The sequence below is a fragment of the Callorhinus ursinus genome, unplaced genomic scaffold (genome assembly GCF_003265705.2).
Source record: "Callorhinus ursinus isolate GAN/ISIS: 27379988/994484 unplaced genomic scaffold, GSC_fseal_2.0 scaffold8, whole genome shotgun sequence".
Lineage (NCBI taxonomy): Eukaryota > Metazoa > Chordata > Mammalia > Carnivora > Otariidae > Callorhinus > Callorhinus ursinus.
The window spans coordinates 38,169,134-38,235,579 of NW_027397070.1; the positions used below are offsets into that span (position 1 = coordinate 38,169,134).

Consider the following 66,446-nt stretch of genomic DNA (forward strand, 5'->3'; position numbering starts at 1 on the left):
AAGAGCAAAAGAAGCCACCCACAAATGAGTAAACTGGAAAGGTTCATTATCTTTGGAATTGAGGGGGAAAATCTGTTCAGAGCTGAAGGTCCTTAAATCAAGACTACTGGGTCAGCTTATGGATATAGAAGTCCCGAATTGCACAAATGCCCACTAGGCAGGGGAAACGGGCAGGGCAGAAGACGTGGGCTGTGGGGACAGTTCGTCTGCACCAGGGACGGCTGGGCTGGGTCCCGGAGGTAGGAGACTGAAGTCTAGAGGCAGGTTAACACATTCACCCAAAACCCTTGTTTCCCAGTCCGTCTCGAGGATGCAGCAGTTTTCCTCATACAAGGGGTACTTGGTTTCTAAATCCCGAGTCATTCTTGATTGTTTCCTCTCCTTGCCAGTTACTGCGCTCTATCAATCCTGCCTTTGCAAATTCTCTCAAGTCTGTCTCTTCATATGCCTTATTACTGCACTACTGTAGACTCTTATCACCTCTCTCTTGGGCATTTTCAACACTTTTAGAACTAGTTCTTCCCCTTTCTTTCCTTTCAATACACTGAACACTTCAGTTGGGAATATTAATTTTCCAAAGCCATTTTGTTGTAAGTATCATTCTCTGCTCAAAACTCTTCAGTTACATTCCATTCCACTACGGGATAAAATTTAAATCTTATTCTGGCATTTAATAGCCCCCAATATCTGTTCTATGCTTGCTTCTATTCTCACACAAATCCTCTACACAAATTCTCTTCTCCAGCTAACGTGATCTTCCAATTGCTCCCCAGATATGACATACTTAGAGCCAACAGTTACACAATCCAAGGGGCACCATTCATAGAGAACATAACGGGAACGGTGTCTCCTGGAGCTGTGCCATGGCTGTCTTTATTCCCACATCCATTTTGGTCTTTCTGTTCTTGATATACTCCTGTAGAATGCTCTCCTCTTCCTCTGCCCTAATTCTTCCTTTGAGGCTCATCTCAAGTTCTATCACCTCCATGAACTCCCCACCAACTACCCTAGCCATTAATAAAAAACCTCTCTCCCCTTAATTCCTAGACCTAATTCCTACGTCTGTATATATTGAACATATAATTTATAATCCAAACTGTGATGTTTGAGAATTACAGGGGGCATAATTATTCTGGAATGAGAGGCATAAACTGGGACTCTCCAGGACAAACTGGAGCATTTAATCAGCTACCTATATATTACTCATTTGACATTCAGTATGTGTTATATGGCCGTTTTTGTTTGTTTGTTAAATGTATGTATTTAAATGTACATGCCTTATCTTCTTGAGACAGTAAATCCTGAGTACAAATCATGCATTCTCCCTCTTTGTTCACCTGGTGCCTGGCCAGTGTCCTACACATAATATACACTAAAAATTATTTGTTCATCATGATGATGTTTTTACTGTTTAGGAATGAAACCTAGGCTAGGAATAAACTTTCAAACTTCTTTTTACACCCAATTGTCATTCTGATAGGAAGAAAAATTCTCTATGTCCCTAGAAAGAGATCTTGTCATCCAAAAATCTCCTCACGTTTTTGGTGGGGGCTGGGTCTTAGCCTCTGGCACATGGTTGTGCCTTGCTGCCTTGTTACTTATAATGTCCTTGCTCTCTGTCTTGACAGCATACACTTTCCATGGCTTTGCTATGACACCACACAGAAGGAAGCTGACAGCCCCAACCAGAGGTTTTATGTAATTCACATCAAAATAAAATCACATCTAAAAAAATGCTACTGTGACTAACCTGAAACCAAATATTTGGAAATTTTTATTTGCTTGACTTATTTTGCTTAATTAACATCTGGCCCCAGCTTAGCATTATCCCTGCTAAACTTTCAGTAATCAAAGGAGAAGGAAGAAAGCCTAAAAACAGAAAAAGACAGCAGGCAGTCTTGATGGCTTAGGCTCCGAAAATAAACTAGAACACAAACTGAAAAATGAAAGACACGTGGGAAAGAATTAGGACAGAATTAGGACATCTCTTGGGAGTAAATACTTAACAGAGAGCCATGCTACCAAAGAGCGTCAAGTCAAAATCAAATGGGGGTTTGAACGGCTATTGGAAAGCTCCGGGAAGGAAAACCACTGTGTTCAAACTACTGATGGGTCTCTCAGCAGTTTCTGAGCCCCTCATGATATCAGCAGTCTTTTTTTTTTTTTTTAAGATTGATTGATTGATTGATTGATTGATGTATTTATTTATTTACTTGAGTGAGGGCGCATGCAGGAGCAGGGGAAGGGCAGAGAGAGAGGGAGAAGAGACTCTCCAGCACGCTCCCCGCTGAGCATGGAGCCCAACTCAGGGCTCCATCCCACGACCTTGAGACTTTTTTTTTTTTTTAAGATTTTATTTACTTATTTGACAGAGAGAGACACAGCGAGAGAGGGAACACAAGCAGGGGGAGTGGGAGAGGGAGAAGCAGGCTTCCCGCGGAGCAGGGAGCCCCATGCGGGGCTCGATCCCAGGACCCTGGGATCATGACCTGAGCCGAAGGCAGACGCTTAACGACTGAGCCACCCAGGCGCCCCACGACCCTAAGATCTTGACTTGAGCCAAAATCAAGAGTCAGATGCTTAACTGACTGAGCCACCCAGGTGCCCCATCAGCAGTCTTAATAAACACAATAACCTATCTAGAGATTTTCTAAATATTCTCCAGAGTTTGATAAGGAACTCCTTAGCAAAAAATGACTCCCAAACGTCCCCAGAGACGCCCTTCTTCCTTCTACTTGAGATCTTTTTATACATAGCCCTCTCTGGGACAATTGAATATATGACCTCTGAGAGTTCCCAAACCTTTCATTTGGTTCTTTGTATCTTAAATAAAGTCACCACCTGCTTTGAAAGATTTAAGCCACAAATAGGCGACTAAAGGTAGATGTGCCACTGAAGTGTGTTTCTTATCCCCTTTGTCCGAACATTCTGCTTCCTTTTCTCTTTATCTCTTGTTCCCTCTTTCTGCTTGTGATTTTGTTTTGTTCTCTCTCCCAGCTCTATCTTTCTTTCTTCGGATATATCTAGGGCCCTTGGGGGGCAGCCAGGGCCAAGTGCTATTGATTTAAGCACTGATCTTCTTAGACGCATAGGTGTATATTAGATAACTTCTCAAGAGTTCTTCTACTTCTGAGATTCTCTGGGGCTGCAGTTATTTACCACACTTTGATTACCGCCCACTTATATCTTTATTAGATTCTCTGACTCAATTTCATCAACACAGCTAACATTTATGGAATATTTATTTATTTACTTATTTTTTAAAAAGACTTTATTTATTTATCTGACAGAGAGAGAGACAGCGAGAGAGGGAACACAAGCAGGGGGAGTGGCAGAGGGAGAAGCAGGCTTCCCGCTGAGCAGGGAGCCCGATGCGGGGCTTGATCCCAGGACCCTGGGATCATGACCTGAGCCGAAGGCAGATGCCCAACGACTGAGTCACCCAGGTGCCCCCATTTATGGAATATTTAATATGTATATCAGATCTTGTGCTAAGTGGATTATCTCCTTTAATTCTCACAGCAACTCAGTCCATTTTGCAAATGAGGGAAAAGGCACAGAGAAGTTAAATACCTTGCCCAATATATCACAACTAATAAGTGATGGAGCTGGGATGTGATTCATATCTGTGTGTCTCCATACAACCACTGCGGTGGAAAATGTGATGCTGATACATAGTAGGAAGAAGACTGTGCAATTTGTAAGTTCATCACATGATAACTGCCACCACACCTGGGTGTAATTATGAAATTAGCCTCCCTGACACAAAGGTCAAAATTTTATCCTTCTCATGAAAATACTGGACATTTCTTAGATCTACACTACTCTATGCACCAGCCTTCCAAATTTGTTTCCCTGTACCTCTGTTTCCCTTCCCAGAAGTGTTTCACTTCTGCACATGCTGTACCCCTGTCTAGGGAATACCCTTCCCAATATCCTCTAATGTCCACCAGTTCTTAAAGTCTGAAGTATCAAATTTTTGGAAAATTTTTGCTGATATTGTATCCCTCCTTTCTCCAACCTTTCCTAGGCTGACATGCCTGCCCTTTCTCTGGGCCCCAGTAACATCCCTAAGTGTAATTATTACATTCTATTGTGATCACTGGTTTTTCTTTCCCCCTAGATTATAAGCTACTTGAAGGCAAGCATGGGGCAGGTACTCCAAACATTGTATGAACTGAATCAAATTGAATTCCTGAGCTTTAATATTCTCACATTACCTCTTCATTTACATTTTGGGCACTATTTTAAATTTTGTAATGAAAGACTGTCTGATATAGGCATCTCAAGTATTAACTGAGTTGGAGATGACTAAGAAACCATCCTGGTAGAAGAGTCATCTACTCCACTTCAATCCAAATCAACAAACCATTATGGATTCAATTAGTCTATGAAAGAAAAAGACAAAGTAGTATATAGAACCAATTGGAGTCAGGAAGTTGTTGCTAAACTTCCAGGAATAAGGTGACAAACTGAACTCTAAGTTTACAGATCATTTCCTGGAGAGCAATGAGGTGTTAAATTGAATGATATTAGGGTACTTGTTCTTGCTGAGTCATCCATGCCTTAGGCAGAATCTTTCTTTCGGTGAGCACAGCATGAAGACATGACTAAGTAATAGATTATTGGTGCATAAAGAAGAAGATATTGGGCTTAAGACAATTTTTTAAACCAAAACTCCTTCTCCTAAAAGTTTTTTTGTTTTGTTTCGCTTCTCAAATATTAAAATCCTCGAAAGCAATGGCCTAGAGTGAATAGGTCATGAAAGTGGGGAGTTAGGGGTAGGCTGGAGGGGTGAGTGAAACTATGTGGTCAGCTTATATAATCAATCAAAAAGCATTCCTGAGCATCCACTATGTGTCAGGCATAATGCTAAAAGCTGGGAAGCAAATATCACGCTAAAGGAGTTTGTAGTCAATGGTGACTGCATTCCATAATAGGGGAAAGAGTAGTGTTATTACAGGAGTTTCAAATAGGAAACTAGTGTTTGGTCTTCATGGAAGCAGTGATCTTGGAACCATATCTGAGAGACTGAATATGATCTCAACAGGCAGAGAAAGGGCATTCTGGGCAGAGGGAACAGCACACAAAAAGCTAGAAAGAAGACTTGGAAGAACTTGGTGAGGTTAGGGCCATAAGTCGTTTGGTGAGGCTACAAATAGGTAATGTGTGATGACAAGGAAAAGTAGCAGAAGGAGAGAGGGGGAGCAGCAGGACTCACGGTGAGAGGAGTAGACTGGGGCCATATTTTCAAAGGCTTTGAATACTGTAATAAAGAACTTGGTCTTTTTCCTGAAGGCAATACGGAATCGTGGAGCTTTTAGGTAGTGACAACATGATTTATTATAACTGTTGCATTCTTGGCACTGTCTTCTACAGTCGCTTTATAATATGCCTCAGTTCCCTCAAACCTTGGTGTGTACTTTCTCATTAGTTCTCAAAAGTTTCTCTTTTGTCAAGAGAAAAAAGTACAAGGAACTGGAAGGACTGGGAACCGGGGCACCTGGGTGGCTCAGTTGGTTAAGCATCTGCCTTTGGCTCAGGGTCCTGTGATTGAGCCCGACATCAGGCTCCCTGCTCAAGCAGGGAGCCTGCTTCTCCCTCTCCCTGTGCCCTTCCCTCCCACTTGTTCTCTCTCTCAAATAAATAAATAAAATCTTTTTTTTTAAATGAAATTTTAAAAAAAAAGGACTGGGAAACTGCAATTCAGTAGGAGCCCAAAGTAGGGGTCCCTGCCTCTTGGTGCCTTTGGGAAATTTTCCAAGTCAGCTTCCTAGAAGAGCCTGGTTTTTTGCTCTCTCTCTACCTCATGCTTTCCCTCCCTAACACAACTCTTTCCCCATGGTGTTCTCTCTACGACAGCATGCTCACTCAGTCTTTTCAAATGCACAAAACCACCTTATACAAATTAAGGAACACAGTCTCAAAATATCCAGTTCAGTAGACACAGATTCCCACCCTGGGCAGGCTATTAGCCATTATTACCAATCCCCTTTTCCTAATTTATTTTCTACCCTTCGGTGGTAACCTCATGCTTATGGCCAGAATTATTTTTCTTAGCATCCTTGAGTCATATGTATATACTCATATATCTAAAACATTGGGTATTATTTCATAAAGCAACCCTGAGAGATAGGTATATTTATTATTGTCATTACTATACAGGTGAGAAAATTGAAGCCCAGCCAATAAGTGACTTGTTTATGGTCCTCCTCCTGTTACTAAGATACAATTAGGATGGAATTTTTAAAAAAAATTTTTAAAGATTTATTTATTTATTTGAGAGGGGGAGGAGGGGGAGAGGGAGAGGGAGAGTGAACCTCAAGCAGACGCCCCACTGAGTGCGGAGCCTGACGCCCGGGGCTCGATCCCACGACCCATGAGATCATGACTTGAGCTGAAAACAAGGGTTGGAGGCTTAACCAACTGAGTCACCCAGGTGCCCCGGAATTTAAAATTTTAACTTTAAATCACCATACTATTTCCCAAATATTCCTTGCAGCTTCTAGGTAACCTTTCTCCATTCCAAGTCATACTACTCTTCAAAACTACCCAACCTTCTTGATTCCTATGGATTTTGTGCCTGAATTTCCTTGAAGTAAACCTCCCTCTGCTGGCCATTCTCTAGGACAAAACAGGAGCTTCTTAACTTCCATTTCCTCACTCTGTTGTTGGCTTCTCTGAAAATTCCAAACTCCTTCACCTTTCAGAGTTGATATAGACAGTAGAAAACAAAGGCTACTCTGAGTTTTACTATATCCTTTAGAGCACACATTAGACATGGAATAAAATAAAGTAAAAGTATATCTAAAACCCAGTTATATTTGGATTAAATCTATCCCGATCCATATAAGATTTGAAGGATAACATTTCCCCCAAAGAAAATCAGAGATTTTCATATATGTTATGAAAATCGTATATGGAAATAATCATCTGTATATTTCAGCTGGATTTTAGCTGGAGGAATCAGAGGCAAAGGGGAACAGCAGCAATTCTCTTTTTTTAAAATGTCATGTATTTGGAAGTTGGAGCTTAATATCTGAATAGCCATGAGAACCCTGAATAAAAGAAAGTCCAACTTGGCCACTGAACTAAAAGAAAAAAAGAGAAAAAAAGAAAAAAAGCTGGCTCTGACCTCTTAGGTGCTTTGGTGTACCTACCCCAAATCAGGCTCACCTGTGTTCACAGTGAAACGCCAGAATTGCTGCTAATTCATTTCTCCCCAGGCAGGTGAAACCAGGTAAAGACAACCACTCCTGTTTCACACTTCCCTTGAGATAATGGAAAGAATAACACATACCTTCACAAGGCAGATGAACTTCTCTTTGGAGATAAGTTTCCCACTATCTGTGAAAACTGGTCTGACGGTGGTACCATAAAGGCTCCAGGGTGCTTCCTTACCCCTTTAAACAAAGGATGAAAATGATAGGTATGCTCTAGGCACTGCATCCTTCCAGCCTCTTGGCTTCAGGCATCATAAAAGACAAAAGGTACTAGAAAGAGGGTGTTAAAAGAAGATTCAAACTGCACTCTTAAGGGAAAACTGTAATCCTGCCCCAGGTATGTAGTTTAGCATATGTAATCGAACCGTTTTAACATCTAGTTTCTTAAACGGATTCTTTTTACCAAGAAACAAACTCATGCATAAACTGCAACACACGGCATACTTCATATACATTATTGACATCATATGTTTACTAAAGATTCCTATGGGTACTGTCCCAGAGAAAATTCTGTTAGAAGGTAATCCTTAAATGATTCTTACAAACTTTATTTTTAAATAATTACCTATAAGAGAAAAGAAAATAGATTTTTTGGTAACTTTTTTTTTACTTATTTTACACCACTACTTGGTCATTCCTTTCCAGTGCTAATCTCCTGCTTTGTAGCCTCTATTTTCCTTTCTTCCACCTGTCAAACTCAGAAACCTTCATATTCCCTTAAGGAATAATCACACTTTGTGGCGCCTGGGTGGCTTAGTCGTTAAGCACCTGCCTTCAGCTCAGGTCACGATCCCAGGGTCCTGGAATCGAGCCCCACATCAGGCTCTCGGTTTGGCGGGAAGCCTGCTTCTCCCTCTCCCCCTCCCCCTGCTTGTGTTCCTTCTCTCACTGTGTTTCTCTCTCTCTCTGTCAAATAAATAAAATCTTAAAAAAAAAAAAAGAATAATCACACTTCAATTTCTGATGCTGCCCACCTCCTCTCATCTCATTTGCTGCCTCTCTGCCCTGGATATTTTTAGATTTGAATGGAGAATTTCACTGGGTGAATAGCCATTAGCTCTTGAAAGTTCATACCTAAGCATAGATGACCTTTTAATTCAGGTGCTCCTTTTAATAAAAAGATACCATATCACTCTGCGAAGTTAAAAAAAAAGTAAACATGTAGATTGTCTTTCATGCCAAAGAACCTACTCTTTGAGATCTTTGATTGCAGTGTATTTTTAATTTATTTAATTTTTAAAATCATTATTGTTCCCTATCAGTGATGAGGCAGAAAGCTATACATCTCCCCCTTGTGGTTTCTGTTAGTGTTTGCCTTTCAGTGTCCAATTTCTTCCAGTTCCAGTCATTCCCAATAAAACACTGTTAAAATGATCTTCCTAAACCACAACTCTGATATCACCCTCCTGCTCAAACTTCTAGTGGCTCACTATCACCTGCAGGATAAAATCCAAATTCCTTGCCATGGTCCACCTGAAATCCCTCTATTAAAATTATCTGTTTTTTGAAATCCTGTACATTCTTCAAGGCCCAAATTCCTCTTCCCCAACCCCCACCTAGAAGCACTCTCTCCATTTTGTGCTCTTAAACCACAACTGCCAGTAATTATAGGTATTTATGCCCATCTTATCTCTCACACTCTATTGTGAGTTTCTGGAGAACAGGAAGGGACAATGTCTTTTTCATCTTCCTGTTGTCCACACAGTTCCTTGAGCAAAGGCCTCAACAAATGTCTATAGAATTGAATAAAGTAGATACAGCTGTTAGTAAAATTAAAAGTCAGCATTAAGTTTTAAAAACAGAGGACACATTTAAAATGGATCGAGAGAGAATTGTATAGACCAGCCTTGTCCAGCAGAAATACAATACAAACTACTTGAGTAATTTAAAATTTTCTAGTAGCCAGATTTTAAAAATCAATGAAATTAACTTTAATAATATATTTTAGCCCAATTATTTTAACATGTAATCAATATAAAAATTACTGATGAAATATTTTACATTTTACAATTTTTTACATTTTTTTTTTACCCCGTCTTCTAAATCTAGCGGGTACTGACGATACATCTCGGTTCAAATTTGCCACATGTAAAAGTGCTTTATAGCCACATGTGGCTACTGGCTACTGTATTAAAAAGAAGTTGAGTCCGGGATAGGAACCAAGTCCTAGTCCTGGGTAACTGTTAGCAGTTTTGTTACCACAGATAAGACCTTTTCCACTGTTTATTTCTTGGTTTCCTCACCTGAAAAGGGGAGACATTTTTCTTACCATTCTTCTAGGGTTGTAAAGGCATAAAATTAGAAGCTGAAATGAGGACACTTTGGGAGGTTGAAAATGTCATACAAGTGGAAGGCACTGTAATTATTCCAAGAATAGAGTGAACTTCGAAATAGTTATTAATCTCTTCTTTAAAGAATCTGGATCCCACAGTCTCGTATGCTCCCTGATTTCTTCACTGACTTGACTCCAATAGGCAGGGTTAAGGGAGGATGCTGTCGCTCCTATTGAATATCTTCATTGGAGTAGCTGGGTATGATGAAGACAGGTTGTTCAGAAACACAAAGACAGATTTTGGATATTCGTATTCAGGTTAATTATGTGATGGTGAAAAGTAAGTTGCTTTCAATACGGAGGAAAAGGAAAAGGCAGGGCTCCAGTCAAAAGCATTTCAGCTCTGCAGGATCGACCCGCCATTTTCCATTTGCATAGTGTGTGCATGCCCCGGAGGGGCTTCTGTGAAACAGAAACACGTTTCCCACCGCTAAAGGGATAAATAATGGTCATTTATTATTAACATTTTAAGTGTTCTTTTGAGGAGTTTTAGGAGATTCTCTGCAGAGCTGTAAGTGCCTCTTCCCCAACGCTTCGGTTATTGCTTATTCACCTGCCGAGAGCTGATTTATCACTCTCACTGATATGGAAAGGTATATAAATTATTATAACTTCAGTTTTATGTACGGGGTGAGCCGAGGCAGCGCGAAACAGTTCCCTTTCGTGTGTGTTGTGACTCGCCTTTCTGTCAGCCTAGACTTATAGGAGGGCGCCTATAAGAACTCTGCTCAGTGGGAGCCCCCTTTCGCGTTCCCGCCGCAGGGTCCACGGCCCCGCCCTTCTTCCTCCATAGGTTTCCGGCGTCCCCACTCCGCGCCCCGGCGTTGTTGCCTAGGAGACCAGGCCCTGCCCTAACAACAGTGGCTAAGGGGCGGAGACTTCGCGTCTGCTCCCAAGAGCGAATACTCCAGGGCCGAGTGCTTCGGGCGCATGCGGCAACCTCCCCTTCGCTGTCGCGAGGTTTCGTCTTCCCGGAAGCCCTGGAGGACCGTCCTCGTGAACGGCGTCGGCATGTGTGGGGGATGTGTGGAGAAGGAGTATCCCAACCGGGTGAGCGAGTGGGCGCCGAGAACTTCTCGCTCCCTTGGCCCGGGGCCAGCCCCTGGGGCTTCTTGTAGCCCTCGGCTGGCCTTCCCTGAGAGGCTGGCCGCGGGCCGACCCAGCCGCTCTGCCCATTCCAGTGACCCCGTACCTGTAGTTAGGCACTTGATGGCGGGGGCGGCCTGTGGCCGTAGGTCCCGCCGGTCCCCGCCCTGGCGGCTGACGTCAGCCGTCACCCCGCTTCCCTTGAGCTCCGGGGGGACAACAAGGGAGACCCCCCCCCCCCAATCCAGTCCGACGACAAAGGGACACCACCCTCCCCCCCCCACCCCGGTCTCATTCTCAAGCTTGATTTGGTGAAATTCACTTTTCTTACTGAATTTTAGCGCTGGCAGGGACATCTGAGGCCATATGTTATAACCCAGTTTTGCAGATGAAACTAATGCCCAGAGGGGAAATCACTTGCCCAAGGTCACATTCTCTTAACAGGAGAGCCAAGGCCAGAATTCAGGTTTCGTGGCAGTTACTTTTTAAAAAATCTCGGCTCCTCTCAAGCTCGGGAGGTTGCCGAGCTTGTTTACTCTCATGCATTGAAGGTATACTTACTGAACATTTATGTGTGTAGCTAGATTACTTTGCTAGGCCAGAAAGGGATACCAAAGAGGAAATAGGCAGCTTTCGTTGCCTCCTGCGGAGTATGTGATTAACAAAAGATGAGTAGTACAGTTCATAAATTCTGTTCGAATTCTGAGAAAGGGGAGAGAAAGCGCTGTTCTCCCAAAAGGAAGGTGAACTTCCTTTGGGACTTGAAGGCTCGCTGTGACTAGGGTAGAAAAGAAGGAAAGGGGGAGCCAGAGGCTTGGGGAATATAACAAGAACAAGAATTCTTGTAATTGGAAGGTAGAAAATCTATAGTTGTTTCTGTCTCAATATCTTGAGTAGTAAGTAGTCTTTGGGGAAGGATATATAACAAGAACACTCATGGTACAGCCTCCTTGGAAAAAGGATTAGCAGTATCAAATGAAGATACACATACTGAATGACCCAGCATTTCCCATTCTAGAGAAATAAATGCGTTACATATGTTCCTGGAGACTTGTATAAGAATGCTCATAACAGCAATTTTTGTAGTTGTACACTGGAAAAGTGTGATACCGTCACAGAATGGAACACCATGAATAAATAATGAAAGTGAATTAATTAGAGCAGTGGTTCTCAACTAGGTGAGATTTTGCCTCCCAAGGGACACTTGGCACTATCTGTAGACGTTTTTAGTTGTCACCCTGGGGGTACTACTGACATCTAGTAGGTCGAGGCATTACACTGTGTATTTATGTTTCATATACTTTATTATGTTCTATTTCATACTTTTTTAAAAGTGTAAAAAATTTTTATGAATCCAGTAATGAACACTGCACTTTCCAGAGACCACACGTGGGAGGTGTTTGTAGTGAAGAGTATTAAAGGGATTAGGTTGGATTCTTAAGAATTGAGCTAATCAAAAGACTTAAAAATTGTATCAAGTTTAGATTCTACACTTCAGGCATTGGGCATCCATCAAGAAAATCAAATAGGGAAATAATTCTGAAATCTGTTATTTAGGAGAATGAATCTTATGACTGTATATTTAGGTTATGGTAGGGGGGAAATGTAAAAGGGAGAGCCCTACAGAATATTTGGGGAGCCATGGCAACAGTAGTGTAGGCATGAGATAATGAATACCTCATCTCAAGGAAAGAATTACTAGAACTCAGCCAATTTAATGGAGGGAGGAGCTATAGGTGACCTTAGGGTTTTCAATCTATGTAATTGGGAAATTGGAAGTATCATTACAGAAATTGGAGGCATATGGGAGAGAGAACGAAAATTGGGGTGCACATGGTCAGATTGTTTTTATCATGTTTCATCCAAGATTGAGAATGTAACATCCAGGGAATCAAGTGAAAATACAAGATTGCAGTTTAGGTGTGAAATTCAGACAGATGAGTTAGAAAAGGATTGAGGTGATTGGGAAACCAGAAAAGTGCCTTCCATTGGCAGTTCTTTCTGACTTTATTCTGTTCTAAAATAATTAAAGGGCTGTCATTCTGGAATTTCAGAAGGCAGATTTAGAAATCATTGGTGGGTGGATGTTATTGGGTTGTAGGCTTTGAATCAGAACAAAGAACTTTCTAACAGATTTTCAAAAGTGGAATGGGCAACCCTTGGAGAAATTGAACTCTCTTCCCGTTGTTCAGTAGAGACTGACCATTTGAAATCTGAAAGGTCCTTCCAACTCTGGGAGTTTTCGAAATCGTGATATTTCTGAGGGCAGTAAGAACAGAAGCCACTTGGAGCTTAGCAAAGGAAAGGACAGTAAGATGATGGTAGCAGGTATAGTGTATTCATCCAAAAAACTGTCAGAGAAAAATAATGAATTAGCATATCAACAAGTTCTAAGTGTGGAATGAGTAGGTAATAAATAATTACCTTTGGTTTCATAAAATTTTCTGGAGATTTGTGGTAGATATTTTTCACAGATGAGGAATACTAGTCTTAGAAGACAAACACAAATAGTGAAAGAAAAAGTTTGATAAATTGGACTTAACAAGAATCAAAACTATCTGCTCTTCAAAAGACATTATTTAAGAAATGGCACACCGATAATAGGGAGAAATATTTGTAATACAAATCTGACAGGATTTATATCTAAGATAGATCAAGAACTCTTCCAACTCAATGACTCTTACAACTCTTACAATTGCTGTTTGGCAATGAAAAGCAATGAGCTACCAATACAACAACACAGATGATTAATATGGACAGAACAAAAGAAACTGGATGCGGAAGAGTATACTGCATGGTTCCATTTATATAAAATTTTATAGGAATCGGATCAAGGGGTGCCTAAGGTGAGATAGGGGTTGGAGATAGACTGCAAAGCCTGAAGGATGTCCTAGGAAGACAGAAATTTTTATATCTTGGTTGGGATAGTGGTTACATTGATACATATATCTTAAAAAAGTCATTCACCTATACCCTTACATTGTATTTTACTATATAGAAGCTGCACTTCAGTGATGTTTATTTTTAAGAAAATCAAAGCCAAGCACCTGTTCTCAATAGCTGGAAATTTATACTTTAACCCCAAGGCCTTTTTTCCCCTTTAGTAGTTAAGTTGATGTGCTTGTGATTTAGTATCTCCCAACTATATAGTTAGATTGATTTCTTCGCTTCCACCCACCCCCGCCCCTACAGAGTTAATCTCTTCCTTAATATATAGCATCAAGGAGCCACTCAAAAGGGAGAGGTTAACTGTGGTGCTGGGAATCCAGGAAGACTTCACTGTGGCATCACTTAAAGCTGGTCTTCCTGATAGTTCATAAGCTCCTCGGAGGAGGAAAGAGGTGACTCATCCTCTGATCCTTCACAGTGCTTTTGCACGGTATCAGGCACATAGCTACGTTGGAGAAATGTTGATTTGATTGGTTTTTAGTCACATCAACTGTTAAAAATACTCTATGTATTGGTCAGAAATGAAGTTGAATTAGATTATTTATAAAATGATTTTCTGAACAATTATTAGTAAGCCTTTGCAAAGACCTCCCTTGAGCTAGGAGCATAAGTTGTTTACAGTTTCTTAGTGATGAAGCAAATCCCTTTCTCTTTCGAATGCCATGGTGTCAGTCTGATGAATTGCAGAGCTTATCTTCTCTGCCTGAATCACACATACCCTTGAGGATTGGCATCTGTAGAGATGAGAGTTTATTCTTGTTTGCTTATTTTGTGTTATTTTTTAAGGCATCAGAAAATGCTATTTCAACAGTCAACTGAGCATCACATTGTAAAAGATCATTTTTATCATTAGTTCAGTATTTCCATTTTGATTGAATTTTAATTCTAGTTTTATGCTATGCCTCATTTAATATTGGCTATTAGATTTTTCTAATTTTTCCTTTTCACATTTTACATTATTAAAGCTTCATTAAGTTTCTCAATATCCATTTGCATTTAGTCCTCAAACACAGTTGCAATCCTCAGAGACTTACAGCTTAACACTGCTTCAGTTTTATTTGCCATAAATAGCCTTCTAGAGGAAAGCTAGTAATTTCAAAAATTACTTGGTACAGACTTCAAGCAAGTAAATTCTGGCCATGTTTTTTTGCCTTTAGAAATTTTTAGTCTATTAATTATTTTCACTAAGGGTTTTGAAATAGAAGAAAATTAAATTCCTATTTTTAATATTTTAGGGTAACATCTGCCTGGAGAATGGATCTTTCTTGCTGAACTTTACAGGCTGTGCAGTGTGCAGTAAGCGGGATTTTATGCTGATCACAAACAAATCTTTGAAAGAGGAAGATGGAGAAGAAATAGTTACCTATGATCGTAAGTAGACTTTTTATTTTCGTGCAAGTCTGGGAGCAGATACCAGCTTTTGAAAGCTAATAGGTTGTACCTACTGATACGTTGTGTTTTATACGGCCATTTCAATATTGTATTGCAACAGAGTTGCTAGTTTGGTTTTTAAGAGGAGAATAAAGATGATGCTGACATCATCAGACTGCATAAGTGACTTCTGTAGATAACTGAAGCTAATGATTCAGGGACCATTTTTTGTTTATTTTAAAAGTCTTTATGCCTTCTGAAACAAGAGAGACTTTTTTTTTTAACCTTAGGATCGTTCATGTTAGTTTTCTTTTTTGACCGTAGTCTAGTACAGTGTTGTTCTCCAACAGCTCCTGAAGTGTTTAGGGCTGTTCGCTGCCATACTACATGACCCTGGGCTGTTATGGTGTTTTAGTTTTGTTTCTGCTCTCATAACCTTCTTTGTCTCCTGTCTCATCATCCGCCTGTTGTGTCTTTTGCTGTGCTACCTTCATCTGCTGCTCCTTATCCTCAGTACTGGGGAACCAAATAAACTAGGTATAATAAAAATGAATTTGTTCTGAGGTTGGCACTCTAAGAATTTCTCTGAGTAAATTAAGTATGTGTACATTTTAGTCCCCAGGTACGGTGACCAGAAATTAAACTGTTCATATCCCCTTTTTGCTTGTCTCCTGGTTTGAGTATGTTGGTATGTTCTGAAATATGAGGAATAAATGTGCAAATAATGATATTTTAAAAAGGAATATGAAAGATACTAAGCCTTTAGAATTGAGTCAGACTATTGAAAATGTTCTAAAGTAGAATAATCCTTTTTCTTTATTTTAGGCATAACCCTTTAAACTCTAGTTTAAAGAGGTAGTAGGACATAGCGGTTAAGAGCAAGAGCTCTGGAGCCAGAATGCATGGGTTTGAATTCTGTTTCCAACACTTCCTACCTCAGTAGTCGTGCTAATTACTTAACGGTGTGTGGCTTTGTTTCTGCTAATTACTTATCGGTGTGTGGCTTTGTTTCTTTACCTTAAAAAGGTGGTAACAATAGTATCTACCTCTTTGGGTTTTCAGAAGATTAAGTAAACAGATAAAAAGTATTTAAAAGCGTATCTGGCACACAGTAAGCACTCAATAAATCATAGTTATTATATGTTTTTACTATAGTCTTTTGTTACTATTAAATTCACTTTAATGTCTAGCATTGCTTTTTTATTTATAATTGTTTTTAGTAGCACAGTTTCTATAAGTCCTGAGAATGGGAATTAATATATGTCTGTTAAATCTCTGAGTTGAGGCCCTTCATTATGTAGTGTTGCTATGTGATGGATTTTGGATTTCTTATCCAGGTAGATATTATAATGGGTTTCCCACTGCTGTGTTAAATAAATCAGTTAAGATTCTTTTAAAGCAATACCATGCTAAAATAGAAATTTTACTGTCTTAAGACACCTTCCAAGACTTAATAACTTAAGTCTCTCTGTGTTTCGGCAGATCTGTGTAAGAATTGTCATCACGTAATAGCCAGGCATGAGTACACATTCAGTATCATGGATGAATTTCAGGTAAATGTATAAATGTGGTATGTTATTGTGGGGGAGGGGGAATAATAAAAATACTTTCGTAAATCTACATATAGTTTTAATAAATGAAGTACTAGTAAATATTAAAGGAGACCATCCTTCTCTTCTACTTGTGTACGTTAAGAGAGACACTTTAGACCTGAGTGTATCTGTTCAAACCTGTCTCCATAAGAGTCACAAGTCAAGATGCATGCCTTACAAATGATATCTCAGGCCTGTCCTGTTTGTTTATGAAGAACAGCACATTGTGGGCTCTTATGAGGTTTTTTTCCCTGCCCAGTTATGTAATTGCACAGTTTTTGGTTTTATAAGTGTTGGCCTGCCCACTGCCCCCATACTTGCTGAGCATGGAAATTCTGATAAGGAGGTTATCTTTGTCTTCCCCCGCAGATATATAGACTCGAGCAACTCTGTAGTCTCAGTTGTGGTAAGACTTTTTAATATAATTCATTAAGTAAAATGACAGGATGGATGTATCAAGGTTGGAGGAAAGAAGCTGGACCACCATAAGGATAGAGAATAAGTATTATAAGGATGAGGCCTTGTACAATCGTGAGAGCACATGAAGAATTGTACAGAAGGCTACTGTATGCCTGAGTTGAAGATTCACAGATCTGGTGGTCGGGAAGAAAAGCTGGACAGTGGGGCAGAGCCAAGGGTAAACTGGAAACCATAAGGACACACTGGAACCTGTGTCTGTCCCTTACTGCCCCCATTTTCAAGCTTTCAGATTGAGTTACTTACTTAGAGTGAACTGTGTATTCATCTATAGGATATAAATATCATGTTAGAGCTTTTAACAGACGGGAATTTTTTTAAGTCCTTCAAATTTGGGTAGGATTTTAATGAGAAAAAAATAATAATCTTCCATAACAGAATCTTACAGTGTAACCACTCTCATTCATTCATATTTTAGTGTAGAAGAAAGCACTTATTCACCTGTCAAAATCTGGTCTGATACGTTGTGGTTAATCTGTACAACATCTTGACCACATCTTCTTAGCATCCAAAAATTATGCCTCGGAAAATGTTTATATGTTATGTGTAACTTAGGGCAAAAATCAAGATCTCAGTGAATGAGTAGTGGCTAAATAGGGGAGGGAGCATATCATGGACTTAAAGGAGCAGCTCTGTCCTTCCATGAGAGGAAAGGGGGGCTTACAGCCATTTTGCAGAAGCTCCTGAAGCCACCGTGAGTTTTTCAGAGCCCTAAATGGGTATTAAGGTTGCCGTAATGAAGCCATCGTCTCTTACTGCTGGGTGAGCCAAGTCTAGCTGGTTTTCCTTTATGACTGAATACAGCCATTTTCAAAGCTGCCCCAGAAATGACTCTGGGGTAGGAAGAAGAAGATAAAGGAAGATGGCTTGTACTCACGATGCCTAGTTAGTGAAATTCTCTTGGAAAAAAACCCAACTCTTAAACCGGGCTCTACACTTCATCTTCTCTCTCAACATCTGCTTCCCTCCACCTGTATTCTATATCCCTCCATCAGATTCATTTCCTGGAAGTGATGCTTTAGACCACTGCTTTGGCCTTTCCATAGCTCATTTTAGCTACAGTGTAATATCTGACCTCATTTCGGGGTCATCACGGGGCTGGCCACCTTCCCTTTCTCTTCTTTCCCACTAGTCTCTTTGGCTCACCACAGATAGCATTGTCCAACCTCAGACTTCTCTCCGTCCCAGTAGAGAGGAAGATTTTTATTCCTTCCTCTCTAAGGCTACCCTTTCTGCCTTTCCTCACCAATCTCCTCTCTACCCAGCATCTTCTTTGTGTCCCTGGGATTTAAAATATTTCTTACAGTAAATATACTCGAGCCTTCTTTTGTTAAAAAGTAAGTTAAAAATCCTTTCATTTCACTCAGCTACCTCTGTGATTCATCTTCTAATCATCTCTGTCCTTCCTTTTGCTTCTTTACTTGAATAAGTCTTTACCCTGCTCTCCTTATTTCCCTGTGCTGCTCTTAACCACCTGCAAACTGCTTTTCATTTTCACTTTACTGAAACTATTCTCTCAGAGTTCTCCTATCATGTAACCGAATGCCATGATCTTGCCTCAGTTTTTAGCTCTTTTAACATCCCTCGTGGGTCTGGTTGTGTCAACCATTGTGGATTTTGAAGGATTTCTTCCCTTGAGGTCCATAGTGCCAGACTTTTTTCTTTCTTTTTAAGTCATTTTGAGTCCTCTTTTGCCTTCTCCCTGGTTTCCTTTACTATTGTTCCCTAACTGATTTCCCCTGAGCTTTGGTCTCTGGTCCGGAACCTTCTCTTTACTTTCTCGGATAGTGAGCACACACACACTCAGGCTCACTTGAAACCTATCAGCTGTCTCCCAAGTGTCCTTCTTTAACACTAACACTCTGCCTGCCCTCCTTTCTTCCTTTGTTTCTCTTGCCTTTTTTGGCCTTGCTGCCACACCTCATGGCAAGGACCATACCCACTCAAACCTAAATTACTGCAGCAGCCCCAAGACTCTAGTTCTATACACTGCCGTCAAATGAATCTTGCTCAGATATGTCATACTGCCACTCTCGCTACTCCAAATGGGATACGCTTGCTTTCTCCCTATCCCTGTCCTTATTCGTGCTTTTTCCCTGACTTGACTAGTCCCTTTCTCTACCTTCAAGTCAACTAAATCTTACCTCTTTGAAGCAGAACTTAAATTCTGTCTCCTCCTTGCTCTTTTTTTTTTTTTTTTTTTTTTAAGATTTTATTTCTTTGACGGACAGCGAGAGAGGAAACACAAGCAGGGGGCGTGGGAGAGGGAGAAGCAGGCTTCCCGCGGAGCAGGGAGCCCGATGCGGGGCTCGATCCCAGCACCCTGGGATCATGACCTGAGCCAAAGGCAGACCCTTAAGGACTGAGCCACCCAGGCACCCCTCCTCCTTGCTCTTGATAGTCCAGCCCATACTGCTTTCCCCCTTGCCTTGTACCTATAGCGGCCCCTGACTCATGTGAATAGCCCCTTGGGAACTTCCTTCTCAACCTGATGGGCACAAGAACTCTTTGTTCTCAGCTTGGACAACCTACTTCCTCGTCCCCACCCTACCCCAGCACCTGTTTCACTTTAGCAGTAGTTCAGGTTCAAGGTGGAATTCCCCACATTGGTAATGTTTTGTTTTAAACGTCTTATGGGCAGAAGTAGGCAGAATAGTGTTTTAACCTCCACCACCCAGCTTCAGTTTGCTTTATTTTGTATCTCACCATTCCCATGTCTCCCTACAGGATTATTTTGAGTCAAATCCCAAATATATCACTCACTACTTCTGTAAATATTTCAGTACATATCTCTAAAAGATAAGAATTCTGTTTTTAAGATAACCACAATATCGGGGTGCCTGGGTGGCTCAGTCGTTAAGCGTCTGCCTTCAGCTCAGGTCATGATCCCAGGGTCCTGGGATCGAGCCCCTCATCGGGCTCCCTGCTCTGCGGGAAGCCTGCTTCTCCCTCTCCCACTCCCCCTGCTTGTGTTCCCTCTCTCGCTGTGTCTCTCTCTGTCAAATAAATAAAATCTTTAAAAAAATAAAAACTAAAAAAAAAATAACCACAATATTATTGTTAAAGTGAGATTTTCTGATGGCATAAGTCGGGGGGGGAGATAGAAGTACAGAGTTTAAACAGAAAATACATTATAAATGATTATAGATATCCTTTATTTTTTGTATCACCCTAAAAGCCACTGAAAGGACTGTGTATTTGCCTCAGGAAACCAAAGGGGAACTGTGAGACTGCCTTCTGTTCCTCTGTGGACTAGGGAAGGAGAGGACTTGGGGTCAGAATTAATAGGTAGTAATAGAAGAAAAAGGCTGTGGGCCCTTCAGAACAAAGCAGAGGATCTGGTCTTCCCAAAGGTGATTCCACACACTCCACCCTTCCTTCCAAATCTCTATCCCTGTGCTTTGCCCATGGAGCCTTTGAGGTTTTCCATGAATGACTGGGGGGGGGGATCTTTTTTTTTATTATTTTTTTTAAAGATTTTATTTATTTATTTGACAGAGAGAGACACAGCGAGAGAGGGAACACAAGCAGGGGGAGTGGGAGAGGGAGAAGCAGGCTTCCCGCGGAGCAGGGAGCCTGATGCGGGGCTTGATCCCAGGACCCTGGGATCATGACCTGAGCCGAAGGCAGACACCCAACGACTGAGCCACCAAGGCGCCCTGGGGGGGAATTCTTACTGTCCCAACTTGGCCAGTTTTGATAAAAGGTGTCCTGATCTTGGCAGCACAGGAGGATGTGTTCCTGACATTCCAAGTTAGAATTCTAGACTTGTTTTCCCACAGAAGCACTGCGATGTATGGTTAGATTCTATAGTACTTGTACAGTATGAGTTTGAAAGACTCCCTGGAATTTCCTGGGGAAACCTAACTGCTGTGTACAACATTGCTTCTATGGGAGACTGCTTTTGAATTACACATAATTGACCTACAGTGAAATTTGGATTCCAGACCAACTATAAAGATTTCAAGTATAATAAGTCTTACTTATTTAATAACCTTTTCAGATTATACCACGTGTTAGGTTTTTTTCTTACTCTCAAGTTAGATTGTAAATTTTGCAAGGTCAGACCTTGTCCTTGCCTTCTCTCATGTCTGCCAGTGCACCTAGCGCATTGCAAAGCATTTAGGCACTGAATAAAAACTTGTCGATGGATAGATTGGGTGAAAACTCAGATGTTTGTCTAGCTTCACACGTTTTCCCGTTTTGACTTCATTATTGTTTTCTTCTTCATTGCCAGTGAGAGGTTCACATCCTACTAGTAATGTCTGGCAGGTGAAAGCAGAAGTATTTGAGAGCAGTAAAAGACCTTGTAGAGGTCTTTTAGAGGGTGGATTTTTATTTCATTGTTTTAGAAAGATTTCTTTATTTTTGGGGGGAGGGGCAGAGGGAGGGAATTTTCAAGCAGATTCCCTGCTGAGTGCAGACCCTGTTGTGGGCCTCGATCTCATGACCCTGAGACCATGACCTGAGCCGAAACCAAGAGTTGGACACTCAACTGATTGAGTCACCCAGGCGCCCCTATTTCATTTTTTAATTTATGAAACCTGTATTTGTTCTCTGAGCTTTAGCCCCTATTTATCTCTATTGTGTGTGTAGTGTTCACTTCAGCAGCACATATACTAAAATATCTCTATTGTGTGTGTAGAGGAGACCTTGAAATTAAGTGTGGTCTTTAAGAAACAATCTCTCTCTTGCCACAACTAAGCTCCCCCACTGAACTCACTTGTAGGAAACAGAAATGCACTTGTCTGGGTTCTGAGTCTTTGAACCATAGTCATTGTTTATCTCTGTGACCCTCTGTCTAGTGACTATCCAGACTCATGAAACACAAACTGCCTTGACTGACCAACTCCCAGACAGCTAACAATCTCAGTTTGAAGTGTGAAATACTAATAGATTTAGCATTAAGTTTGTTTTCCTAAAGAAGATAAGAAAATTTTTAAGCAAATCTTGAAATATGTGTGTATAGTTTATGACCCATATTAAATATTCTAGAAAGGGTAACTATAAAAACAGAACTTTGCCATAGGAGTTTTCCCTAAAACAAAATCTCTTCCATCACCAGCCTGGACATTTTTAAAAATCTTAATTCCAGTATCATTAACATGCAGTGTTAGAGTAGTTTCAGGTGTACAAGATAGTGACTCAACCCTTCCATACAACACCCGGTGCTCATCAGAACAAGTGCACTCATTAATCCCCTATTCCTATTTTCCCCATCCCCCTTTCCCCCACCCACCTCCCCTCTGGTAGCCATCAGTTTCTTCTCTGTAGTTAAGGGTCTCTTTTCTTGGTTGAGTCTCTCCCTCTTTTCCTTTGCTCATTTGTTTCTTAAATTCCACATATGAGTGAAATCATATGGTATTTGTCTTTCTTTGACTGACTGACTTCACTTAGCATGATATACTCTAGGTCCATCTGTGTCATTGCAGATGACGAGATTTCATTCTTTTTTTTTTTTTAATCAGCCTGGACATTTGTTAATCCCAAGAAACATAAATTCCCGAAATAGATCAAATCCAGACAGCTAGCTATCTAAATATGAGGCATGACATACAAGTAGATTTAACTTAATTGTTTATTTTCCTGGAGTAGGTAAAAATAGTTGTTTTAGTTTGGGATCTTTCTTTCATTTTAAAAAATCATTTCTGTTGCTTAGTAGTCTTAAATAATCTAGAAAGGAGCAACTCTAAGAATAGGAATTTGTCCTTAGGGACCCACACTCATTGCTTCACTACTTTATTTTATTTTAAAAAATTATTTATTTCGGGCGCCTGGGTGGCTCAGTTGGTTGGGCGACTGCCTTCGGCTCAGGTCATGATCCTGGAGTCCCAGGATCGAGTCCCACATCGGGCTTCCTGCTCAGCAGGGAGTCTGCTTCTCCCTCTGACCTTCTTCCCTCTCGTGCTTTCTATCTCTCATTCTTTGTCTCTCTCAAATAAATAAAATCTTTTTAAAAAAATTTATTTATTTATTTGACAGAGAGAGAGCACAAGCAGGGGGAGAGGCAGAGGGAGAGGGAGAAGCAGGTTCCCCACTGAGCAAGAAGCCCGACACGGGGCTCAATCCCAGGACCGTGGGATCATGACCTGAGCTTCTGAAAGCAGACGCTTAACCAACTGAGCCACCCAGGCACCCCATATTTTATTATTTTTTAAAGATTTTATTTGTTTGAGAGAGAGAGAGCTAGCACAAGCAGGGGGAGTGGGAGAGGGAGAAGCAGGCTCCCTATTGAGCAGGGACCCCGATGCGGGGCTCGATCTCAGGACCCTGGGATCATGACCTGAGCTGAAGGTAGATGCTTAATTGACTGAGCCACCCAGGTGCCCTGCTTCACTACTTTAAATAGCAGCACTAGGGGCACCTGGGTGGCTGTCAGTTGAGCATCTGGCTCTTGGTTTCGGCTCAGATCATGACCTCAGGGTGGTGAGATCGAGCACACCCCACCCCACCCCATGGGGCTCCATGCTGAGTGTGGAGCCTGCTTAAGGTTTTCCCTCTCCTGGGGCGCCTGGGTGGCTCAGTTGGTTAAGCGACTGCCTTTGGCTCAGGTCATGATTCTGGAGTCCTGGGGTCGAGTCCTGCATTGGGCTTCGTGCTCGGCAGGGAGTCTGCTTCTTCCTCTAACCTTACTCCCTCTTGTGCTCTTGCTCTCTCTCTCAAATAAATAAAATAAAATCTTAAAAAAAAAAAGATTTTCCCTCTCCCTTTGCCCCTCCCCCCACCCCCATTAATGTGCACATGCACACCCTCTCTCAAATAATTAATAGCAGCACTAATCAAGCCCAGTATGTGTTTGGATTTTTTTTTTTTTTTTAAGAGAAGGAAGGTGGGAAGGGGCAGAGGGAGAGGGAGAGAGAGAATCCTAAGCAGGCTCCACGCCAAGCACTGAACCTGATGTGTGGCTCTATCTCACGACCTGAGCCGAAATCAAGAGTTGGACCCTTAACTGACCGAGCCACCCAGGTTCCCCTAGCCCAATATGTGTTTTTAGTCCAAGAAATAGCCATGCATTTCCAAGATGACATTCTTGTGTACCTAGTAAATAGAGTATCAGCATGTATTCAGTTTACATGAACAAAAGACTCCAGGATACACAGAATAAACCTAAGACATCCCTGATAGGTGTTGAAGAAATGGATCTAATGTGCAGAAGGAATATCCGTTCCAATTTATAGAGAATAGCTTTACCAGAGTAAGTTATGAAGTGTCTTTCTCCTATTCCTCAATGTAATTATGCACTTTATCTTATTCTAGGAGTACACCATGCTGTGTCTGTTATGTGGCAAAGCTGAAGATACTATCAGTATTCTCCCTGATGACCCTCGACAAATGACTCTGTTATTCTAGGATCTTTCTGCAGTTCTGTAGTAACTATGTTGTATTGGTTTACAATACAGCAAGCCTCATGGTTTGTCTTACTTTGTTTATAATGGAAATTATTTTGCATATTTTTTTCTGCTTAGACTTAACTATCCTTTGAAAGAAAAAGTAATTTAGGGGATTATATTCTTCTGCTGAGCTCTTCTGCTAAAGTTCCCAGTTCACATCAAAATGAAGACTCTCTATTAGAAGTTATGTGGCTAGAAAATAAAACTAGAATGGGAGCATACCTAATGCCCAGGTCTTAGTCCCAATAAAAGGAACCAGGGCTCCTTGGAGAAATGATTGATTCTAGGACTGGGGCAGTAAATATACACGATGAGCTTGGAGCATTTTGTGCCACAAGGAAAGTGCCAAAAAACCCCCCCAAAAAACCAAACCAAAACAAAACAAAACAAAAAACCCATAAAACACAATGATTGGAAGTATGTCAAAAGGACAAAAGAGCCAACTGAAGGAGCTCCCAGTGACTGAAGTTGGAATAGTTTCAGCAACAAAATAAAGTAGTATTGAATTATAACCTAAACGCTAAATATTCATTAGTCATTACTGATAAAAATAAATGATTGAAAAAATAAATACAAAGATTGGAAGAATAGACATGCAGAAGAATTTCAAATAATATATGTAGATACTTCCCACTCCTTAAGGATGGGTTATGCATAGCAGCTTCCTTCCAAAGAGTAGAGTAGGGTATGCCAAGGGAGAAAAGTGACTTTACAGTGGAAAAATCTGACAAGCACTAGCTCCACCAAATGACCAAGATTAACATCCTCAATGATAACCCTATCGATAATAGCATGTACCCTTGATAAGATGTGATGAAAGGGTACTTTACCTTTGTGGTCTTCCTCCCCCAAACCCATAACCCCAATCTAATCATGAGAGAAACATCAGAGAAATCCCACTTGAGGGCCAGCTTACAAAATAACTGACAAGTACTCCTCAAAATTGTCAAGGCCATAAAGACAAGTTTGGGAAACTCGCACAGCCAAAAAGAGTGTAAAGAAATGTGACAACTAAATGTAATGAAGTGTCCTGGGACAGAAAAAGGACATTTGGTTAAAACTAGCAAAATCTGAATATGGGCTTTAATTAATATATGTAAATAGAATGATTTCAACTGCTCCAAAGAAATCTTAGACTATCTCACCTTGTATAGTTGAAAGAACACTGGCTTGGGTATCAGAAACCCTGGCATTTAGGTCTGTCTTCCACTTGGTAGCAGTATAACCATTAAGCAAAGCATAACTCTGGTCTTTATTGTCCCATTTCTATTAGATTGGGCTGATAAAAATTCACTGTATTGTTCAAAGATCAAATGAATAATGAATGTAAATTGCTTTAGAAAGCATATAAAGTACTATATGCAATGAGATGGCTTTAGTTAGTTCTAAGACCAAAACTTAAAGGGTCAGACATTAGAAACAAAATTATTTCCTCTTTATATCTAAGAAATTTGGAAATTCTAAACTAAAGCTTTGCTTATAAGGGAAAAAAGTGAGTAAAGTGTCCATTGTTGATACCAGGGAAGTTTTGTTATATAACAGGAATAATAATAATGCTGAGGTTTAGGGCGCCTGGGTGGCTCAGTTGTTAAGTGTCTGCCTTTGGCACGGGTCATGATCCCAGGGTTCTGGGATCGAGCCCCGCATTGGGCTACCTGCTCAGTGGGAAGCCTGCTTCTCCCTCTCCCACTCCCCCTGCTTGTGTTTGCTCTCTTGCTGTGTCTCGCTCTGTCAAATAAATAAATTAAAAAAAAAAATGCTGAGGTTTATTGAGTACTTACTACGTGCCAAGGCCTTTTTAAACACTTACTTTATCCTCATTAACAACTCCAGAAAGTAGGTACTATTGTTATCCCAATTTTAGAGCCAAAGAAACTAAAGCACAAAGAAGTTAAGGAACTTAAGGTCACACAACTAGTACAGTGACTCCGTCTCAACACTGTTGTTCACAACATATGAAGTATAAGGGTCTGGCAAGGTGAGGAAGAAGTTGAGAATGTCAGCGACAACACTCAGGAATCTAGGCATGTCAGACCAAGATTTATTCAGAAAAGTTAAGTCATCTGCTCCTTAGGGATCGGTTGTGTTATTCCTGGAAAATGTTTTCCACTTTTCTGCAAATCTATATCTGACCTGCTGAGGAAATCGTTCGGTGAAATGGATCCAGAAAGCAGAGAAAATGCTTCATTACTTTAAATAGCAGCACCAAGCCAATTATAGCCTCTGAATTGTCCCTTCTTGGAGTTTGCTAATGCTTCCAACTTAGTCATTTGGAGCTCAAGAGTATGATTTTATAAGCCCCAACTGATACCTTCGTCTATTATAGACTGTATAATTATCTGTTTTGGACTATATATTACAAAACTTATAAGATCCTATCTACATTTGTCATTATTAAACCAACTTTATGCTGTATTTTATGACACTTTATTTTTTAGAATTCTTCTATGGATCTAATCAAATAAAGACCTCTTGAACCCAGTTCTACTGAATCCAAATTTTTCTTTTCAAATAAAGGGGAGCCAGGCAAAAATATCAGTTTACTTTCCTTCCTGGGATACAAGAAAGAAAAGGAATCATCGATAGATGTAATTGGGAAAGTGGGCTTGTCCTGGCTCCTCGTTCTTTGTCTGCTTGCTCCATGATGTATAGATCTGGAGTCTGCATGCTTAGGCTCTTGGAGTTAAAGCTCAGCATGTTTGTTTTGTTGTTTTAGCTGGCCCAGTCTTTCTCAAATGGTCTTGGCTTCTCCCAGTACTAATTAATTGATATATGATATATTGGGGGCACAACCAGATATGGTTCGTTACTTACAAGGAATTACTAAGAAGTGTATGTTCGCTGCTCTTTATCAAGAATTCTTTGTTTCATTTTTTTTTTTTTTGTGAGCAAGGTTAAGTTACTTCACTGAATTTGAGGTTCTCCCTTTTAGGTTGTGTGTTTCTTGACTATAGTACAGTCTCTATTTTGAGGTACAGTATGGTTGTATAGAAGGAAAACCAAGAGACCTAGGTCTAAAATGAGCTTTGCCACCTGCTCATGTTGGGACATTGAGCAGGTAACTTATATGCACCTCGGCTCTTCAGTGGAAAAATAGAAATAATCATGCCTCCTGCACAGTTTTTAAATCAAATGATATAACGTAAGTGAAAATGTTTTTAAGTTGTGCAGTGCTGTGTACAGGCAGCTCTCAGTGGTCTTTCTGAAGGAACTATTGTGTTGTATTTAAGAGTACAGGCTTTGGGGCGCCTGGCTGGCTCAGTCACTTACGTGTCTGACTCTCTATTTCAGCTCGCATCATCATCTCAGGGTTGTGGGATCAAGCCCCATGTTGGGCTCTGTGCTCAGTGGGGCGTCTGCTGGAGAGTCTCTCCCTCTCCCTCTGCCTTACCCACCCCCCCAAATAAATAAATAAGTCTTAAAAAAAGTACAGGCTTTATAGTCGACTGACCTGGGTTTAACTTGCAACTCTGCTACTTGGAGCCCTTTGTCCTTGGCAGATGTCTTGTTCACTTACCTTTAAACAGAGAGAAAAATTCTTCATAGGGTCAGTATGAGAATTAAGTAACCTAATATATATAAAGTACTTATGCAGTGTGTGAGTGTAGTAAATAATAAATGATAGTTTGGATGACAGTTGTGATGGTGATTATAAGAAATCAGATTTGAAATCACCAATTAGATTTTGGCTCAGTGCTTTTGAAACTAAGGAGGTATAGCTGTGGGAACATAGTCATAGAAATAATAAATTTCAGTCTGTGTACCTTGGTTCCCTAAAATCATTTACCCCAAGCTTTATTATTTTTTTTAAAGATTTTATTTACTTATCTGACAGAGAGAGAGACAGCAAGAGAGGGAACACAAGCAGGGGGAGTGGGAGAGGGAGAAGCAGGCTTCCCACGGAGCAGGGACCTCAATGCGGGGCTCGATACGGGGTTCGATTCCAGGACCCTGGGATCATGACCTGAGCTGAAGGCAGACGCTTAACCACTGAGCCACTCAGGTGCCCCAACCCCAAGCTTTATTTTTAGTTAGAACCCTCACAGAAATGATTGTCTCTGTCCCTCCTCTAAATCGAGTGGCATTCTCAGCTCTCTGGAAAAGCTTGTTGATGAGACACCTTCCTACTTCCTGAGTGCCCTAGGGAAATTTGATTAAAAGATTGAAAGTGGGTGATTATATTAAGCTTTGCCGCGTCTGTTTATGACCATAAGCTGATACTTCTGAGGATGTAAAGGGAGACAAACGAGATGAGGAATAAAGGAAACATTTCTCACTTCTCTTCATTTTAACAACAGCACAACCAAAGATTTAGTAAAAACGAATGTCCTTATAAAAGAAGTTCCTCCAGCCCTGCCTTCCCTGTTCCCTCCTGAGCCAGACTGGTCAGGTCCCTTCTGAAGCATGTAGCATTTTCCCTGCCCAAGTGAGGAGCCCTTTTCCTAGCATTATGACCCTTATTGACTCTCTGCAAAATCACTTAGACTGTTAATTCCTGATCCTTTGGGAATCTTTAAATAATTCCTTCATCTTGAGCCTCATGGGAAAGACCTAACACATCGTACTGGCATATCAGCCCTAAATTGCCTGTGGCATAATGCCAACATCCAGGACAGCTGCTCTGTTATTAGACATAGCAACAGCCTTTAGCATTATGGAGATGATGAACAAATCATGCTAGCATCCAGTATGAATTCTGTATTTCATTTCTTTAGAGAAGTGATTTGTCTCTGCAGTTACTGCTCTAAAATCAGTGCTTGGTCCTGCCCTCCAAAAACCCATACCCCAGCTGTTGGCTTTAAGAGCAGGAATCTTGAAAGGCTTGAGTTTGTGAGAGTCAAGTTAAGGGTAGCCTTAATTTAGCGGAAGGCCCTGCAAAAGGGTGCCAGGGGATTCCCACTGTAACGCTCAGGTTACTCCTTTTGAAATAAAACACCATGGAAAGCATAGCTTTAGTTGAAGGTCAGACAGTCTATTCCACATTGACTTCTCAGATGATGCAGGTGCTTGGAAAATAGTTATAGGAACACCACAGGAAAGGGATCTCCCCCTCAGCATTGGGGTTCGTAATCAGTGTGTCCAGTTTGGAGAACTGTCCCTTCAGGGCTTCAGTGAGGAAAGTTAAAATGTTCCAACTAATGGTCAAAAAAGGAAAGGTGAAGTGAGCAGTTTCCAGGAAGAGTTTATGAGGCAAAGTGACAGGGCAGTGGCCTCTGAGTAGGTGTCTTTTCCAGAACATGATAGAACCTGGCCTTGGTGGTGGTGGTGCCTTTGGAGTCTGCCTGTACTTGCTGAGGAATCTGGGTCACCGTCCTTACAAAGCCGTTTGGCAGAACCCTGTTCTCACAGAGAAGGGCTGTCCTGTTGGCAGGTTATGAATAGTCGGACTGTGTAAAGGGAGGCCCTCTTCCATTCCCACCCTCATGGAAGAAAAAATGAAATCAATCGTTCATGCCTACACTGATTTGTCTTGTGCCTGGATCTGTGAATATGTGAGTTTGGGAAAGATAAGGGTAGCATGTGAACTGTGAAAAGGAGGGAGTCAGTCTAGCAAAGGATCAAAAACAAATGTGACTCAGCAAGGTGACCAGGAAAATAAGTACTCTTTGTGTTTCCAGGAACTGCATCCTCCATGCCCTTGCTGTCAGTTGAAGATGACCAAATTTATGTCCCAGCAATAACTCAAAATGCAGTTAATGCTTGGCTGGCCCAGTACCTGCAGTGATAGTGACATCTTCCTGGTTGGAGTCCTCTAACGAACCTCCCAGTACTCTCCACTGAAAGGCCCGCTGTCTATTCCCTCCTTTACCTCACATTACCACCTCCGAGCAACCCCCCCCCCCCACCATCCTCCGTTCTGGAGGAGCCATCAAGTAATAATACAATTCACACTTCCTGCAGCTCCACCCGCCACCACAGACCCTAGCCAGAGCCTGCTCTCAACAGTCATTAGGGTGTCCCCCGATCAGAGCCTCCCTCTATCAAGCCTTTGTGTGCTGCCAGCTCTCTGTCCCACCTGTGCTTTTGTACCATCCCTCTACCCTCCATCAAGGAAGAAGACACAGAGAACCTGGCCATTTGCATACCTGCCCTTTATTGGACACATCTAGCAGGCTGGCTCTAAGCCCTTCACACTTCTCAGACACCGCCCATACGGTTTAGGAAGGTGCCATCATTCTGTGAAGGCCCAGAGCCACCCAAGTCTTGGAGCTCCAAGTAGAATCACCAACCGGAAGGTTGGGGGAAGGAAGGGAGACGGGGGGACTGGAAGGGCAAGGCTCTTCAAGGGGAAGCTTTGGTCCAGCAGTGTCTCCTGCGGGAGACACTGACCCTAAGGAAAGATACCAGGGGTGGGATGGAGTAGATATGCATGCTGAGCGGCTTGTGTCTATATGGCAACTTTGAGGAGGCGTTTGATGTCAGGCTCAATGTTGATGGTAGGGAAGGTGCGGCTGTAGCGGCGGAAGGGCTCCCCCTCGGGCCCAATAAGGAACTTCTCAAAGTTCCAGGCCACATCTGAGCGGCGCACCGGGCTCCAAATGATGAACTTGGGATCGGTCATGAGGGAAAATGGGTCATCATCAGGGTAGGGGAGCTTGTCCTTCAGGTAGGCGAAGACAGGATGCTCGTTCTGACCATTCACCTCACACTTTTGGACAAGGGTAAAGGTGGGCTGGAATCCTCCCCCAGGGCGGACATACTTGAGACTGTTCAGGATCTCCTCATTCTGACAGTTCTCCTGGGGGAGGAAGAAGACAAAGAGCATGGAAGAGGGAAGGGGGAAATGAAGGATCCACAAAAATCTTTCACCCTCCCTTCCCAGGATCATTCTTTTCTGTGTAGCCTCCCCCCTCCCCTGACTCTGTTCTTTCTCTTTCCTTCTTCACCAGCTTTGCCTCACTCTTGACTTGGAGATTCCCCACTCACAGCTATTGTTTAATGGTTTGCTAGGCCATTCCTGAAAATTCTTGTAGTTCCTAGCGTGGCTGTTCTTGCAGTGGATGATTTAGCACTTTCGACCTGCTGCTTCTCTCTCTAAACTGCCCTGGACGGTTCTTGAGGTATCTGTCTGAAACTTCAAGGAACCTTGAGTTCAGGACAGTAGAAAGAAAGGGAAAGGCGGCTCCGGTGATGCCCCCTAGAACTCTCCCTTCCATTGCCCACACGCACACTCACACGTGTCCAGCCACAACCTTCTTTTCCCTCTGCCCTGATTTTGCCTCCATTGCTTCCGATTACACGTAAATGTTGCGTCTAGCCTCTGTCTCTGTTCCGCTCACTTCCTCAAGCTAAGGGTGAAATCGAGGACTGGAGAGAGAGGATTGACAGCTCTTGCTGTCGTCTTGCCTCGTCCTAGATCTGAAGTGTAAGTAGGAGGAAGCGTTGAAGAAGGAAGACGCCATCCAAGGAAGCCTGGCTTTCAGGTGCCACAAAGGCAAAGTGAGTTAGAGACGACAGTGGATCTACTCTAAATGGAATTGCTCAGTGACCAACAGGGATGGATTAAACAGGATAGTGTTTAGGGTTCTGGAACAGGCCAGGGGAAGGAAAGTTAAGTGCATGCTAAAGGTTGTGAATGTGTAGTTATCATTCCGTTTACTTCCAGACTGCTCTCCCAAGACTCCTCACACTCACTCACTGGGCTCAGCTGTGAAGGCTTCAGCTCTGAGCCTGTTAGCGGTCTTTCCCTCCCCCCTGCCATCCCTGTCCTATCCCCTCTTGGCATTCTCCACCCCTGACAACCCCCAAAGGCCCACGGAAACCCTTATTTTCCATCCCTCCCCCGGGGTCTAAGAGTCAGATATCTCCCTGTGGGAGAAAGTTCTTGCCTCTGACCTACTAGAACCAATCAGTACAGTCAGTTCCAGGCCATCATGACATCTTGAGCCCAAAGGTGATCTCTATTAGACTCCTTATCTCTCAATGCAAATGGCCGGCCAGCTACTGGTAATGGATTCCCTCCAGCCACTAACTACCCTGATGGTGTAAGGGTGGAGGCACCTCTGGGGTTTCGCCTCTTCTCTCGCCTGCCCTGGCCAAACCTAGAAACAGACTGCCGGTGACAGCAGGGATGGTCTGGGCTCACGTTTGTCACAGCCAATGACACTTCAGCCTTCCTGTCTCTCTGCTAACCAATTCCTTGCCTTCATGCCACTGTGAATTGAACTGAGGGGGTTATAATTAGAGGGTTCACTTGAGGACATTCTGTCTGCTGGTGCTGTTAAAATAATAAGTGAAAACGGAAGAATCCCTAAAAGACAACTTGAGGTGTGTTGGCTGAAGATCTAGAACTTGACCCAGTAATCAGAGACAGAGATTTGATCCCCATATGGGCCACACACACACACATACACACACCCAAAAAAGGAAAAAATCAGAGACAGAGCGGTGCGTGTGAGGCCCGGAGGAGATCCGAGCACGTTGTAAACCCTGAGCCTTCCACCAAAATCACTCTCCCCTCAGCTGATTTAAAACAAAGTCCTTCAACCTAAATAATACAGTTGCTTTTGCTTTCACTTGCATATTACTTTATATTTTTCAAGTTATTTTTGTGTATCTTACCCTCTGAACCTCACAATTATCCCATAACTGGCATTGTCCCCCCATTTACAGATAAGGAAACTAAAACAGAGAAATCAAGGGACTCTTCTGAGGGCACAGAGCCACGGAATAGCAGAACCACGTCTAGCTGGAAGGAAGGTCTCCCGGGTCAGTTCCATCCTAGTTTGATTGGTGATCTTCTATTTCCTCCACTCATCCACTCAGCGGATATTTAACAAGCACCTTCTCCACAGTGGAGAGAAAAGCAGACCGGGTACCAGCCCTCATGGAGCATAATGGGAAGACAGTAGACAACAAAACCCCACCCTTGGTGCTGAAGCCCAGACAGTTAGAACCGTACGTCCTTCCTCTTGGGATTCACGTGTACCCAAGACCTAGATTAAAAAAACATACCTACGATTCCAGACGCTCCGACACACACAGTCCCTCTCCCCCTCCCCTTAGCCGACCAAAGCTTCGGCAACCCAACTTCTTGGGCACACTACAAGGCACCCCTCACCTGATGTCCAAATTGGTTGCAAGGGAAGCCAAGAACCACCAGGCGCCTGGGAAAGCGGCATTGCAGCTCGTTGAGCTGGGTGAAGTCCCGGCTGGTCGTGCCTCAGAGCGAGGCCACGTTCTCAATCAGCACGGCCCTGCCTCGGAACGTGTTGAAATCTACCTTCTCCCCGTCCAGGCTGATGGCACTGAGGTCGTAGAAGGACTTGGCTATGTAAGCCATGGTGAAGGGGCAGAGCGAGGCCTGCAGAGTGGCGGGAACCCACGCTGGGTCTGTTATAGGGGTAGGGAGGAAGGAGGAGCCTGGAAGGACAGGAAGGATTTCACAATGGGGCTTTGAGCATCCCCAGGATGACTTAGCAAAAAACAGTCACCCACCTGTAGGTGCTGTTTCAACAGGGAGGTGGCTCCTCCTATTTACAGACTCTAACAAAGCCACCCACCTGCCCCACCCTGCTGGCAACCTGGGAAGGGCCAATTTGATATCTATGTACAAACATGAATAATTCACTACTTGCAGGAAACTAGAGCCCCAAAGGTCAAATGGGGAGGAAAAAAGGGAGGGAGGGATGCAGGATTGACTCCGACCTGCCCCAGCAAGTCGTTCTCACTTGGCACAAACGTGTATTGTTGGCTGAAGGCCAAGCTCTGATCTGTGCCATTGAGAGGTCAGGGTCTGCCAAGATCTGGAGGATGAGGAAGAGAATCGGGGGGCATGTCCCCTTAACTCAGACCATAACCGAAATATACATATGACTGTGCACAGAGTTTTCTTTGGCTGTTGTTTTCCACAAGTATACAATCAAAGGGATCCTTAGGAGGACAGTGTGATTTTTCTAGAAATAATGGCTTTCAGTGGCTCAGCGTGCCCCAGGCTGCAGAGATGAAGTTTGTCGTGAACAGTCTTTCGGTAAGTGATATTACTTCTTCTGGAGAGCACCTTTGCCCTTGCCCCCCAAGGTGCCCTTGCATGGCACAGACTCCAATACTATGGGTCCTCCACTCTGCCTCCACAGGCTCAGGAGGATGCCGTCAGTCGGGGACGGGGTGATGGTGAGGAGTCACAGAGCAGGGGAGTAACTCCCAGGGCCTGAGCTACACCTGCCTCCTCTCAGACAAAGGCTCCGTCCCAGAGACTTCTCCCAGCAGGCTTGTGCTGCTCATTCCGCGCCCCGCCCCGCCCCCCCGAAGGCAGTGTGCAGGGAGTCAAAGCTGCCATGGTTCTAAACCCAGCCGAGCTGCCCAGGTTTTCAGCACCAGCCATGGAACGTACTGCGGGACATCTGAGGACCTAAGGAAAGGCCTAGTGCTTCACTTCATTATTCCAAACACCACCAGCTCGATAAATCCGATTTAAAAAAAAAAAAAAAAAGGCAGAATTTCTCCATTAGGAAGACTGGCAATCAGGCTTGACCTGGCTTGGGGATTTTTGGTGTTATAACAATGCAACTGTTTACTAGAGAGTGTTTTCACAGGTTCGAGTCCACTGGGAACTGTCTTCTAGAACAAAGAATAAGCAAGGCTTGGGAGCAGCTGGTATTGAAAAATCTGATTTGCTGAGAAGATGGAGGAACTACTCACCAGAGAGTGCCCAGCTTTTCTGTCTTTTGTGGCCTGTTCTGTGGCTGTTCATAGCATGCTATGTTCATAGCATGGGAACCCATGTCCCCACTGGCCGCTCCCTCAAAACAAGCCTCCATTACTTGAGAGTGAATAGAATCTTTGGCCATTAAAAGAGGTGGTGGGAAATGCAAATGAAGTGTGTCCCCCTGATTGGACTGGGTAGAGTTCCTAGAAACAGCCAATAAATGTCCCTACCAGGCCACTGAGTCAGAAGAACTTGGCCCTGACAGTGGGCTGAACTTCACCGCGAACTTGCCAGACTCACCTGCATGCTGAGAGCTTCCCCAGGACTCTCAGGCATCTGGACACCTCTTATTGGCTGCCCTTCTGGGGCCTCTGTCCAGGAAGACCATGGAAGTTCCTGAGCTGGGGGACCAAGTGGGGGTTCCCTCTTCCTCAGGGCCACACCATCCCTTTTCTCTAAGAACAACTTAGGACCCTCTGTGATGCAGGCTCTCGCCTTTCACGATTGAAAAAAACTGATGGGCTCTCTTAAAATACCTCTGTCTCCAACTTGACCTCAAACTAGCCCACTTCCCAGAAGCTTATTACTTTGGACATGCACTAACAGGTATGGGATTCCCGCGGTTTTCCACAGGGACAGTTGTTCTGGAAACTGCACTGGCTTAATAGGCAGAAAGTCTAGGTAGGTGGTTCTCAACTCTTGCTACAAAGGAGAATTGCTTATGGAGATTTTTTTTTTTAAAGTACGGACGCTAAAGCTTTTCCCTCCAGAGATTTCAGTTCTGATGTTTCTGGCCATGACCCTGCCACTGTTACTTGAGGCCCTTAGGCACATTTCCTTGCCAGCCGAATTTGTGTAATCACCCTCCTTATCTCACACAGATATGAGTGTTAGGGTGGAAGAGGTAAAGTATTGCAAGTTCTCCATAAACTGTAAAGTGCAGGTTAAGATCTTAGGCTACCATTGCCCCATCTTGTTTGACTCCTTCCTTTATCCTGACTTCCATTTTCTGCCTCTTCCATCAACTCTGTGCCCCAAAGTATAGTATTCGGCATCCCCCAGGCCCCTGAGATTACAGTCTGCCTTGCTTCCCTGGAGTACCTGATCACGGGGCTAGGACAAACTTCTGAAAGATTTAATCCCTCCTCATGACTTCAGGGAGACCCGTTCCTGTTCCATCCCACATAGAGGACAACCTTCTTGGCTTTACAGACTCCCTCAGACATAGGTATTCAGCATTCTCCCAGCGACACAGGCTTCTTTCTGCACTTGTAGGCCCACCGCAGAGCACTGGGGGCTTTGCTGGGGCTCCCCTGCAGGTGGTGTTGGGAAAGGTACAGTAAGGAGGATGACGCTTTGCTGCTTCCATTGTCATCCTTCTGCTGTTGCTTTATAAGGTTCTGGAGCCTCTTCTCCCAGCACTGCCTCTCCCTCCCTCCTTAACTCTCAAGGTCCAAGTGAGAACTCCTCCTAGGAGCTCATATAGGCAGCCACACCTGTGGTTTGAAATATTTTTTATTTTGTAAACATCTGTGTTTAAAATAGATGAACCCTGCTCACAATTCATATATTGGACCCAAGACACGGTACACGAAGTTCACCCATCACAGGGAGATGGTGGGGGCCTGGGAGCATGTGGAATGCCTGGGGCTGTGCTGAGTCTCAAGACAGCAGGTGCAGAGGTGGTGAGGAGTAAACAGGCAGGAGCGCCTGCTCAACAGTCTGGGCCTAAGGCCAGATCCCAGGCCACCTCCCGGACTGGAGAAGTTTAGGGGTGAGAGGCTGACTCCAATACCCGGTGGGCGTAGCTGACCCTAAAGCTCCAACCCTGCTGCTCCCATACCTCTCCCCAGCTGTGGCCCTGGTGGATGGGGCTCATTGGTTCATAAAATCTCCACTCTGTGTTTTCCCTTCCAGAACCCCTAGGTATAGTAAAAATTAGTCCCTCTGTCCCGAGGGGGCTGGAAGAGAAAGACACATGTTCTGCCTGACCTTCAGGGAACACTGCGATATGGGTCCACAGGTTGGAGCCAGTGCCCAGCAAAACATCTGCTCTCTGAAGCCCCTGGCTGCCGGCACCCCGAGGGCTGGCGTTACCGTCGCCCCACCCCTGGTGTGATGCTGTGTCTTGACACCCGAGGAGTCAGTCCTCAAGGAAGCATCCCAGCCATATCATGACTTCATCCAAAAGAGTCTGCTATCTAAGTTTCTCATCAGCTAACAATTTATAACTATCCCTGCCCTCCTCTTCCTTCCACTATGTTAGCCTATCCCTGGTCCTACATCCTGAGCTACCCTCTCCTACTCTAAGAGTCAGGAGGAAAGGCTTGGTGATTTCTTCCCCACCTTTTTTTTTTTTTTCTTGAGGAATAAGGAAGCAGGGCTCTTAATCCTTCACACACGTGGGCCCTGGACTTCGGCCCTTCGTCGGTGAATGTTCAGTGCTCAAGTCCCTGTTTTAGCTCCAGCCCGAGCCATGTGATGCAGCTAATATGTAGCTTAAGAAGGAGCCTCCAACCCTGGGAAGGTGGGGAAGAACCCCACTAGGGCCCGTCACTGACTTGCCCCTTCTTTAAAGCGCCTCCTTCAAGCCACCTTTGGGCCATGTGGGCTTAAAGAAACTTCTTCCTGAACAAAGAGCTCTGGAGGAAGGAGTCCACTTCCCTCCCCCTGCAGCCACAGTGCAGGTGGCTCCTCTTCAGGGAGCTAGAGGGGCAAGATGGGCACTTCGTCTAGAAGGCTGAAGAGAACAGCACCAAGCATTTCTAGCCGGGGCCTGCCTTCTCTCTCCCCAGGAAGCCCCTGCCCTTCTCCCACAGACTTTGAGTCTCGGGAAAACCTTGAGCACGGAAGGCTGGGTTCAGTGGCTACATCCCCTCTCACGTGCCGAGGGGCCGTGGGGAAACGCCCTTCTTACACAGAAATGGAAGTTGCCGCCTATCCCCCTCTGGCCTCCTCTCCCTCACTTTCACCTGATACACAGGGGCTAGTACTTCAGGTCCAAACACTCCCCTTTCTGGGGTGCGTGGTTGGCTCGTCAGCATCAACATCACTGGCCTCGCCCCCTCTTTCCTTCCTTGCCTTTCCTGCAGTGCCCTGGGGCCTTGGTACACATCTTTAAACGCAGGAGCCCAGGTGGAGAGAAACTGTGTACACACTGCACGGGAGGTAGAGAATGGAGGTGACCTTTATCCCTGCCTCCTCTCGACATTTTGTTTTTCTTTTCTGAAGCACCTGCTTCTGAGCTCACTTTCCGCAAGAAGCAGGTGGGCAGGCGGCCAAGCAAGGCCAAAGCTGGGAGGGGGGGACTCGGGGGGCAGGCAGGGAAAGGTGGGACAGCCCCAGTCTTGAGAACCACCAGTTTGGTGTTTCCTTCCTACCTTGATGGTCCATTTTCCCCGATCACTGGTGAGGCAGGCCCACAGCACGGGAAGGGGCGGTGGGGTGGGGAAGATAGGAAGAAGCACCCCGTAGGCTTTGGCCCCTTCACAAAGCAGGGTGGGGGGGTTCTCCCAGGAGAAGAGTGTGGAACATCCCCATGAGCCTGAGTCCATTCCCTTGGACAGGGTTAGGAAGAAAGGAAAGGAAGAAGCTGCCCCGGCAGCCACACAGCAGTACGGTGAGGGAAAGAGGTGTGAGGGGCTTTGATACAGAACACACTGGAAGGGGGAAGGGGACGAGAAAGAGAGGTGGGGGGAAGAGAGGAAAAGCAGCGAGGAGACAGGATGCACTGAGAAAGAAGGAACCTTGGGGTGGCCTCACTCCAGACGGGGCCACTGTCCGGGCGCCTGGGGCGGTGAGGCCGCGCCCGCAGCATACCGGGGGGGGCTCGTGGCAGGCCTGTGGCGGGCAAACAGGCAGGAGGGAGCCCCTCCAGGCTGGAGGGCGGGGGCAGAGGCTGTTCTGAGATGACAGCGGGGCTGCTCTCAGGGCCAGGCAGGGGAGTAGCAGCTACTGGTATTCCACAGGGTCACCCGAGTGAGAGGAGAAGCAGGGCAAAGCCTGGACTCCCTGTCTGCCACAGGCCTCCCGAGGGGAGGGGGATCGGTGGGTGCTCCACGCAGGACCCTCAGCACCAGCAGGCTTTCGAAGAGTTCGCTGGGCCCTCAGGTTTGCCCTCTTCCTCCTCCAGCTCGGCCAATGCCAACTCGTTGCTGGCGCGTGTCCGGAGACCATCCAGCTCCTTCCTGTGGGCCTGCAGCACCAGCTCCGTCAGCCGCGTGAAAGACTGGGAAACCAAGGGCGGCGGGTGAGTGGGGTGCTGCCTCCTCTTCCCCCTGCAGCCCGGTGGCTGCCCCGGGGGGCGGGGTGGGGGGCTCGTCCTCTGACCCGCCGCCTCCCCGCTCCGTGCCACTCCTCGGGACTGGGCCACAGAGGCAGGGCTGCGGGGCTTCGGGGCTCTCACCTCTTTAATGTTGAGGTTGGTGCAGGCACTTGTTTCATAGAAGTCCATGCCATACTCCTTAGCCAGCTGCAAGAAAAGAACATTCCTGAAAGGGAGTCAGTGAGGGAAGGGAGGTGCCCACAGCATCTGGCACACACTTGTGCCACAGCCCTCACGGCCCATGCTGAGCTGTCACTTCTCAGACCAGGCGGGAGCTCCTTCCAAGACACAGGCCAGCCGAGAAGGAGAGGACACTCCACAAAGCCCCACCCGCACCCCCAGCCACCTCCCGGCGCACACACATACATTGGGAGGCAAAGATCCCCCAATCTTGTGCAGGATGTGGAATTAATGACAAACCCGGGCTTTGGGGTCAAAGAGACCCAGCCTTAAGAGGCCAGTGCCGCCACTCAGCAGCCGGACGACCTTGGACAAGACACTGACTCTAAGCCCGGCGCTGCCATCTGTTAAAGGGGGATGAGGGTGTCTATCAACCAAAGTCACGGAATGACTGAAAGAGGTCATGCGTCTCAAAAGCATTTGCTTAGTGCCGGCCATCCATACAGTGCTCGATAAATACTATTCTAGGAGGGTTTATTCTAGTAGGGTTTGCCTCTACTTTCAGATTTTTCAGTGATCCTGCATCATTTTTGTATACCAAAAAATCCATTTTATTTTAAGCGCTATGGACAGAAAGAGGGAGAAAAAAGCTCTTGAGGCCCTCAGAGTGGGTGGATGACTCCCGTCTCCATGGTATCCATCCTTCTGGCCTCTGGGAGGGCTGGGTCCCTCGGCACCACCTTGCTACCCTCCCTTCTCCGTGGCTTCTCCGACCGTGAGCTTTTCCTCCCTACCCCTTCCCAGTATCAGGACAGGGGTGGGGTACCTGTAGATAGCAGCCGTGCCAGGATGCTGCTGGGGAAGCCAGCGACTCGGAGCCCTTCCTCCCCACAGACACTGGAATGACCTCTTAAGCAGAGGATAATCCTTCTCTGGGGCCCTTAGAGTTGGGAGAGGGGCTGCCCGAGAGGTCTTTGTTTTAGGATGGGCCCCAAATCACTGTCCCAAAGGACAGAAAGCAAACTCTCAAGGATGGCAACTGGCCCGGAGCCTCGGGGAACTGTGGGAGGTGCAGGGTGCCTGAGGACGGGGACAGAATCCTGGGTCCCAGCTCTCAGGACTGGCCCTGGCCGCAGGAGACGTGAGCGACGGGCAAGGCCAGCTTGCTCCACTTACCTGCTGCCCTTGCTCCCTTCCCACCTGCCGCTTCTGCTCTTCATCAGCCTTATTCCCTATAAGGATCTTCTGGACACCTTCTGGTGCATACTGGGGACAGAGGACAGGCAGAACCCCCAGTGAGGGCTGCGTTTCCCCCCCCCCCCCCCCCCGCCGGCCTCCACCATACAGGCTTCTGGCCTCCACACCAGCACCAAGATCCAGAGCCCTAGGGACAGAGCAGGCTGACTGGGTGCAGGCGCGAGGCTAACCCCAGGGGGCCCAGAGGGCTGTCACGGGGACAGCTTAGGGTGGGAGACACTCTGGCTATTCCTGGTACTTCCTGGGGTTAGATAGCTGGTATCTGAACTGGCAAGGACGTTGCACTTAAGTCCACCCCCTCATTCTACAGGTGAAAAACTGGGGACTCCGCAAATTCATATGGCTTGCCCAAGGCTCCAGAGCCAGGACTAGAACCCCAGTCTCACGATTCCTCCTGCTCCTGAGATTTCAGGAAGGACAACGGTCACAGGGTAGGTTCTGACCTAACTTATTTCCAAGGAAGAAGCAGCCATGGAGGCCTGGCTGGGCGCAGGGCATGGATGGCGTGGCAGCTTGGGCTTCTTCCCCATGTCTTACTCACCCAGAGGTCTTCATCCAGGGCTGGGAAAGGCAAGGTCTCCTGGGAGTGTTTGCTCACCAACCCCGAGAGCTTCGGCCCTTCCCATCTGGCCCTCACTTCGCCTTCCCCTCTGAGGCCCCCTTCCCCCACCCCCAACGGTGAGGCAGCATCTCCTACCTCATCCACATCACTGACCCACTTCATGATGTGCTGGTAAGAGCGCTCGCTGCTAATGTCGTAGACTAAAAATATTCCCTGAGAGAGAGAGAAGGAGAGAGAGATGGGGGAGGTAGTTGCACACAGAGACAGTGTACAGGCATGGGTCCAGAAGCAGGTGTGGTACCTTAAATGCTGGGTCCCACTCTCCCTTCTCCCTGCTTAGCATAATGAGGATCCTTCGGCACCCAGAAACTTCTCCTTCTCTCTCATACCCCCAAAGCTATTGTGCCCTAGGCCTATCACAGAACTCTCTGAGGTAGGAAGGCACCAAATCTTCGGACTGGGGTCTTTGGCCCAGGGTGGAGGGTGGGGATGAGGCTGGGGGACTTGCCTGCGGTGTGTGCTCAGAGAGTAACTGATGAGTGCGTGATGGCGGCCCTCCCCAGCAGGCACTCCGAGGGCCCGATTCTGGGAGTTGGTGGCACAAATATCTCAAACGCCCAGAGCTGGGAGTGTGGATGCCAGCGTCCCACCTCCAACCCTGAAAATGGTGGCTCACCTGGGCCCGTCGGTAGTACTGCTTTGTGATGGTCTGATATCTCTCCTGCCCCGCTGTGTCCCTGCCGTAGAAAGCCAGGCCATCAGAAGAGCAGGGACCATGGAGCCAGAGGGGAAGGGGTGAACAGGAGCTGGGAGACCCTGTGCCCTTGCAGGAAAGACTGGGGAGCTACAGTGTGAAAAATCAGGAGCTTTGATCCCCAAAGGGGTCTGAACATACCCGACTCTGCAGGAGAGAGGCCTGATTATCTGGTGCTGACAGGGCTTACGGGGGCCTTGTCAACTCTATCAGGGCCAGGAGCCCCAAACAAAACTGGGCCTTGGGCAACTCTCTTTAGAATTGGGCCATTGTGTTCAGACAGGTTGGACTGCTCCACCTCCCGTCCCTGTGGGGCCCCTGGGGCCTCTCAAGGCAACGCCCATAGCATTCTCCAAACTGGAAGCAGCTCCAAAGGCTGGCGAAGGCTGCGCTTGCAGAAACCTCAGGCCAGAGAGCCACAGCGGCCCCCTGTGGCTACTGGTGGGAAGTGTACCATGCCGTCCTGGGGATCTCTCCCCAGGGTCCACCCTCAGTGTGGGGTGTGACTCTCCCTCCCATGCACTGTGGCATGGCCCAGGGGCAAAGTCTCATCCTAAAACAAACCCACACTCGGTAGTTTGCCAATTCCTTCTAATTCCTGCCTTTGGGTGACTTGTGGCCAATCCCATGCAGTTTCCTAAGAAAAAGAGATTAAGGCTCATAGGAGCATGAGATGGGCTTTGAGACATCTGCTTCTCTCGGTAGAAGAGGCGGCCTGTTATCCCAGATGCAGCCTCGGGATTTTCACACATGGCAGTGGTGGCCAGGGGAGCAGCCCCATGTCTCTCCTCCTCCCCGACTCACCAGATCTGTATTCGTACTTTGATGCCATCTACCTCTATGGTCTTCATCTTAAAATCCACGCCTGGGGAAAGGAAGACAGCAAGGAGGTTAGGAACAGTACCACTGAGACTGAATAGTAAAGGCCCAGGGCGCTCGTACTGGAAGGGATTCCCTGTGGCTTAATACGGCAGAAAGATGGCATGAGGTAAAGGCCTTCTTGAGCCAAAGATTGACCCTAAGGAAGTATCTGGGGCTTTGAAGGGGGCTTCCCTTCCTCCTTGGCCTGAGAGCTGCCGCCAGTAAAGGGCAGGGGTGGGAGGGGGAGCGGGTACAGGAGGAGGGCAGAGTGAGTACGGGGGAATCCACTCCATCTACTGCCTCACTCAACCCCCAGATGTGTCTCCCTCTCCTCAGTGTGAGGTCTTCCTATTTACACTTCTGGAGGGAACTGCGGGTATTTATTTATCTCCCCCTGGAACTCAAACCCCTAGGAATAGCAACCTACCTAGTTGGCCTGTTTTGTCTTTTTTTTTTTTTTTTCTTTCTCTGCCTTATTAATAACCAGGAGGGGATGTGGTGCTGTCGTGAATGTGGGGAAGGCGCAGGGACCCTAGCAGAGGCCCACCAAGAAGGCCTGGTGGCTCTGCTGTTAACTAGCCCCCACTTACTGGAGGAGGCACTGTACTCCTTTATTTAGAAGGAGATGGGCTTTGAAGCCAGGCCTGAGCTTGAATCCTGACTCTTGCCACTTTGGTCATAGCTATGACTTCGGGCACCTTGCTTCTCTGAGCCTCCACTTCCTCATCTGCAAAATGGGGACATCACCAATCATTTCAGAGGGTGGATAAGAAGACCAGATGAGATACAGGGCCCAGGACCTGGCAGACACTCCGTTGACTGCCAGTTACCACTATACCCTAGTACAGTCCTGGTCTGCTGTGGGTGCTTGTAAGTGACGACCAGCGACCGGAGGACCAGGCAGTGATGCAGCATGCTGCTGGGGGAGAAAGGGGAGGACAGACAGGCTTCTCAGGCTCATGGGCCCAAGGCTCAAGGAACTCAGCTGCTGCAAGACCCAGGAAACATAAGGCATTTGGTAAAGCGGCCCAAGGCAGAAACGTATTTGGGGAAACTTGCAGGACGAGTCAGCAGCAGCTGCAGCAGACAAGCTTGAATCTGAGTGATGACAGAGAGGAGGGGAGACATTTTCATCACCACGCCTCTTCCCAGCTCCAACTGTGCCCGGGCACTGTGCCCAGTGAGGCAGGAGCTCTATCGAGTAGCTTAATTAAGCTTAAGTCTCAGTGTACTCCCTGGAGACAGGTCAGGAATGGGCAGCATTAACCCGTTTTCAGGTGGAGAACACAGTCAAGGCAGAGTTCCAGATGGACGTAGTCACCAGGCTGCACGGCCCAGCCCCAAAGGGCCCCCCCCCAGGTACCAGAGTCCCCACCACCCCACTGTCCCCCTCAGCATTAGTTCTTCACCACTGGGGGTGCTTCTCCCCTTCTCTGGCTTCCACAAATACAGACGGATCCAATTCAGGCTCTTCCCTCTCCCTGTCAGGACCAACCATCGTTTAACCGGAGGGGAGAGAAAGATTCCGAACGGGCAACCCAAACTGGGCCAGGGTGCTCAGACAGGAATCATTTTCCGCCTGCCCGAGCTGACTCATAGCTGTTGAGCTGCACTCTTCCAAATGGGCAATGTCTGGCCACCATTCTTCTGAGTGTGCTGAGAAAGCGAGGGTGGGGAGCACCGGGCCCTGGTGGGGGCAGGGGCGTGCTCACCCTCTCCTCAGACAGACAGTTGTCAAGAATTTGCTTCTTGCCCTCCCTGGCATAGAAGGGAATCAGGAAATTCTTGTTCTTTCATGGACAGTGAGAACCAGCAATTTGGTTCATCTTACAATCAACCTAGCTCATTATCATACTAGTCCAGCAGGCCTGGTCCAGGACAGTGCCTTATGCAGAGAGGTCACAAGGTGGCAGGGAGGGAGACAGAAGGTTCTACCTTCCCTTTATTCCATACACTTCTATGGGAACTTACTATGTGCCCTGCACAGGACTAGGTGCAGAGTGGTAGAAAGGACATAGGATCCCTGACCTTACAGAGCTGAGTGGGAGGGAGACAAAGGCCCAGAGAGGTAAGATAACTAACCCAAGGTCAGCACAGCAGGTGGCAGAGATTCGAACACAGGCCTGTTAGGTCCCAGAGCCCGTGCTACCCCCAGCACTGCTTCTCAGGGCAATGAGAGCTGTGTATTAATGAGACACGGAGACTTATCTATGCTGATTTCTCTGTAGGTCCTGAGGCTCAGCCAGGGAGGAGCTCCCAGCACTAGGGGACTCCACCGCAGAATGTAAGCAGGTGTTGGAAGAGGCAGCTACCCTGGGAGTGAGCGCTGGGCTTGGATTCCTTCTCCTGCTTCCCTCACTTCTTACCGGTGTGGCCAGGGACTGAGGCTGAGGGATTTGGGGGGCCCACAGCACCCCCACACCCATCCTCTCACAACTTAGGTCTTCCTGACCACCCAGTAAAATCTGTGGAGCTTGAAGAAAGTGCTTCCATTTTGGCTATTCACAGGTACGAAGCAAGAAACAGGGTAAGTCTAGGCCTTTTGAGGGATTTTCTTTCTCCCACCCACCTTTTTTTTTTTTAAGATTTTATTTATTTATTTGACAGAGAGAGAGAGAGCGCACACAAGCAGTGGAGGCAGCAGAGGCAGAGGGAGAACCAGACTCCCCATGGAGCAGGGAGCCCGATGCAGGGCTCGATCCCAGGACCCCAAGATTATGTATGACCTGAGCCGAAGGCAGACGCATAACGACTGAGCCACCCAGGCGCCCCCACTTTTCTCTAATAAAAAAAAGATGAACAGCCCAGTGATCTTCTAGTGGACTCTATTCTTTCTACCCTCCCTGGTCCCATAGCCTGGATCTCCCACTGTGTCCACCTACCAGTCCACAGCCCACCATGCCTTTGCCCACCCGTGGCCCCTCCATCTGTGTGGCTGTTAGTCTTCTCCTGCTGTTGAGCACTGCAGGTCAGTCAAGATGCTGGCCTGGATGGTCACCCACAGACTCCTGCGTTCTCACCTCAGTGGGGCCCTTGTAGCTGCTGGTGCCCCGTTTATAAGGGAGTGCCCATACCCCTCCCCACAGCCACCGTCCCCTCGCTGAAGGCCTCAGCCCTCGTGCGCCCCCCTCCTCAGGGCCACTCACTCAACAGGACTCCTTCTCCACGCTCCAGGGGTGAGCCGAATGCTGCCTGATGAAGCCGGTCCTGAGGCCCACCTCACTTCCTCAGAGTGGGCCTCTGTTCTCTCCACCTTCCTTGGGGAAGAGACCTCTATCCTTCTCAAGCCTCAGCTCTCAGCTCCTCATCAGCCCCCTCTGGGTGCTCGTCCTAACGGTCCGGCCCCTTTCTGCTGAGGAGGAGAGATACTCTCCCCCCACCTCCAACCCCTGTGTGTTCTCCCTCCGGCTCCTCCAGGGTAGCCCTCCTCAAACGCCAAAGTGCACGCAGACCACTCGGGGACTGTGTTAAGATGCAGCTTCTAGACAGTGGTTCTCAAAGTGTGGTCCCCCGACCTGCAGCATCAACATCAGCCGGGGATTGGTAGAAATGCAAATTCTTGAGTCCCACCTCAGACCGATGGAATCAGAAACTCTGGGGGCGGGGCCCGGGAATCTGCATTTTAACAAGCTCTCCAGGTGATTCTAATGCATGCTGCAGTTTGAGATGTGGGCTGAAGCTTTGCACCGGAAGTGCCAGCTGAGGCGGCATGGGCGCGCTCCCATTCTCCCGCCATTCTCCCAGCGTGCTTTGCAGGTGCTCAGCTTTAGAATCCCCTGGGCTGATTGTTTTTTAAATGCTGCTACCTTGACTGGCCTAGACCCACTGAATCAGAATCTGAGGGCAAGGGCCAGAGACCTATATTTTTAACAGGGTGGCAGGGGATTTTTAGAAGAAAGTTTGAGCTATGATATAGTGAAAGAGCTATCCGTCAGCCTTGGAATCAGAAAGACCTGGGTCTGAATCCAGATTCTGGCACTTGCTGTGTGACTTTGGGCAACTTTCAACTTCTCTGAGCCTCAGTTTTCTTCCTGTGGACTGAGAATACCACTGGCCTCCTTGGGGCTGTTGTGTGATGTGGATTAGGCCATGGATGTGAAGCACCTGTGCACAGTAGGAAGCACTCCTCTCCTTCCTACCTTCCCTCTGCTGAATAACCGCTTCCCAGCGAGCGGCCAGGCAAACCAACCCAGAGAACCTTGGCTGTGGAAAGGGTTACCCGAACGCCCTTGCGGGTCCAGGGACCGGTGGCATCAACATCATCAGGGAGCGTGTCAGAAAAGCCACTCTCCAGGTCCACCCAGACTAGTTTGAGAAGCACTGTCTAGCCCATCTCGAGGCAGAACCACACCCAATCTATGATCCTCTTAATTATACTTGCCTCGCACCCCTCAGCTAAGGAATCCAGAGGCCTCCGTCCTCGTGCCAGCCCTGTGAAGCAGGGAAGAGTGGTGACAACCACCGGAGGCACAGGGAGGCCGGGCAACTCCCTCCTGCTCCCACACCCAGTGGCTGAGCCAGAACCAGAGGAGGACTGGCCTCCTGACAGCCATGTGGGTGCCGCTCCCTCGACCAGCGGCTGCGGGATCTTACCGCCTTTCCTGTCGCGCCCTGGCATGCCCCATACCTGTTCTGCTCTGATAAGGCATCTAGAAGCGAGGCCCTGGGCACTGGGGGAGCAAGCCCACCATAGGCTAGTTTCAGGGGACCCCTGGCTCTCTGAGACAGGTCACGACTGCACTCAGCCCGGATGCATCACCCTGCACAGAGCCACATCACTGTCCCCAGGCACAGGGAACACTGTGGTGTGAAGAAACAGCCTCACCGCCTCCACACCGCTCCAGCAGACATTCCTGAGGACACGGGGGGCCCTGGCGGAGAAAGTCAGGAAGAGGGGGCCCTCTGCCAACCAAGTACTGAAAGCACAGTGGGCCGCTCACCATTTTTCTCAGCACCTTGGATGTGCCAGTCATGGTGTCTCTTCCGGCTGCAACTGCCGGGCGCAAAGCTGCTCAGGGAAGCAGGGCTGGGTACAGTGTGTTCTCTGTGGCAAAGCAGCTCCTAACTGGACCAGAGGTGGATATCTGACCACAGAAGGCTGGTCCATCAGTGGGCTTGCTGGGGACCCCCAAGGGGACCTGGCCAACATGGGCAAGGGGATCTAGCTAAGCCGATCAGACCAGCCCCCTCCAGACGGTGCTGAGGGGATTGGTCAGCTGGTAACAAGAAGAACATGAGGCAGACGTGCAGAGAAGCACAGGTGCCGAAAGACAGAACACGGTGGCCAGAGTGGGGGCTGGGGGCGCTGGATCCTGGCACAGACCCCACCTTCCAGCCCCTGGCTATCCTCAGAGCACACCTGCCTTCCCTAGGGAAGCCCGAAGGCACCTCGGGATTGCCTGAAGATCCACAGCCTGTGTCTGCCCAGCTGCACCAAGGCCGGCGGGCAAGGGGTTTCAACTTTGGGGCTGGGAGGGAAACACCCCCAAATTCCCTGCTTGTTGCTGCCTCCTAGTTTTTGTCTTCTAGCCCCAACCAGGTGTAAAGTAGCTAAGGGCCAGAGAGTATATTTTGTATTTGACAATATTTTTTGTTTTGAAAAGCTCTGCCTCCAACCCAGCAGAGCGCCGGGCCCAGAGCACGAGGAGGGTGGGCGCCCGTGGCCCGGGTGCAGGGACGTGCGTCCTGCCACATGAACGCCTCACAGGCATCGGCAAGGAAAGCTCCTCAGCGCCAGTGCCTCCCGCTAGGACTGTGGACGCGCTGCCCTCGCTGCACTGGCGGCCTCTGGCTCTTCCTGGCTCGGTGCGGACAGCCTCTGCCTCTCCAGCAGCCACCCCCCGGAGACCATGAGGCCGCGAGCAGAGCGTGGAGCGCGGTGACGGGGCCGCTGTCAGAGAGCAGGAGGCGGGGGCAAGGTTGGCCTGCGGGTCCTGGGGGCTGGAGCAGGACAGAGGCACAGGACAGCGGGGATGGCTCACCGGGGGCGGTAACACCGCAGCTCCCTTACCGCGCCCTCAGTCTGGCGGTGAGGGGCTGAGACGACTGGGAAGAAGGGAACGGGGCACATTCAGGGGGAAAGAACAGCCCTTCCCATCACCGTGTGCCTCCAGAGAGAGCCCTGGGGAGCATGGAGGAGTGGCACGGGCGGTAAGAACACAACCGTGTGGTCAGAGTTCGCTTCCGATCCCGCCTTTCCCACGCATTGCCCGTGGGGTCTTCTTACCCCCTCTTGGCTGTTTCTTCACCTGTAAAACGGGAATGACAATCCCAGTTGTGGGAGAAGGTGCAAAGCCCATGACACAGGGCCCGACACACAGAGTTTTATGAAATGTTAGCTGAAGAAGCTGTCAGCTCCTGAGGGGATGAGGAGGTCAGGCAGCCCAGGGTCACAGTGCGGGGCACAGACAGACAGAGCTCTGGGAAGGAGGAGGGGCTCACACTGGGGAGGGAGAGGGGGAGGAGGGCAGGGAGGTGACACAAGGGGCCAGCGCTCAGCCACAGTGTTCCAACAAAAAGAGATAATGCCACCCACCGTGGAGCCCAGATGTCCCCCTTCCTACAAAGTTCTGGCAACGTTCGGGTGTGCCCACTGGCAGGCCAGCACCTAATGGGTTAACGTCAGGTGCCAGCTTGCCTGTCTGCCAAGTGCTACATGTTTCAAGTGGAAATAAGTTTCTTTCTGGGTGCCAAATGTTATCACTGTGATCAACCACAGCCCAAAGGACCAGCAGGGAGACTCGAGCCTTTTCATTAGCAATGAGACACCACAACAAGAACAACTTAATACACCTGAAACTCAAGGCAGACACCTGATCCCTGGAGCTGTGCTGGCTCCAGTTACCAAGCCCAGGGCCCAGGAAGGCCCCCTGCCCCTTGCTGGCAGGCAACCAGCATGTGCTGGACATGTGGGGCTCACGCGGGCTGTGGCAGGAGGTCACCTCCAAAGAGGTCACCCTGAGCAACCCCAAAACAAGCTTTGGGGAAAGGCAGACCCTGTGGGGAGATGCCACCCCAAACAAGGCATCAGAGTGATCCCCATTTCAAAACCCACTTCTCTCGGCAGGGGAGAAAACCCGTAACACCAAGAGACAAATGACACCATCATCCCCCTAACTGAGGGACAGATGAGGGGAAGAAGGGAGACAAGAACAATACAGAAGGTGAGCTAAGAGACAAATCTCATGAGAAGATTCAAGACAAAGGCTCCCGGCACACCAAAGTCCCTCCTACCACGTAGGCGCGCGGAGAGGGGAGAGCGTCGTTGCCCCAAACCTGCTACTTGCTGTGTTCCTCTTCCTTCTGTCCGGGGACAACCGCCTCACTCTCTGCTGGGCTGCACGCTGCCACCTGACTCCCTCCTCTTAGCCACTTGCAGACTGACTGTCCCTCACACTGGCCTCGCTCTGGGGAGAAGAGGCACCAGGTTCTCTCAGCAAATGCATTAGTCAGCATTTGCACCCGCTCGCTCTGGGAGGGGTGGGAGGCAGCAGTAAAAGCAGCAGCCCTGGTGTTTGGCAGACAGAATCCTGATCCTCGAGCTCCAAGGCCGTGTTTTAACCTCCAGGACCCTGAGTCAGTGGCTCTGATTTGGATGCCACCCACAAGAAAGACTGCAGATTTCAGAGTGATACTCTAACCCTCCTTTCTTTTTTAAGATGCAAACAAAAGCATGCACACACACACACTCTCTCTCTCTCAATGTGATCAGAGGTGACATGGGGACCAGGACAACTCTAGAGATTACCACCTGCAATAAAATCTTGAAGGGCCAGTCTTTGGAAACCCAGGGCCCAGAAACCCAGGGGCTATTATCACGGAGAAGGATTTTCCAGTCGAACACGGAGTCCCATGAGGCTGGAAGGAATGCTTGTCCCCAGTGCCTGAGCCCTAGGTGCTTCCCACTCCAGAGCCCCTGGCAGTGGAGTGGTCCTGGAAGTCACTCCAGCAGCCGGGCTGAGCTGATGGGAATTGTCTAACACCCCCAGTGACTCTGAGCGACAGGCAATACTGACCTTAGTCTAAGCCCTGGCCCCCTCATCCCTGCATTCATCAAAGAGTACCCCGCTCATGCTTTCTGGCTGCCTGCTATGTCTGAGCTTCCCCATAGGACATGTATCTGAGCAGAAGAGCTAGACGCTACTGGAAACTGCTTGCCCTTTGCAGAATTCTCCCCCTCTTCTCAGTCCCAAACACACGGGTAGCATAGTGAGTTTCTCGTTGTCTCTGAGTTCCAAGACACCAGTACTAGCTGCAGCTGCCCTCGGGAAGAGCAAAAGTCCTCGAGGAAAATGCATGCGTGCATTCATTCATTCATTTATGCCTTCATTCAAACACGCTGTTATTGAATGCCTACGATGTGCCAGGAACTGAGCTAGGTACTAGAAGGCACAGCCATGAAGAATACAGAAAGATCCTTGTCTTCAGAGAGCTTCCATTCTAGTAGGGTGGACAGATAATAAGCAAATTAATCAATACTTTCAGAGTGATGTTAAGGGGCAAAAGCAGAATAATGGAACAGAGACTGAGGAGAGCCATGTGAAAGCTGCTTTAGATTGGCTGGTCAGCGAAGACCTTTTAAAGTAGGTGACATCTGAGCTGAGACCTGAGTGACAAGAAGGTGCTATCACAAAGATCTGAGAGACAAGGGCCCCAGGCAGGAAAAACAGCAAATATCCCTCAGGCAGGAATATATTTCAGTCAAAATTGAAGTTCCTCAGAAGAGAAAAGGAAGAGGGATCCACATTACTCTTTCCTTTGTTATAAAGCCTGGGGCGGGGGGGGGGCAAGGGGGGTGGGGGGAGAAGCACAGCAAGACCCTTCCCTTCTCTGGGATCTCAGAGGGATCCAGCCTCATGTGTGCACACGCACACACACACATATACACACATACACATACATACACACCTACGCCTACATATACACATACACCTACATATACACATACACCTACATATACACATATACCTGCATATACACCTACACCTACATATACATATACACCTACATATACACCTACACATACACATACATATACACCGACATATACATATACACATACACATACATATACACCGACATATACATATACACATACACATACATATACACATACAAATACACATACATATACAAATATACATACATATACACATACACCTACATATACATATACACATACATATAAACCTACACCTACACATACACCTACATATACACATACACCTACATGTACACATACACCTACATGTACACATACATATACACCTACATATACACATACAAATATACCTACATATACACCTACATATACACATACACCTACATGTACACATACACCTACATGTACACATACATATACACCTACATATACACATACATATACATGTACACCTACACCTACATATACACCTACATGTACACATACACCTACATATATACACATACACCTACATATACACATATAAATACACATACTTACACACCTACACCTACACATATACAGACACCTACATGTACACATACACCTACGTATATACATACACCTACATATATATGTACACATACACCTACATGTACACATACACCTACATACACACATACACCTACATGTACACATACATATACATATACACATACACCTACATATATACATATACATACACACATACACATACACTTGTTTGGAGGATCTAACCTGAAGAATGTACCAAGAAACTTCTCAAACTTGGGGCCAACTTGGGGACTCCTTGCTCCCCACTTTATGATGGGATCTCTATATTGAATGGCTCATATATGTAAAGCACATCTGTTCCTGTGCACATAGTAGGTACACTGAGTAGGTACTCAGGGCAAGCCAGTTCCCTTCCCACTGCCACGTGCACAAACCTACATAGGGCCTCTGGGACACATGCCATGTACTCCAGCTAACCCTGGCCTGCTCCCCTCTGGCAGACCCCTGACCTGGGCCTTGCCTCCCTGAGCCTGCTCCTGAGTGGGCACCACCGAGGCAGCCAAGACCTGCCAAGCTACTGACCACTCACCCTTCCGCCCTCCTCCTGAGCCTCTTCCTAGGCAGGGCCACGTTGACAGGCAGTAGAAGGTCCCCAGAGAAAAAGACTGGGGTTGGGAGCCTCAGGAGCAAGCGTCTTGTAGGGGGCAGGGCCTCCAGATGTGTCTGCCTTCACACAGAGCCAACAAAGCTAACTCTTAGCAAGGATCTAGTTGAACAAAAGCTGGTACGACCATGGCCCGCCACTACCAACTGGCCCAGCCAGGCAGAAGAGTAGAAGCCCCAAATTATGAGGTGTTCTCCACAGCACCTCCTCCCCCACCCTTTGCCCCCTGAGGAACCACCCCAATGCCACTTCTTCTGTGAAGCCTTCACCAACCAACCCAGGAGGAGTTTATCACCTCTCTGTGATTCCCAGGCGTCCTGACGTTGCTTTTGCATACTGCTCTGCTTGTCTGTTTGGATGCCTGACTTCCCCACTGTCTGCACTATGAGCTCCCAGAGGGCAAAATAGCCTCTTACTTATTTCACTTTCCCATTGCCTGGCAGAAGGCGGATATAATAATACATATTATTCAATAAAATGGAATAAAGGAAAGAAAAAATGGATGTGTGGGTGAGTGAGAGAATAAATGAGTGAATGAATGAAGTCAGTACATCCCAGGAGAAAAGATCAGTGAGAAAAACTTTTGAGAGTGATCGGGGGATGACCCACATTTTGAAGCCAACTGTCAGCCTTCTCTACAGATTATGGGGCCCCAGTCACTGAGTTCTCAGTAAATATGTTCTCAAAATAGTAATATGGGAGGGCAACACTCAGATCTCACCCTCCAAGGTCCCCCAGCCAGACTCCCCAATCCTAGCCCCTGACAGTTCCCCAGTGGGTCATGTCAAGGAGGCAGACTTGGCCGACAGCAGAGGCACAAATGTCCCTCCGTCCCAGAGCCCTCGGTGCACTGGAGAGAAGTTTGCTTGGCAGCCTGTGGAAGGGTCTTCTGGGATGAGCAAGGGCATGCCCCAAGCTGGTCTGGAGAAACTGCAGAGGAAGTGGTTCAAGTTTGGGCCACTTGCATGCAAGATGTGAGCCATCAGTGTTCTTGGGGCCTTTGTTTCCCCTGTTATAAAACCAGGCTGATGATGAATCCTCTCTTCCTCAGTGGGAGGAATGAAATGTCCAGGAAGCTCCGTGGCCCCCGACAAAGCACACTGCCCAGGCAGGAGAGCCAAGGAGAGGTCACACGCCTGTGCAGAAAATTGGCAGTTTTACAAGGAAACGGGCACAAATATTAGATTACAGAAGAAGGCCCTCTGAGAAGAACTGGCAATCAGGGTAGAAGGGTAATGGCCAAATATCGACTTTTGTGCTATAAAGCTCATCACCAAGATGTCTGGGGAGCGGGGGAGGATGGGAGGAGAACAGGAGGAGAATGGGAGCGGGGAAGGGGCAGGAATCTGGGCCCTCCAAGCCCGGGGGGCGGTGGGGGGGGCGGCTGTGGGGAGCCGGGAAGGCCGGGAAGGTGGTACGGGTGCGCAGAGCAGCTGAAATAAAAGCGTCTGAGGGTTTCAGAGCTGTTCTCAGGGATCACATCCTTGGGGCGCGGGGTGTGCCAAACGGGGGCCTGAGGCAGGGTGACACCAGACAGCGCCCCCTGTCCTATCCTCCCAGGCCACCTGTCTCCCCACTCCTCCCCACCTCACCCTCCCGTCCCAGAGCCTCGCACTGCTCGGGCAAGGGTGGGGACCTGGCACGGAATCGGACATGAAACCTGCAGTCTACTCCTGGACCCCCGGAGGGGAGCTGGTGCCCTGACTCCTGTCGGTCCACCGCTGGTCCCCGGCTCCTCACAGGCACCTAGCGCAGGGGGTGTTCAGTAAATAGTGCCCAAATCCCTGGAGGCATGAGTGATTGGTCTCAAAACGTGTTACTGACAGTATATTAATCTCTACAACTTTCTTATGAGCTAGGAATAACAAATAATAAGAACAAGAATGGTCATAGTAATAGAATCACAGCGGCTACCATTTCATTTGAGGGCTCGGCCAAGCGCTCCATTAGCCTCTGTAATCTTCACAAGGACCTTTAAGAAAGAGTCTGTTACTCTCCTCAGTTTACAGATGTGGAGACTAAGGAAAGAGCTGTTAATAAGCGTCTGAGGGTGGCAGAGCCGGGTAAGGCCATGGGGGATCTCCTGCAAGTCTGCTCTCTTTCCATTCTCCCCATGGCTTCTCCCCTTCCTGCAGTGAGGCGCCCCTGTGCCCGCAGCGTGCACAGCTCCCCAAGCTGCAGGGGGGGCGGCGCCCAGTGCCCAAGCAGGTGGATCCATGCCCCTGGGGCCTTCCCTGGCTCTGGCCCTGCCCCTCAGTCACCCGAGGCCCTAGCCCCAGGCAGCCCAAGCTAGCTCAGACTGAACTTTCCGGAGAAAGGGGATCCGGCAGCAGCAAAGCCAGCCCCAGGAAGCAGCCCTGAAGCTACAGCGGTGGTTCAACCGGTCAAACCAGAAAATCACCAGGCAGCCACCTTGGAACCCAGGTGGCCTTTAAAACAAGAAGGTCTGGAGGCCATGTGACACATGTACTCCAGGAAGAGCAAGGATGGCGTTCCTTCAGCTTCGTGAGTGGCTCACGTGACATTCCTGGCCACCGTGCAGAAAGGGAACCAAAGGCCCCCTGCACGTAGATGTCCAGTAGGCTGGGACACGGTCTCCCTGCCAGGGCAGGCAGCCCAGGACACATGAGGCCCTTTCAGAAGTTGCCAGCTTGACTGGTTCGAACGGCTCTCCACTTCCGGAGGGAAAGGAGAATTGGGGCCGCTGTGGAGTTTGGTGTGGCGGCCACAGGAGGCGTGTATGGCAGAGAGAAGAACTGAGCTGCTACCGCAGCCCTTGACCTGTCTCCCTGCTGAGGGTCTTAACCCCCACTCCCAGCCAGGACCCTAAGTGCCGCTGTCACCATGTCATTCCCCGGCCCAGGAACCTTCTATTCCACTGCGGAGGCCCAAGGCCCACCTCCTTAGCCAGGCCCTCAATGTCCTCTGCCCTCGTTCATCCATTAATTCAACAACACGTATGAAGCTCGAGCCTGGCCTCATACCAGGACGATGAAAACGAAGAGGACTAAGATTTGGTTTCACCCTCACGCCCTTAAAGTAGAGTCTGGGAGACAGAGAGAGAGAAACAGAGGAATGTTCTCACTCTGCCCCTAAAAACTCCCTTCTGTTCTAGCCAGACTGCCCAGAATCCCAGGAACGCCCCCTGGATTCCCACCTCTGTCATCTCTGCTCCTGTTATCCCATCTGCTCCTTCCCCTCCAGGAACGGAAAAGCAGCCCACACTGCGAGGCCTCCGCTCAGCCTCCCTTCCTTCTAGAGCCTTCCCTGCCACTTCTAGTCAGCGGGGCCTCCTCTTGGCTGGCCTCCTCTAGCCTTTTGTCACAGCAACAGCACTCTCGGTCCCCTCCCCAGTCACTGGCTGCCTCCTGCACCCGGACATCCTTATTTAGCTGCTGGTAACGCCCCCCAAGAGCTCTGGAACAGTAACAATGATCCTGATTGATCCCCCACACGTGAGGAGTGCTTCACCAAGTGCTTCCAGATCTCGTTGTGGCCTTAGCTCTTTTTGCCTGTGTGCAGGAAAAGGTGGCCTGAATAGGTTGCTAAAATGCCTGGCACAGTGCTTTGTAGTGAATCCTTAATTAATTAGCTTAACAGGTGAGGAGGCAGCAAAGGCCATTAAGGCACGGGCTGCCCACCTGCACACGACCCCCGTCCGGGTCGGCACAGCCGCGTGGGGAAGGCTGGGTCGTGGCACAGATCCAGCCCACGGCCACCTCTCTACCTGCGGACTAAAAACAAGAGGGGCAGTCAGTGCCTCAGCCGACCTGGGAGGTCTCCTCACTGCTCCTGGCAGGCCCTTCTCCGGAACGTCACGGGCTCTTAGACTAAAGGGCATCAACAGTAAGTCACAAAGGTGCCAGCCTGGGTCACATCAACATGATCCAAGGATCTGAACTTCGTCTTGGCAATAACTAGTGAAATGCCTTGTTTTCCCCATTTCACCAAAGTCACTCCGGGAAAGGTGCCTAGATCAGTGTCCAGCATGGTAAAAGAATGTGTCTGAGACATGGAGCAGCTTGAGAGAGGTGACGACGTGTCTTATTCATCTTGCAATCTCCAGGTCTCAGCCCTGAGCCCGGCTACAGCACCTGTGCATTTTTTTCTGAATGGATAAATTAATGACTATGAATTGGTAGTACCCATTTTCTTGGCTCCTTGATTTGCCTTCTGGCTGCCCTTTCCAACTCTGTGGGACACTCTCTGGAACCCTGCAGGGAAAGCTTTCCTTGACCATCCAGCTCTGTCCCTACGTCGTAGTTCTTACTGAAAAACATGCCCAAGACCAGGTAGAATCACAAGTGCCTTAGGTAGTGTCGAATAGAATGCAGTCAAGAAGCCCAGTGGGCAGATTTGAAAAGGCCAGTGGGAAGAAAGACAGGTTTCTTTCTTTCCCATGGAACCCAAACTCCTAAACAGTCCTCTGCGTCCTGGGAAAAGGTGGACCCAACCATCAGAAGCAGAGGAAGCCCTTGCTCAGGTTTTAGGTCAATACACCAAGGGCGTTGAGGGGATGGGCTGGGGAGTGTGCTACTGAGAGACCCCCACTCAGTTCGCTGACTCACCACCTCTAAAGTGGTCGGCCCCAGGGGGACCCTGAGGACGTCCCTGTGACCTGTGAGGGGAAACTGCACCTTTGCCCCTTTGGCAGGAAGGAGGTGTCCAAAAAGGGAGAAGAGGTGGGAGAGACAAAAGGAGAAGGGCTGGTGGTTAGCAATTTGAGGGCATGGGACTTAAGGAAAACACAAGCCTCAGAAGGGCCATCTTGGGATTTCAGAAACATCGCTTCCCTCATTCGTCTGTGGGAGAGGGAGACACATTTCCTAGGGGAGGCTAGCTCCCCTAACAACACTGAGCAGGAGCCCAAGAGCCTCTGAAATGAGGTGGATGAATAAAGTGCTCCAGGGAAAAAACCTAGGTCACTCCTTGGACTTGAAATGTGGGCAGAACACCAGGGTGCAAACAACTGCTCATCAGCCAAAGTCTGGGGACCAGCAGCAGCCCACAGCCCTCTGTGATACCTCAGCAGTTCCTGGCGCCAAGCCCGTCCATAAAATAGCCACTGAAAGTTTCCTTAAGTGCTAACCTGCTGCCCTTCGTCCTCAAGCCAGCAACCTGTCCCCATATGCCATCTGGTTCCTCAGCCCCTCCCCTGCTCGCTCCCAGGCCTTTCCCCAATGCCTCCTCTTCCCTGAGCCTTCCCGAGAGGCATGCAGTCCTCCCTTGGCTTCCGGTCCCCTGCCCATCCCTCCCAGAGAGATAGCCCACGACCAGGCAGCAGCCCAGCCTGAGCTCCAGAATTCCTAGTAGCCTGTATGAATGGATGTGTCTGTTCTCTCACCTTAAGTCCCTTGAAGATAATGAAGCAAAGAGAGAATGAGACCCTGGGAGCTCAAAGACAATGGCAACAGTAATAACTAGCGTTTATCCAGCTTCACACGTGTCCAACTTTGTGTTAAGTGCTTTTACAAACATAATCTCATTTAATCCTTACAGAACCTCACAAGGTAAGTACTGTTATTATTCCCATTCTACAGGTGAGAAATGCAAGCTCCAAAGCTTAAGTGGTATTCAAGGTCACACTGTCCCAAAGTGAGGTCTCCAGGTCTATGTGACAACACAGACTGCCTCTTAACCACGGGTCTCTGTCCCTCCTGGCTCTACCTGCTCCCTCTTCTCTCTTGGCAGGGAAGGTGCGTTGGGAGGGAGGGTGGAAGCCTCGAGTGGGAGCTGAGTGCTGGGGGCGGTGGGGTGGGGGGAACCTGGGCGGTGCTGAGGCTCCTCCAGGGCAACAGTGGGGGAAGCTGTTAGATGTGGTGGAATTCCCTCAGCTCAGGCCTCCCAGAGGAGGAGGCCCCTCAGGGCTCAAGGGGGAGAACCCCCCCTCAGAGGGGGGCCACCCACGCCCTCCCAGAACAAGAGATGGCATCACAGTCCAGTCTGGGAAGCCACGAGATCTTGTCCCTCTAAAGCACAGGCTCCAGCATTGCCAGCTCAAAGCGATTTACTGGAAGGTGGGTCCTATCAGCCATCTGACCCAAGGCGTGGACAGTAAGGCCTGACCTTCCCCATCCTCCTCAGCTTCCTTCAAAACAAACCTTTTGCCAGCTGTTTTTCTGGAGCTGGTTAATAAGTGTCCCTTTCCCACGCAAACACGCTCACCGAGTCTCTGCCCTCCTCCAGGTGTCCCACCTTGTGGCTTACCTTCACAACTGTGCTCTGGAAACTCAGTCCCTTTGGCCCCTCCCTTCCTCCTGTCTTCCCCCTCCTGGCTCCACACTGGGTCACCCCTGAACTGAGCGTACCCAGTGCCTCAGTGACGCGGCTCCCCACCCTGAACCCCTCTTCCAGAGCACAGGCTTTACTTCCCCTCCCCCTCTCCACCTGGGGGTGTGGGGAAGTCATTTGGGTGGCTAGGATTCTCGCTGCCCCAGCTCAGGGTACCCAGGCCTACACTCGCCCCGGTGGTCTCGGCTCCGATGGGCATGCTCCCCCAGTGCGAGGCCGGAGAACCTATCCCTAATCAGGGACCACAGCAGGGACGCCCCCACCTCCAGGACCCGCGGCTCAAGTCCCTAGGCGGCGGCCCCTCACCGGGATTTCTCCCCTGGTCCTGGCCTCCCGCGCCAACGCCTCCAGCCGGAGAGGCGGGCAGCTCTCCCGGGCTGGGGCAGGGGCCGGGGCCGGGGCCGGGGGCCGGGGGCCGGGGGGGGGGGACGACGCGGGCCAGCTGTGGCGGTGGGGAGGGTGGGGTGCCCCTCCGGCCACCGCCCCTTACCGATGGTGGAGATGTGCGAGGAGTGGAACTCGTTGTCGGTGAAGCGGCACAGCAGGCAGGTCTTGCCCACCCCGGAGTCCCCGATCAGCAGCAGCCGGAACAGCACATCGTACTGCTTCGCCATGGCTGGGGCCGGCGCGGGCCTGGGGGCTGCGGGCGGGCGGCGGGCTCAGCCCCGCTCGGCCGCTGCCATCGCGGCGCGCCTCCGCCGGGGGGACGCCGCGGGCTGCGAGGAGGAAGCCGGGCCGGCCAGCTCGCTCGGGGCCGGGGAGCGCGGCGCGGCGGGAGCGCGGGTGGGAGGAGAGAGCGCCGGCGGCCCCCGCCCGCCCCTTCCCCTGCGCCGCCGTCGCCGCCAGCCCGCCCGCCCGCGTCCCGGGAGAGGGGGCGGGGAGCGCGCGCCGGAGCGCGGCGACCCCACGGCGGGGGCCGGGCGGGGGCGAGGCGGGCGCGCTCCCCGGCCCGAGGGTGCGCCGCCGGGGCTGGAACCCGGGCCCTCCCAACCCCCGTGTGCAGGACCCGCGAGCCCGGGGAAACGGTGCGGACGTTCTGAATGCGGGAGTTGAGGTGAGCTCCCACCCGGGCCACCTCTACCAAACTCGGCTTTCGGGTCTCATCACTTCTCCCCTGCGGGAGCCGGGTCGGGCCTCCCAGAGTTGGTCCTCACTTGGGCTCACCCCGGGTCGGAAGGCCTTGATCGGGGTCTGCTTTCAAACACCCATCTATTCTTGAAGTCGCTGTCTCCAGGAACACTCGAGAGTGTTGCTAGAATTCTCTCTCTCTGCCATCTGGCTTGCCTGTAACCCTGTGTGACTGTGTCTGCCCTCCTCCAACCCCTCATCCCAATTTTAATTTAAACGGGTAAAATTTCTGCTGACCTCCTCCACTAGGGTGAGAGCATAGTGATCGTAAAAACATTTACGAATGCACCATCCTTCAGACAGGCAAAAGTATCTGTTTTGGGTCTAAGCGGCTTAGATGCCAGGATGCTCAGGATGCCATTACATTATTTCAGACCACTAAGTATTTCTGCCGGTATACGCCCATGACACCAAAGAACGCATGGGCCTCTTTCAAGACTTAATTTACTACCACTGAATGTGTTAGCACCAGAGAGAGGCAAATGCATGTTTTCTGGAGTCTAGAAAATTGTGTATTCCTAAAAACAGTATTAGGGGTGAACAAGCCCAGCTCATTAGATCTTTAAAAAGTGGTGAAAAGTGTGTATCTGAGTACTGGATAGAGAATATATTTTTCAGTAGTAGGTTAAGGAAAGCAGTAAGTCCATCTTCTTGACTTGAAGAGTTGTATTTTAGGCAACGTGTCTAAATTTATAATAAAGAAAAACTCCTGAACCTGATAGCTACTTTGATGACATGAAAAGTTGAGAAAATGGACCCTGTGAATTCCATTAACATTTTTAAGATTTCCAGGTGTATTTTTCTTCACTGGATTCAACTGGGCGTCCGGTGTGTGCTGGGGTCTCTGGAGTTGGGCACACTGGGTTCCAGCCACAGCTCCTCCACTCACTGGCTGTGCAACCTTGAGCATGTTACTGTATGCCTCCATGCCTCAGTTTGCTCATCTGTAAAATAGGGATATCTTCACAGGATTGTTGGAAAGATGATATAATGTGTGGAGAGGACTTAGCACAGCACTTGACAGTATTCAATAAGTGCTGAGGGACAGAAACCACGTAATGTTTTCCCTATGCATACATGGGTGGTAAGTGTATCCCACAGATGGTCAGGGATGTTTTCCAGGAACTCGAGCCATCCTGCTGTGATTCTTATCCACACTACTACACACAGTATGGAGTGCAGGTTCAACTCAGCCTGACCCCCTCTGGGCACAGCCAGCTGCCTTCCCATTGATTGGCATCTTAGTGATAAATATTCTCTGCAGGCCTGCTTAGTGGGACCATTAGTGGCTCTCTGTTTGCTTCTGTCCAAGAAATAGGAAAGAAGATGCAACCGGAGGTAAGTGCCTAGTCCAAGAAGAAACTTCACTTTGAAGGAAATGGCTTTCCCTAGGCAAGACAGAAAAGGAAGTGAGGTTTCCTAAATGACTCTGGGGAAATAAATACTCATACTCATAAAAAAATTAAGGATATCTCATTATGCTTTATTCAGTAGCTTATATTGTTTTAAAAGCAGAAAAGCAAAAAGGAATCATCTAGAAGTCCAAGCTAGACATCTGGATTGTCCAATCACATCCTGGCTCAGCTGCTTTCAGAAATGTGTGTGTGTGTGTGTGTGTGTGTGTGTGTTTCACACACTATGAGATGGAAGAGCTATGATTTGGGGACAGTGTTAGCAAAAGAACTATATAAACTAGTGAAGACAACAAGCTTGCTTTAACCAGGGACTTTATAACTGAAATACCTAATTCCACCTCCTTACATCAGCACTCAGTGGGACATTCTGGCATCCTCCCCAGTTGAGGTCAACTTGGACTGGGACAGGTTTCAGTAGAGCTGGGAGACGTCTAAGAATGGTTGCTGGATGTCTCTCCCACAAGAAGCCTCCAAGAATCAGTTTCTCAGTTATGTTATGCCCATTCTTTTACCAGGGAGACAAGGGCCTGCCCCTGCTTCCTGCCACCCCCAGCCCAAACACACTGAGCATCCTCCCTGTTTAAGCAGCCAGCAGGATCTGCCATCGCCAGAGCTGAATAATGGGAGAGATGTCCTGATAGGCAGCCCGCTGCTGAAACCAACATAGCTGGACCATGGGGCTCCTCGTTAGCAAAACTCCAGGTGTCTTCCAGATTCATGCCCGTGTTTCCAACCTTGACTGACATTAAGTGATATGCTCACCTTGTAGAAGGAGTCCCACCTTATCTCAGGACTAGACTAAACAGGACAGAACCCCCTTCCCCATCATCTCAGTATCCTCTTTCCTTTCTTTTTTTTTTTTTTTAAGATTTTATTTTTAAGTAATCTCTATACCCAACATGGGGCTTGAACTTAACCACCCTGAGATCAAGAGTTGCATGCTCTACCTACTGAGCCAGCCAGGTGCCCCCATCCTTTTTCCTTTCTATCTCTAATAAACAGAGAAAGGGGGGAAGAAAGACTGAAATGACAAGGGAAGAAGGGGGGAAGGCAAGTTCTCAGAGACACATGCATTTTGGGGTTGGGGACCAAAGGAAACAATCCTGATGGTAAGTCAAGCTAACACAAAAGGACCCCCAGTACCACTTCAGGTTGTCCTTGGTATCCTGGCCACCACCTTCAGGACTGGATTAGCTTGGGCTGCCATCACAAAGTACCACATACTGGGTGGCTTAAACAAGAGAAGTTTATTTTCTCCCCGTTCTCAAGGCTATTAGTCCAAGGTCAAGGTGTTGGCAGGGTTGGTTTCTTCTGAAGCCTCTCTCCTTCCAGCTGGCCATCTTCCTATTCACATTCTGTGCCTTCCTGTGTCCAACTCCTCTTCTTACAAAGACATCAGTCAGATTGGATTAGGGCCCAAACATATGACCTCATTTTACCTTAATTACTTCTTTAGAGCTCCTATCTCCCCACATAGTCACATTCTGAGGTTTTAGAGGTTAGGACTTCAACGTATGAATTGGGGGGTGGGGAGAGACACAATTCAACCCGTGATGAAGAACAAATCCAGGAGCCTCATCAGATATTTCCTGTGCACAGATAGTTTTTAGGAATGATTTCACTATCTTGGAATAGGAAGTAAAAGTTAAACCTTTCCTGTGGCTTCCAAATAGGTGGTCTAGACTGTCGATGGGAGGATTTCATGATGGGAAAACCTCAGAAGATTCTTCCCTTTATGAGACTAGAGTTGAGAAGACATAACTAGTAACCACCAACCAGGCAATGTATGTCATATCAGACTTTTACTGTCAAAGTTATGTTTGGGGGGGTAGGGTGGGGACCCCATACTTAGGAATCTATGTAGGAATAAAATCATTCATTATATGTATTAGTTAAGGCAATGTTAGATACTGTATGTAACAGATAAACACTTCAGTCTCAGGCACTCACATATAAAGACTTCCCTCTCATGTGAAGTGTGTTGGGCAGCAAGGAGGTGGGAATGGGGGTGGTTCTGTGCTACAAAGTCATTAAGGCACCCAGGGTGGCAGAGGCTCTGTTGTCTTCAATAAGGACTCCCACTGTGGGACTCAATTTAAAAGCAAGAGATGCTCTTTATAGGCTCTGCTTTGCAGGAAGGATCGAGGAAAGTGCCCGCCAAGCAAGGATTGGGAAATACAACCCTCCAGTCCCTCACACTTCAAGGTTACAGGCTTTCTTTTTCTAACTATACCCCTGAGCCCCCCCTCTAAGACTGCCTTGTACACAGCGGGGGGGGGGCGGGGAAGGGGGCCTGTGACACTCTCTAGGGAAGATGAAATTTTGGGACACTGAACAGGGGAGGGGAGGGTTTACCCTGTAGTCTTAAGTTAGCAAACTTCCAGGGTGCCTGGGTGGCTCAGTCAGTTAAGCATCTGCCTTCAGCTCAGGTCATGATCTCAGGATCCTGGGATCAAGCCCCATGGGCTCCCTGCTCAGTGGGAAGCCTGCTTCTCTCTCTCTCTCTCCCTCTGCTGCTCCCCCTGCTTGTGGGCGCGCGCTCTCTCTTTCTCTGTCAAATAAATAAATAAAATCTTAAAAAAAAAACAAGTTAGCAAACTTCAAAAAGGCTATTTGAAGTAGTAATAATACACATTTGAAAGAGATCACAATATTTGCCCGGAAAATAATTGGGAATCTCTAAAGGGATTATGGCCATTTGTCCAGTGGAAGAAAACACTGAAGATCTCTTTGTCACTTGAGATTTTGAACTTTTAGAACGCGGGGCATGAAGTCCTTTTGAATACGGAGGGCTGCCCTGGGCACTGACATCCTGCTGGGGGAGAGAGGAAATAGAGGATCAAGAAGGTTTTGAGGGGCCAGGCCTGGATTTGGTAGATATCACTTTTGCCCACGGTCCACTGGTCAGAGCTCAGTCACCAGGCCCTGCCTAAATGCAAGGGGCACTGCTGGGCAATCAGCGCCCAGCTGCGACTCCCTGCTCTGGAAGGGGAACAGAACTCTGGTGGACAGCCAGCATTTCTGCTGTGCAGAAAGATTCCTGGCAGCTCTCAACCCTGTGTATGAGCATCACGTGTGGTGCTTTAAAAAAACGCGGGTGCCGGGTCTCTGGCCCCAGGGATTCTGACTTGGTGGGCCGGGGCTGGTGCCTGGGAGAATCTGTATTTTCAAAGGCACAGACTGAGTTGAGAGTCACGGGGATGCTCTGGAGTGTGTACCCCTGACATTGTCTCTCAACAGGTTTTAAACTAATTTCTCAGCCTTCTCATTGGGAACAGTGCTCTTTAATTGGCTTCTATTTTGTATCTGCTGGTAAAATAGTTCTTGCCATGATCAAAGGGGACTAAGAGTCAATACTTTGGACAGGTTTTCAGTAATGGAGTATCTGTAATGAATAATACATAATTTGATAAATTTTATATCAACATATGACACAATAAAATAATGCAGGTATGTGTGATTGATGATTTGTTGATTTCTGAGGAGTACAGTTTTTCCCTGTGCCATAAAATCACTGTATTCAGAAAACTATTCTTTGAATGATTTGAGACTTTATATTTCCTTTTGTGTGCTACAGGAAATAAGAATAAAAAATAAAATTTCACAATTTCCAAATTCTAAATGTAGTCATTTAAAAATATTACCAGAGAATATTTATTCTGTTGAAAGTATTACTAAATGGGCGCCTGGGTGGTGGTGTCAGTTGACCATCTGACTCTTGGTTTCGGCTCAGGTCATGATCTCAGGGTCGTGGGAATTAGCCCTGTGTCTGCTTGAGATTCTCTCTCTCCCTCTCTCTTTGCCCCTCCCCCCAGTCCCCTGCTCTCTCCCTCTGTGAAATAAAGAAATCTTTTAAAAAAAAGAAAGTATTGCTAAGCACAAATATTACATATTAAGGTGCTATCCTCATTAAATAGATTAAAATTACTCCTTTCCTGTTCTCCCACTGCATTTTGTATATGTCTTATTTTGTTTATATGTATTTAAATATTTTATTGTATATTTACTTAAATACATTTATTTATTTTGTATGTATACAGTGTCTGTTTTTATTAGCTAGTGAACTCCGGATGAGTAAGGCCAGTATTATGTTCATTGTCTTTATCTTCTACAGCGCGTTCTAGAAATGAGTCCTCAAAATGTGTATTACAATGACTGGAAATCACTCACATCATTTAACCGACTCAATGCCTGTTATGTGCCAAAGAATAAGCAATGACCAGTACAAAAATCTCTGCCCTGAGAGCTTACATTTTGGTAAATAAAATAAATACATTAAAGGTAAGGTCTGTTAGCTGGTGATAAGTGCAATGGAGAAAAGTAAAGACAGCGTGTTGGTGTGAGATGGTGGCATTTCAGCTTTGTAGGGGGAGCTCAGGAAAGGCCTGAAGGGAAAGGAATTTGAGTTAAGCTAAAGACTTGAGTCAGACTTGAAGAAGTGGGTGGACAAGGCTTGCCTGTACCTGAGGGCATAGCATCGCAGGGAGGGGGTAGCAAGCATAAGCACTCTGAGGCCAGCATGGGGCCAGTGCGGGGGGGGGGGGGGG

At 47.6% G+C, this 66,446-nt stretch overlaps 3 protein-coding genes and 1 long non-coding RNA gene across 7 annotated transcripts; 2 read left to right on the plus strand and 2 right to left on the minus strand.

Moving 5' to 3' along the window:
• Nucleotides 1-10,447: 10,447 nt before the first annotated feature.
• On the plus strand, nucleotides 10,448-24,916 carry CHURC1 (churchill domain containing 1). 2 transcript variants are annotated; one of them, XM_025869887.2, is made up of 4 exons: nucleotides 10,448-10,605; nucleotides 14,826-14,961; nucleotides 16,444-16,514; nucleotides 24,288-24,916. In XM_025869887.2, the coding sequence occupies exons 1-4, from the start codon at nucleotides 10,486-10,488 to the stop codon at nucleotides 24,378-24,380; spliced, it is 420 nt and encodes a 139-aa protein (XP_025725672.1). In that variant the 5' UTR covers nucleotides 10,448-10,485; the 3' UTR covers nucleotides 24,381-24,916. The 2 variants fall into 2 exon arrangements, with proteins under 2 accessions (XP_025725672.1, XP_073751465.1); XM_073895364.1 differs by lacking the exon at nucleotides 16,444-16,514.
• Nucleotides 24,917-30,709: 5,793 nt separating this feature from the next.
• GPX2 (glutathione peroxidase 2) lies at nucleotides 30,710-33,704 on the minus strand. Its single transcript, XM_025869886.2, has 2 exons — nucleotides 33,483-33,704; nucleotides 30,710-31,160 (listed from the first exon to the last, which is right to left on the minus strand). Exons 1-2 carry the CDS (start codon nucleotides 33,702-33,704, stop codon nucleotides 30,810-30,812), a joined length of 573 nt encoding a protein of 190 aa, XP_025725671.1. The 3' UTR covers nucleotides 30,710-30,809.
• A 710-nt stretch (nucleotides 33,705-34,414) lies between these two features.
• On the plus strand, nucleotides 34,415-45,747 carry LOC141373254 (uncharacterized). 2 transcript variants are annotated; one of them, XR_012379017.1, is made up of 5 exons: nucleotides 34,415-39,318; nucleotides 41,081-41,201; nucleotides 44,436-44,617; nucleotides 45,176-45,474; nucleotides 45,555-45,747. It is a non-coding gene; the product is annotated as an uncharacterized lncRNA (long non-coding RNA). The 2 variants fall into 2 exon arrangements; XR_012379018.1 differs by having other exon boundaries at nucleotides 45,176-45,455.
• On the minus strand, nucleotides 39,139-60,167 carry RAB15 (RAB15, member RAS oncogene family). 2 transcript variants are annotated; one of them, XM_025869888.2, is made up of 7 exons: nucleotides 59,847-60,167; nucleotides 42,891-42,951; nucleotides 42,009-42,069; nucleotides 41,468-41,545; nucleotides 40,690-40,779; nucleotides 39,475-39,540; nucleotides 39,139-39,297 (listed from the first exon to the last, which is right to left on the minus strand). In XM_025869888.2, exons 1-7 carry the CDS (start codon nucleotides 59,968-59,970, stop codon nucleotides 39,139-39,141), a joined length of 639 nt encoding a protein of 212 aa, XP_025725673.1. In that variant the 5' UTR covers nucleotides 59,971-60,167. The 2 variants fall into 2 exon arrangements, with proteins under 2 accessions (XP_025725673.1, XP_073751453.1); XM_073895352.1 differs by lacking the exon at nucleotides 59,847-60,167 and adding an exon at nucleotides 50,223-50,302.
• Nucleotides 60,168-66,446: the final 6,279 nt, after the last annotated feature.

Excerpts from the sequence above, each read along its gene's own strand:
- CHURC1 (XM_025869887.2), top strand. The coding sequence starts at position 10,486 with ATGCGGCAACCTCCCCTTCGCTGTCGCGAGGTTTCGTCTTCCCGGAAG. Across the intron at positions 10,606-14,825 it reads AGAAGGAGTATCCCAACCGG|GGTAACATCTGCCTGGAGAA; the intron begins GTGAGCGAGTGG and ends TTAATATTTTAG. Across the intron at positions 16,515-24,287 it reads GTATCATGGATGAATTTCAG|GAGTACACCATGCTGTGTCT; the intron begins GTAAATGTATAA and ends ATCTTATTCTAG.
- RAB15 (XM_025869888.2), bottom strand. The coding sequence starts at position 59,970 with ATGGCGAAGCAGTACGATGTGCTGTTCCGGCTGCTGCTGATCGGGGAC. Across the intron at positions 42,952-59,846 it reads CTCGCACATCTCCACCATCG|GCGTGGATTTTAAGATGAAG; the intron begins GTAAGGGGCGGT and ends TCCTTTCCCCAG. Across the intron at positions 42,070-42,890 it reads AAAGTACGAATACAGATCTG|GGACACAGCGGGGCAGGAGA; the intron begins GTGAGTCGGGGA and ends TTTCTACGGCAG.